The sequence below is a fragment of the Oncorhynchus nerka genome, linkage group LG15 (assembly GCF_034236695.1).
Source record: "Oncorhynchus nerka isolate Pitt River linkage group LG15, Oner_Uvic_2.0, whole genome shotgun sequence".
Classification (NCBI taxonomy): Eukaryota; Metazoa; Chordata; class Actinopteri; order Salmoniformes; family Salmonidae; genus Oncorhynchus; species Oncorhynchus nerka.
Genome location: NC_088410.1, coordinates 56,801,345 through 56,872,675, shown reverse-complemented (window position 1 = coordinate 56,872,675; position 71,331 = coordinate 56,801,345). Strand labels below are relative to the sequence as shown.

The 71,331-nt window shown below is 42.7% G+C and overlaps 4 protein-coding genes across 4 annotated transcripts; 1 reads left to right on the top strand and 3 right to left on the bottom strand.

Moving 5' to 3' along the window:
* Positions 1 to 20,083: 20,083 nt before the first annotated feature.
* Positions 20,084 to 24,026, top strand: LOC115142947 (acidic mammalian chitinase-like). Its single transcript, XM_029682839.2, has 11 exons — positions 20,084 to 20,159; positions 20,562 to 20,591; positions 20,740 to 20,941; positions 21,326 to 21,382; positions 21,467 to 21,632; positions 21,877 to 22,001; positions 22,177 to 22,300; positions 22,460 to 22,645; positions 22,856 to 22,978; positions 23,303 to 23,441; positions 23,599 to 24,026. Exons 1-11 carry the CDS (start codon positions 20,120 to 20,122, stop codon positions 23,880 to 23,882), a joined length of 1,476 nt encoding a protein of 491 aa, XP_029538699.1. The 5' UTR covers positions 20,084 to 20,119; the 3' UTR covers positions 23,883 to 24,026.
* Positions 24,027 to 35,032: 11,006 nt separating this feature from the next.
* Positions 35,033 to 38,877, bottom strand: LOC135559518 (acidic mammalian chitinase-like). Its single transcript, XM_065001743.1, has 11 exons — positions 38,799 to 38,877; positions 38,350 to 38,379; positions 38,000 to 38,201; positions 37,559 to 37,615; positions 37,309 to 37,474; positions 36,968 to 37,092; positions 36,694 to 36,817; positions 36,366 to 36,551; positions 36,095 to 36,217; positions 35,634 to 35,769; positions 35,033 to 35,471 (listed from the first exon to the last, which is right to left on the bottom strand). The coding sequence occupies exons 1-11, from the start codon at positions 38,836 to 38,838 to the stop codon at positions 35,206 to 35,208; spliced, it is 1,455 nt and encodes a 484-aa protein (XP_064857815.1). The 5' UTR covers positions 38,839 to 38,877; the 3' UTR covers positions 35,033 to 35,205.
* A 9,406-nt stretch (positions 38,878 to 48,283) lies between these two features.
* LOC135560218 (acidic mammalian chitinase-like) lies at positions 48,284 to 52,114 on the bottom strand. The gene is made up of 11 exons (XM_065001742.1): positions 52,036 to 52,114; positions 51,587 to 51,616; positions 51,237 to 51,438; positions 50,808 to 50,864; positions 50,558 to 50,723; positions 50,217 to 50,341; positions 49,945 to 50,068; positions 49,617 to 49,802; positions 49,346 to 49,468; positions 48,882 to 49,020; positions 48,284 to 48,719 (listed from the first exon to the last, which is right to left on the bottom strand). Exons 1-11 carry the CDS (start codon positions 52,073 to 52,075, stop codon positions 48,457 to 48,459), a joined length of 1,455 nt encoding a protein of 484 aa, XP_064857814.1. The 5' UTR covers positions 52,076 to 52,114; the 3' UTR covers positions 48,284 to 48,456.
* Positions 52,115 to 61,530: 9,416 nt separating this feature from the next.
* Positions 61,531 to 65,451, bottom strand: LOC115143798 (acidic mammalian chitinase-like). The gene is made up of 11 exons (XM_065001741.1): positions 65,374 to 65,451; positions 64,991 to 65,020; positions 64,642 to 64,843; positions 64,219 to 64,275; positions 63,969 to 64,134; positions 63,517 to 63,641; positions 63,257 to 63,380; positions 62,929 to 63,114; positions 62,592 to 62,714; positions 62,129 to 62,267; positions 61,531 to 61,966 (listed from the first exon to the last, which is right to left on the bottom strand). Exons 1-11 carry the CDS (start codon positions 65,411 to 65,413, stop codon positions 61,704 to 61,706), a joined length of 1,455 nt encoding a protein of 484 aa, XP_064857813.1. The 5' UTR covers positions 65,414 to 65,451; the 3' UTR covers positions 61,531 to 61,703.
* Between the last annotated feature and the right edge of the window lie 5,880 nt (positions 65,452 to 71,331).

Genomic DNA, 71,331 nt, shown 5'->3' with positions numbered 1-71,331 from the left:
CTAGTAACCGGAAGGTTGCAAGTTCAAATCCTCTGAGCCGACAAGGTACAAATCTGTCGTTCTGCCCCTGAACAGGCAGTTAACCCACTGTTCCTAGGCCGTCGTTGAAAATAAGAATTTGTTCTTAACTGACTTGCCTAGTTAAATAAAGGTCAAATAAAATAATCAAATAAACACACAGCTGTACATTTCAATGAAACATGGTGAAGCCCCAAAATTGCCATCGCTAGAAGCCTGTGTTTCAGACATAAAGTGGATGGCTGCAAACGTTCTACTTTAAAACTCGGACAAAACAGAGATGCTTGTTCTAGGTCACAAGAAACAAAGAGATCTTCTGTTGAATCTGACAATTAATCTTGATGGTTGTACAGTCGTCTCAAATAAACTGTGAAGGACCTCTTCGTTACTCTGGACCCTGATCTCTCTTTTAATGAACATATCAAGACTGTTTTAAGGACAGCTTTTTTCCATCTACGTAACATTTCAAAAATCAGAAACTTTCTGTCCAGAAATGAAGCAAAAAAATGTATCCATGCTTTTGTTACTTCTAGGTTAGATTACTGCAATGCTCTACTTTCCGGTTACCCGGATAAAGCACTAAATAAACTTCAGTTAGTGCTAAATACAGCTGCTAGAATCCTGACTAGAACCAAAAAATTTGATAATATTACTCCAGTGCTAGCCTCCTTACACTGGCTTTCTGTTAAGGCAAGGGCTGATTTCAAGGTTTTACGGCTAACCTACAAAGCATTACATGGGCTTGCTCCTACCTATCTTTCCGATTTGGTCCTGCCATACATACCTACACGTACGCTACGGTCACAGGACGCAAGCCTCCTAATTTTCCCTAGAATTTCTAAGCAAACAGCTGGAGGCAGGTTTTTTTCCTATAGAGCTCCATTTTTATGGAATGGTCTATCTACCCATGTGAGACAAATCGGTCTCAACCTTTAAGTCTTTACTGAAGACTCATCTCTTCAGTGGGTCATATGATTGAGTGTAGTCTGGCCCAAGAGTGTGAAAGTGAACGGAAAGGCTCTGGAGCAACAAACCGCCCTTGCTGTCTCTGCCTGGCCGGTTCCCCTCTCTCCACTGGGATTCTCTGTCTCTAACCCTATTACAGGGGCTGAGTCACGGGCTTACTGGTGCTCTTTCATGCCGTCCCTAGGAGGGGTGCGTCACTTGAGTGGGTTGAGTCACTGATGTGATCTTCCTGTCTGGATTGGCGCCACCCTCTTGGATTGTGCCTTGGCGGAGATCTTTGTGGGCTATAGTCGGCCTTGTCTCAGGATGGTAAGATGGTGGTTAAAGATAGCCCTCTAGTGGTGTGGGGGCTGTGCTTTGGCAAAGTGGGTGGGGTTATATGCTTCCTGTTTGGCCCTGTCCGGGGGTATGATCGGATTGGTGTCTCCTGACCCCTCCTGTCTCAGCCTCCAGTATTTATGCTGAGGTAGATTATGTGTCGGGGGGCTAGGGTCAGTTTGTTATATCTGGAGTACTTCGCCTGTCTTATCTGGTGTCCTGTGTGAATGTAAGTATGCTCTCTCTAATTCTCTCTTTCTTTCTCTCTCTCGGGGGATCTGAGCCCTATGACCATGCCTCAGGACTACCTGGCATGATGACTACTTGCTGTCCTCAGTCCACCTGGCCATGCTGCTGCTCCAGTTTCAACTGTTCTGCCTGCGGCTATGGAACCCTGACCTCTTCACCGGACGTGCTACCTGTCCCAGACCTGCTGTTTTCAACTCTCTAGAGACAGCAGGAGCGTTAGAGATACTCTTAATGATCGGCTATTAAAAGCCAACTGACATTTACTCCTGATGTGCTGACCTGTTGCACCCTCGACAACTACTGTTATAATTATTATTTGACCATGCTGGTCATTTATGAACATTTGAACATCTTGGCCATGTTCTGTTATAATCTCCACCCGGCACAGTCAGAAGAGGACTGGCCACCTCTCATAACCTGGTTCCTCTCTAGGTTTCTTTCTAGGTTTTGGCCTATATAGGGAGTTTTTCCTACCACCGTGCTTCACGTCCGGATGAAATGCATGCCCAAATTCAACTGCCTGCTACTCATCCCCAGAAGATAAGATATTAATATTATCAGTAGATTTGGATGGAAAACACTGACGTTTCTACAACTGTTTGAATCATGTCTGTGAGTATAACATAACTTATTTAGCAGGCAAAACCCAGAGGACAAACCATTCAGATTTTGTTTTTGAGGTCACTCTTTTTTCAATGGGGTTTCATTGGGAATCCAGATTTCTTAGGGACCTTCTCGCATTTCCTACCGCTTCCACTGGATGTCACCAGTCTTTACAAATTGGTTGAGGATTTTCCTTTGTGTAATGAAGAAGTAGCCCTGTTCAAAACGAGGGTCACTTCAAGTGTACTGTTTGATAGAGGCGCATGACCAGAAAGCTAGCTTCAGTTTGTTTTCCTCATGTATTGAACACAGATCATCCCGTCTTCAATTTGTCAATTATTTACGTAAAAAAATACCTAAAGGTGTATTGCAAAAGTAGTTTGAAATGTTTTGGCAAAGTTTACAGTTAACTTTTTAGATATTCCGTAGTCACGTTGTGCAAGTTGGAACCGGTGTTTTTCTGGATAAAACGTGCCAAACAAATGGACATTTTGGATATATATCGACAGAATTAATCAAACAAAAGGACCAAAGAAGCTCGTCAAATGTAAGGCATGATTTATATTTTTATTTTCTGCGTTTTGTGTCGTGCCTGCAGGGTTGAAATATGTTTTCTCTCTCTTTGTTTACGGAGGTGCTACCCACAGATAATAGCATAGTTTTCTTTCGCCGAAAAGCCTTTTTGAAATCTGACATGTTGGCTGGATTCACAACAAGTGTAGCTTTAATTTGGTATCTTACATATGTGATTTCATGAAAGTTATTTTTATAGTAATTCATTTGAATTTGGCGCTCTGCATTTTCACTGGCTTTTGGCCAGGTGGGACGCTAGCCCGCATATCCCAGAGAGGTTAAATGACACCGAAAAAACAACAAAATACAAAACCGACCGTAAAGCTGCATGCAGTGCAGAAAGCAACTACACACAAACATAGTCAAGATCCCACAAACTAAAAGTGGAAAAAGGCTGCCTAAGTATGATCCCCAATCAGAGACAACGATAGACAGCCTCTGATTGGGAATCATACCCGGCCAACAAAGAAATAGAAAAACTAGAATGCCTACTCAAATCACACCCTGATCTAACCAAATAGAGAAATGAAAAGGCTCTCCAAGGTCAGGGTGTGACAACTAGAGGGTAAGGGGCAAGGGGTCTATTTAAAATTGAACATCAGGCTTGAGACAGACCTGTATAACCCCATGGTCTGCCTAGCAAAAATGTTGGTACTTGGTGTAGCGTAATTGATAATAGTAATAATGTAGTACAATGCAACCATATAATAAGTAATTATTAAGAAATCAAGTGTACTTTTCAGCATGTCACCATATTTGTTTTAGTGTATTGGAATCTGTTATTATTACTAATATTTCAGATTTAGCCTCATTGTAAAAAAAAAAACAATTGTCAGAAAATACTTTTTTAAAAATTCATTACAGTCACGATCAGGTTAACTTGTTTGTGCTGGTGTTTCTGTAGCTATACCATGAATTGTTCAAAAGGAATTAAGTGCTCTGATATCTATCTACCTTATCACATTTAACACAGTGTATCAGTCCTTATAAGTACCTTGAATACAATCAATGCCTAAGTTGATATCTTGGTTGAAGGATAGCATTTGCACAGCATACTCCGAGTAAGCATTTTGCTGTCTGCAAAGTTTTTAACACATGCAAACTCTGCCTTCTTTGCCCAACGCAGGAAATGTATCAGGAAATAGTAAATGTCAAAGCATTGCCTGAACAGTGATGTGAAGCCTGGAAAGTCAGACTAAAAGTCTGATGACATACCGATTACACAACACTTGTCTCTGATTCATTGGCGAGGGGAATTCTTAGTAATTTATTGGTAGCAAGAACTGATATGATTGGTTGGAGCAACCCAAAATATTATAGACTCAACATTGTCAGTGGGTGCCATACGGGCTCTGGATGTGCTGTCACATTCCTTTTGTGCCAGGGGGGAAGCACGTTCCGATGGTGAGGAATTGTCTTATGGAACAGTTCAATTATACCATGCCTCCCCTGCACATCTGGTGGTCAACCAATAACTTGTGCTGACTACAGATTAGAATGTTGCATGTTCAAATATGTTGGGGTTAAGGTTTTTATGCCCTCAACCCTGGCTTAAGCTATGTAGCTTTTATTCCTTTTATTGTATTATTCTTGTTTCTGTTTTTATGGTCTTTGCTGTAGCACAGTGTCCTTGAGTTTTTTGAATGGCGAGAGACTGAAAAAACAGCTTCTAACTCAAGGCCATCAGACTGTTAAATAGCCATCACTAGCTGGCTACCACCAGGTTACTCAACCCTGCCCCTTAGAGGCTGCTGCCCTACATACATAGACATGGAATCACTGGGCACATTAATAATGGAACACTAGTCACTTTAATAAGGTTTACACACATATACAGTGGGGCAAAAAAGTATTTATTCAGCCACCAATTGTGCAAGTTCTCCCACTTAAAAAGATGAGAGAGGCCTGTAATTTTCATCATAGGTACACTTCAACTATGACAGACGAAATGAGAAGAAAAATCCAGAAAATCACATTGTAGGATTTTTTATGAATTTATTTGCAAATTATGGTGGAAAATAAGTATTTGGTCACCTACAAACAAGCAAGATGTCTGGCTCTCACAGACCTGTATCTTCTTCTTTAAGAGGCTCCTCTGTCCTCCACTCGTTACCTGTATTAATGGCACCTGTTTGAACTTGTTATCAGTATAAAAGACACCTGTCCACAACCTCAAACAGTCACACTCCAAACTCCACTATGGCCAAGACCAAAGAGCTGTCAAAGGACACCAGAAACAAAATTGTAGACCTGCACCAGGCTGGGAAGACTGAATCTGCAATAGGTAAGCAGTTTGGTTTGAAGAAATCAACTGTGGGAGCAATTATTAAGAGATCAAATCAAATCAAATTTATTTGTCACATACACATGGTTAGCAGATGGTAATGCGAGTATACCGAAATGCTTGTGTTTCTTGTTCCGACAATGCAGTAATAACCAACGTGTAATCTAACCTAACAATTCCAAAACTACTACCTTATACACACAAGTGTAAAGGGATAAAGAATATGTACATAAAGATATATGAATGAGTGATGGTACAGAACGGCATAGGCAAAATGCAGTAGATGGTATCGAGTACAGTATATACATATGAGATGAGTAATGTAGGGTATGTAACCAAAGTGTCATAGTTTAAAGTGGCTAGTGATACATGTATTACATAAAGATGCAGTAGATGATAGAGTACAGTATATACATATACATATGAGATGAATAATGTAGGGTATGTAAACATTATATTAAGTAGCATTGTTTAAAGTGGCTAGTGATGTCACGCCCTGGCCTTAGTATTCTGTGTTTTCTTTATTATGTTGGTTAGGCCAGGGTGTGACATGGGTGATTTATGTGTCTTGTTTTGTCTAGGGGTTTTGTAGTCTATGGGGTTGTGTTCAGTTGAGTATTCTAGGTAAGTCTATGGTTGCCTGGAGTGGTTATCAATCAGAGGCAGGTGTTTATCGTTGTCTCTGATTGGGAACCATGTTTAGGCAGCCATATTCTTTAGGTATCTTGTGGGTGATTGTTTCCTGTCTCTGTGTTCTCTGCACCAGTTAGGACTGTTAACGGTTTTGCCACGTTTTCTTATTTTGTATTTGTATAGTGTTTATGTTTTCGTCTTTATTAAAGATGCTTAACAATAACCACGCTGCATTTTGGTCCTCCTCTCCTTCCCAGGAAGAAAACCGTTAAAAGTGATATATTTGACATCAATTTCCAGCAATTCCCATTAATAAAGCGGCTGGAGTTGAGTCAGGGTGTTTTGGAGCAGCCACTCAATGTTAGTGGTGGCTGTTTAACAGTCTGATGGCCTTAAGATAGAAGCTGTTTTTCAGTCTCTCGGTCCCAGCTTTGATGCACCTGTACTGACCTCGCCTTCTGGATGATAGCAGGGTGAACAGGCAGTGGCTCGGGTGGTTGTTGTCCTTGATGATCTTTATGGCCTTCCTGTGACATCGGGTGGTGTAGGAAAACCTTCTGGAAATGGAAGACATACCAGACCACTGATAATATCCCTCGATCTGGGGCTCCACCTAAGATCTCACCCCGTAGGGTCAAAATGATCACAAGAACGGTGAGCAAAAATCCCAGAACCACACGGGGGGACCTAGTGAATGACCTGCAGAGTAACACACTATGCCACCAGGGACTCTAATCCTGCAGTGCCAGACGTGTCCCCCTGCTTAAGCCAGTACATGTCCAGGCCCGTCTGAAGTTTGCTAGAGAGCATTTGGATGATCCAGAAGAAGATTGGGAAAATGTCATATGGTCAGATGAAACCAAAATATAACTCAACTTGTCGTGTTTGGAGGACAAAGAATGCTGAGTTGCATCCAAAGAACACCATACCTACTGTGAAGCATGGGGGTGGAAACATCATGCTTTGGGGCAGTTTTTCTGCAAAGGCACCAGGACGACTGATCCGTGTAAAGGAAAGAATGAATGGGGCCATGTATCAAGAGATTTTGAGTGAAAACCTCCTTCCATCAGCAAGGGCATTGAAGATGAAACATGGCTGGGTCTTTCAGCATGACAATGATCCCAAACACACCGCCCGGGCAACGAAGGAGTGGCTTCGTAAGAAACATTTCAAGGTCCTGGGGTGGCCTAGCCAGTCTCCAGATCTCAACCCCATAGAAAATCGTTGGAGGGAGTTGAAAGTCTGTGTTGCCCAGCAACAGCCCCAAAACATCACTGCTCTAGAGGAGTTCTACATGGAGTAATGGGCCAAAATACCAGTGTGTGAAAACCTTGTGAAGACCAAATAATAATTTTCCACCATAATTTGCTGATAAATTCATTAAAAATCCAACAATGTGATTTTTCTGGATTTTTTTTCTCATTTGGTCTGTCATAATTTAACTGTACCTATGATGAAAATTACAGGCCTCTCTAATATTTTTAAGTGGGAGAACTTTCACAATTGGTGGCTGCCCCACTGTATATATATACAGTGTGTTCTATTCTACTGTATTTTAGTCAATGCCACTCCGACATTGCTCGTCCTTATATTTTTCATAATACCATTCTTTAACTTTAGATTTGTGTGTATTATTGTGAATTGTTAGATACTACTGCACTGTTGGAGCTAGGAAAACAAGCATTTCGCTACACCCGCAATAACATCTGCTAAATATGTGTATGTGACCAATAAAATTGGATTTGATTTGATGGCACTGTAAATCCAATGTATTATTTTTATTAATCTTACTATTATTTAGGAGTTAGGGACATTAGATCACAGGTGTGGAGGACAGCACAGATGTGGAGGACAGCACAGGCGTGAAGGACAGCACAGGCGTGGAGGACAGCACAGGCGTGGAGGACAGCACAGGCGTGGAGGACAGCACAGGCGTGGAGGACAGCACAGGTGTGGAGGACAGCACAGGTGTGGAGGAAAGCACAGGTGTGGAGTACAGAGGTCTAGGTGGTGGAGTATAACCTAGAGGAACGGAGGACAGCAGACTAACTGATGAGTGTAGAGGTGTGGACTGGATGCTGGCAGATGGGGTGGGAGCTCCAGGTACTCCTTGAAAGTAATATTATTGGCAGAATGCTTTTTGTGTTACTCCTAGCTTGCTGAGAGACAGATTCTCGAGTCTCTCTGCATCAATGTCACCAGCATAGCCCAGAGCATATTCAACCATCCACTTGAAGGTCTGCTCCCTATAAAGGCTGAACTGCATTATGTGTTGACCAAGCAAGTGTGCCTTGCTGTCTGAGAAGTATAGCTCTCCTGGCTGAATTTATCTGGAGACATAGCCCTGGTGCACTCTCTTTAGGAACTGTCGGATCCTCAATGTTTCCTCAATGTTTCGTTCCGGACCTTATTTGGCCGGATCCGGTACCTCTCGTGGCATGATTATTTTTATTTTAAAAAATTGTGATGTAAAAAATGTTAATAAAAGCACTGTTCATTAGAGTTGCCTCCTTGTTAATCCCCCCCACCACAAAAAAAAAATGTAATGTGAAAAAGTTGATTTTCACGCGGAGCCTGATTATCAGGTCTGAAGGTAAGACCCAAGTGCAGACAATGTTGATGTAACAAAAGTTTATTATTTCGAACATGGGCAGGCAAAGGTACAGGATGGCAGGCAGGCTCAGGGTCAGGTCAGGCAGAAGTCGGTAATCCAGAAGAGTGGGGCAAAGGTACAGGACAGCAAGCATGCTCAAGGTCAGGGCAGGTAGATGTTGGTAATCCAGAGTAGAAGGCAAAGGTACAGGACGACAGGCAGACTCAGGGTCAGGCCAGGCAGAAAGGATAAAACCGGGAAAACTAGAAAACAGGAAACTAGACAAGGCAGGAGGAACAGGAAAAACACTGGTAGGTTTCAGGAAGAAAACTAACTAGCAACAGACAGAGATCACAGATAAAAATACACAGGGGATAATTGAGAATATGGGTGACACCTGAAGGGGGGTGGAGACAAGCACAAAGACAGGTGAAAGAGGAGAAGGTTTAAACTCTAGACACAGAAAAGGTAGGAAAAATACGGAGGGTACGGGGCAACAGAGAATGAACAGCAGAAGGGCTAATGATCTTGGAGCGGGGGGGAAAGGTCTTGGCTTCCGGAGGTGTAGCTACGGCACTACAGCGGCATGCCAGCGCCTCAGGCTTGACCTTCTTGGATACCGGTTGGTGCTGCGGAAGTGAAGTGGCCTGTGCCTTACTGAAACCCTCCTGGACGTCCTGGTACTCTGCGGAGCTGGCGGAGAGGTCTGGAGCAAATTCCAAGCCCCCAGGAAGACGTCCCGTGGCAGGCAGAGCTGACTTCAGGCAATGAGTGTGGCAGGACAGGCTCCAGCACACAATGTCACCAGTACACCAGTCAATGGAGTGAGTGTGTCGCTAGAGCTAAGAGAATCCCAATACCACCGGAACCTGAGGAGACTCACTCAGGACTTGAATTGTCTCGCTGTGGTTCCCCGACACTTGTAGGTTGACGGGGATGGTCTGGTGGGTGACCCAGCCCAGAGAGCGCCCGTCTAGGGCTCTAAAACCCATGAGAATGGAGAGGGGTTGAGTGAGGATGCACTGCTCGGACACCAAGGTAATATGGATGAGACTCCCATCGGCCCCCGAGTCAATGAGTACCTGGAGAGACTTGGACTGGTTGCCCCACCGCAAATGGCACGGAGAGCGGGGCGAGCAAGGGGAGACACAAAATAAAAAATGATCTTTAACCTCTTGGAACCTCCGGGAGAATTGTCAGCAACTACACTAATTAGCATAGCGCTAGAAAATATTAATGTTCATGATATCACAAGTGAAATATAGCAAAACACAGCTTAGCCTTTTGTTAATCACACTGTCGTCTCAGATTTTGAAAGTATGCTTTACAGCGATAACAAGACAAGCGTTTGTGTACATTTATCAATAGCATAGCATTATGTCCAGCTAGTAGCAGGAAGCTTGGTCACAAAAATCAGAAAAGCAATCAAATTAACCGTTTACCTTTGATGATCTTCGGATGTTTTCACTGACAAGACTCCCAGTTTGACAGCAAATGTTCCTTTTGTTCCTTAAAGATTATTTTTATACCCAAAATACCTACGTTTGTTTGTCACGTTATGATCAGAAATCCACCGGAAATAGCGATCACGACATCACCGAAAATAATTCAAAATTCTATCCATAGTATCGACAGAACAAACATTTTTACTCAAGGTGTTTTTCAAATATCTATTCGATAATATATCAACCGGGACAGTTGGCTTTTCAGTAGGACCGGTAGGAAAAATGGCTACATCTCTCATTTACGCAAGAATCACTCTGAGAGCCATTAGCTGGCCACTTACGCAATGTGCTCGTTTATGCTCATTCTTCATCATAAAGGCGTGAAACTACGTCTAAAGGCTGTAGACACATTAGGGAAGTCGTAAAAAAAGGAATCTGGTTGATATCCCTTTAAATGGAGGATAGGCATGCAAAGGAGCAGAAGGGTTTCAAAATAAGAGGCACTTCCTGATTGGATTTTCCTCAGGGTTTCGCCTGCAATATCAGTTCTGTTGTACTCACAGACAATATTTTTACAGTTTTGGAAACTTTAGAGTGTTTTCTATTCTAAGCTGTCAATTATATGCATATTCTAGCATCTGGTCATGAGAAATTGGCTGTTAACTTTGGGAACGTTATTTTTCCAAAAATAAAAATAGTGCCCCCTAGCTTCAAGAGGTTATTAACTTCTTACGGGCAGGTGGGACGGTAGTGTCCCATCTGGGCAACATCCGGTGATATTGCAGAGCGCGAAATTCTAACTACAGAATTATAAATATTTAACTTTCATAAAATCACAAGTGTAATACATAAAAATAAAGTTTAACTTCTTGTTAATCCAGCCACTGTGTCAGATTTCAAAAAGGCTTTACGGCGAAAGCACACCATGATATTATCTGAGGACAGCGCCCTGCAATACAAAAGCATGAAAAACATATTTCAACCAGGCAGGTGCGCCTGAAAGTCATAAATAGCGATATAATACATGTCTTACCTTTGAAGATCTTCTTCTGTTGGCACTCCAAAAGGTCCCAGTTACATCACAAATTGTCCTTTTGTTTGATAAAGTCCTTCTTTATATACATAAAAACTCAGTTTAGCTGGCTCGCTTCAGTCAATAATCCATCCAGTTTCCCTCCATCAAAATACATACAAAATGAATCACAAACGTTACTAATAAACTTTTCAAGTCAGACAATGTTTATAATCAAATCTTAGGTACCCTAATACGTAAATAAACGATCAATGTTAAGACGGAGAATTGTTATTGTCTTTACCCGGAGAAAAATACAAAAGAACGCGCTCTCTTCCACGCGCTTGGAAACACTACAGCCAAAATGGGAGCCACCTAGAAAAAATACAATTTCTGGCTAATTTTTCCAAAAACAAGCCTGAAACTCTTTCTAAAGACTGTTGACATCTAGTGGAAGCCCTAGGAACTAGGATGCTTGCCATTTCAGGAGATAGTTCTTAAAAGAGAGTGCACCAGGGCTATGTCTCCAGATAAATTCAGCCAGGAGGGCTATACTTCTCAGACAGCAAGGCACACTTGCTTGGTCAACACATAATGCAGTTCAGCCTTTATAGGGAGCAGACCTTCAAGTGGATGGTTGAATATGCTCTGGGCTGGTGTATGCTGGTGGCATCGATGCAGAGAGACTCGAGAATCTGTCTCTCAGCCAGCTAGGAGTAACACAAAAAAGCATTCTGCCAATAATATTACTTTCAAGGAGTACCTGGAGCTCCCACCCCATCTGCCACCATCCAGTCCACACCTCAACACGTATCAGTCAGTCTGCTGTCCTCCGTTCCTCTACGTTCTACTCCACCCCCTAGACCTCTGTCCTCCACACCTGTGCAGTACTCCAAACATGTGCTGTCCTCCAAACATGTGCTGTCCTCCAAACATGTGCAGATGTTAATGCCTCCACTAGTTCCTGTGATAACTTTCCTCCACACCTGTGGGGATAAGGAATATGTACTGGAGTCCTCCACGCCTGTGCTGTCCTCCACACCTGTGCTTTTCTAGAGCTTTGATGCACCTCGATATATATACATATGAGATGAGTATGTAGACAAAGTAAACATTGGCTTAAAGTGGCTAGTGACATAAGAATGCAGTCGATGATCTAGAGTACAGTATATACAGCATATGATGAATAGTCCACACCTGTGCTTGATGATCTTTATGGCCTTCCTGTAACATCGGGTGGTGTAGGTGTCCTGGAGGGCAGTGTCCTCCACACCTGTGTTGTCCTCCATACCTGTACTGTCCTCCACATCTGTGCTTTCCTCCACACCTGTGTTGTCCTCCATACCTGTACTGTCTTCCACACCTGTGCTTTCCTCCACACCTGTGCTTTCCTCCACACCTGTGTTGTCCTCCATACCTGTACTGTCCTCCACATCTGTGCTGTCCTCCACACCTGTGATCTAATGTCCCTAACTCCTAAATAATAGTAAGATTAATAAAAACAATACATGGGATTTACAGTGCCATCAAATCAAATCCAATTTTATTGGTCACATACACATATTTAGCAGATGTTATTGCGGGTGTAGCGAAATGCTTGTGTTCCTAGCTCCAACAGTGCAGTAGTATCTAACAATTCACAACAATACACACACATCTAAATTTAAAGAATGGTATTAAGAAAAATATAAGGTCGAGCAATGTCGGAGTGACATTGACTAAAATACAGTAGAATAGAATACAGTGTACATATATATATATGTATGTAAACCTTATTAAAGTGACTCGTATTCCATTATTAACGTGAACAGTGAATATACTCTGTATATAGGACAGCAGCCTCTAAGGTGCAGGGTTCAGTAACCTGGTGGTAGCCGGCTAGTGATGGCTATTTAACAGTCTGATGGCCTTGAGATAGAAGTTGTTTTTTTAAGTCTCTCGCAATTCAAAAAACTCAAGGACACTGTGCTACAGCAAAGACTATAAAACAAAAACAAGAATAATACAATAAAAGGAATAAAAGCTACATAGCTTAAGCCAGGGTTGAGGGCATAAAAACCTCCACCCCAACATATTTGAACATGCAACCTTCTAATCTGTAGTCAGCACGAGTTATTGGTTGACCACCAGATGTGCAGGGGAGGCATGATTTAATTGAACTGATCCATGAGACGATTCCTCGCCATCGGAAAGTGCTTCCCCCCTGGCACAAAAGGCATGTGACAGCACATCCAGAGCCCGTATGGCACCCACTGACAATGTTGAGTCTAGAACATTTTGGGTTGCGACAACCAATCATATCACTTCTTGCTACCAAAAAATTACTAGGAATTCCCTCACCAACGAATCAGAGACAGCTGTTGTGTAATCGGTATGTCATCAGACTTTTAATCTGACTTTCCAGGCTTCACATCACTGTTCAGGCAATGCTTTGACATTTACTATTTCCTGATACATTTCCTGCGTTGGGCAAAGAAGGCAGAGTTTGCATGTGTTAAAATCTTTGCAGACAGCAAAACGCTTACTCAGAGTATGCCATCTGTTGTAGTTTTTGTTACATATAGAGACAGATATGACACTATTGAGCAAAGATAGGTATACATTAGACCACAAACAGAAAGCGGACAGGAGACCGAAGATTAAACAGACATAAGTGAAATGGCCGAAGCCATGCGTGCTTTACTGTGCATAAGGGCTTAGAGCAGAGGAGGAGGTGACCCTTAAATACATTATCTATTATGGAAGGAGCAGGACATCATTATAAAGATTAGATAGAGAGGGTAAAGGACATAAGTGCTTAGATTAAAGGCCATAAGTGCTTAGGATAAGATAGATATACATTAATTTTAGGACACAAGAGGGTCCTGCCACCATTGTAATCTAATCAAGAGCGGATACAGGCGTTATTAGGCATGAACATGGAGGAAGTCTGGACTGAAAGATAATGGTGGCCGATGACCTGAGGGAAGTAAGTTCATTAACATATGGAATGGACTCATATACTGTGTGTGTATAAATACAGAGCCAGTGCTCTGGGAAAGTGTGTGTTCCGCGGACCATCTAGGCTTCTGATATGTTTGTATTAAAAGCCTATATTGAATTCACAAGTTCTTGTAAGTGTTATATTTTGAAATGATTCTCCACGACACATCCTTCAACCAAGAAATCAACTTAGGCATTGATTGGATTCTAGGTACTTATAAGGACTGATACACTGTGTTAAATGTGATAAGGTAGATATCAGAGCACTTAACTCCTTTTGAACAATTCATGGTATAGCTACAGCAACACCAGTACAAACACGTTCACCTGATTGTGACTGTAATGATTTTTTTTCTTTTTTCTGACAATTGTTTTTTTTTACATTGTGGATAAATCATAACTATTAGTAATAATAACAAATTCTAACACACTAAAACAAATATGGTAACATGCTGAAAAGTACACTTGATTTCTTAATAATTACTTGTTATATGGCTGCATTGCAATACATTATTACTATTATCAATTATGCTACACCAAGTACCAACATTTCTGCTAGGCAGACCACGAGGTTATACATGTCTGTTGTAACGGCTGTTGGATGAAGGAGAGGACCAAAGCGCAGCGTGGTAAGTGTTCATCTTGATATTTAATAAGAAACGTGAACACTGAAACAAAAACAATAAACGACAATGTGAAATAACTCAACCGAAACAGTACCGTGTGGACCAAACACTGACACTGAAAACAAACACCCACAACTCAAAAGTGAAACCAGGCTACCTAAGTATGATTCTCAATCAGGGACAATGATTGACAGCTGCCTTTGATTGAGAACCATACCAGGCCAAACACAGCAATCCCAAATCATAGAAAAACGAACATAGACAACCCACCCAACTCACGCCCTGACCATACAGAACGTGACATCTGTCTCAAGCCTGATGTTCAATTTTAAATAGACCCCTTGCCCCTTACCCTCTAGTTGTCACACCCTGATCTGAGAGAGCCTTTTTATGTCTCTATTTGGTTAGATCATGGTGTGATTTGGGTGGGCATTCTAGTTTTTCTATTTCTTTATTGGCCGGGTATGGTTCCCAATCAGAGGCAGCTGTCTATCGATGTCTCTGATTGGGGATCATACTTACGCAGCCTTTTTTCCACTTTTAGTTTGTGGGATCTTGACTATGTTTGTGTGTAGTTGCTTTCTGCACTGCATGTAGATTTACGGTTGTTTTTGTACTATGTTGTTTTTTCGGTGTCATTTAAAATAAACAAAAAATTACATCAGCTGATATCTCAAAGTGATGTACAGCAACACAGCCTAAAACCGCAAGCAGCAAGCAATGCAGGTGTAGAAGCACAGTAGCTAGGAAAAACTCCCTAGAAAGGCCAAAACCTAGGAACAAACCTAGAGAGGAACCTGAGGGGTGGCCAGTCCTCTTCTGGCTGTGCCGGGTGGAGATTAGAACAGATCATGGCCAAGATGTTCAAATGTTCATAAATGACCAGCATGGTCAAATAATAATAATCACAGTAGTTGTCGAGGGTGCAACAGATCAGCACATCAGGAGTAAATGTCAGTTGGATTTTCATAGCCGATCATTAAGAGTATCTCTACCGCTCCTGCTGTCTCTAGAGAGTTGAAAACAGCAGATCTGGGACAGGTAGCACATCCGGTGAACAGGTCAGGGTTCCAAAGCCGCAGGCAGAACAGTTAAACTGGAGCAGCAGCACGGCCAGGTGGACTGGGGAAAGCAAGGAGTCATCATGACAGGTAGTCCTGAGGCATGGTCCTAGGGCTCAGGTCCTCCGAGAGAGAGAAAGAAAGAGAGAAAGAGAGAATTAGAGAGAGCATACTTACATTCACACAGGACACCAGAAAAGACAGGTGAAGTACTCCAGATATAACAAACTGACCCTAGCCCCCCGACACATAATCTACTGCAGCATAAATACTGGAGGCTGAGACAGGAGGGGTCAGGAGACACTGTGGCCCAATCCGATGATACCCCCGGACAGGGCCAAACAGGAGGGATATAACCCAACCCACTTTGCCAAAGCACAGCCCCCACACCACTAGAGGGATATCTTCAACCACCAACTTACCATCTTGAGACAAGGCCGACTATAGCCCACAAAGATCTCCGCCAAGGCACAACCCAATGGGGGGTAAGCCAGTGACTCAGCCCTTGTAATAGGGTTAGAGGCAGAGAATCCCAGTGGAGAGAGGGGAACAGGCCAGGCAGAGACAGCAAGGGTGGTTCGTTGCTGCAGAACCTTTCCGTTCACCTTCACACTCCTGGGCCAGACTACACTCAATCATATGACCCACTGAAGAGATGAGTCTTCAGTAAAGACTTAAAGGTTGAGACCGAGTCTGCGACTCCCACATGGGTAGACAGATCATTCCATAAAAATGGAGCTCTATAAGAGAAAGCCCTGCTTCCTCCTGTTTGCTTAGAAAATCTAGGGAAAATTAGGAGGCCTGCGTCTTGTGACCGTAGCGTACTTGTGGATATGTACGGCAGGACCAAATCGGAAAGATAGGTAGGAGCAAGCCCATGTAATGCTTTGTAGGTTAGCAGTAAAACCTTGAAATCATCCCTTTCCTTGACAGGAAGTCAGTGTAGGGAGCTAGTACTGGAGTAATATGATCATTTCTTTTGGTTCCAGTCAGGATTCTAGCAGCTGTATTTAGCACTAACTGAAGTTTATTTAGCCGGAAAGTAGAGCATTGCAGTAATCTAACCTAGAAGTAACAAAAGCATGGATTCATTTTTCTGCATCATTTTTGGACAGAAAGTTTCGGAGTTTTGAAATATTACATAGATGGAAAAAAGCTGTCCTTGAAACAGTCTTGATATGGTCATTAAAAGAGAGATCAGGTGTCCAGAGTAACACCGAGGTCCTTCATAGTTTTATTTGAAACGACTGTACAACCATCAAGATTAATTGTCAGATTCAACAGAAGATCTCTTTGTTTATTGGGACCTAGAACAAGCATCTCTGTTTTGTCCGAGTTTAAAAGTAGAAGGTTTGCAGCCATCCACTCCTTATGTCTGAAACACAGGCTTCTAGTGAGGGCAATGTTGGGGCTTCACCATGTTTCATTGAAATGTACAGCTGTGTGTCATCCGCATAGCAGTGAAAGTTAACATTATGTTTTCGAATGACATCCCCAAGAGGTAAAATATATAGTGAAAACAATAGTGATCCAAAGGAACCCCAAATTTACAGTTGATTTGTCAGAGGACAAACCATTCACAGAGACAAACTGATATCTTTCCGACAGATAAGATATAAACCAGGCCAGAACTGGTCCTTGTAGACCAATTTGGGTTTCCAATCTCTCCAAAAGAATGTGGTGATCGATGGTATCAAAAGCAGCACTAAGGTCTAGGAGCATGAGGACAGATGCAGAGCCTCGGTCTGATGCCATTAAAAGGTAATTTACCATCTTCACAAATGCAGTCTCAGTGCTATGATGGGGTCTAAAACCAGACTGAAGCATTTCGTATACATTGTTTGTCTTCAGGAAGGCAGTGAGTTGCTGCGCAACAGCTTTTTCCAAAATTGTTGATCGTTTTTTATATTTTCTGGGTCAAGGTTTGGCTTTTTCAAGAGAGGCTTTAATACTGCCACTTTTAGTGAGTTTGGTACACATCCGGTGGATAGAGAGCCGTTTGTTATGTTCAACATAGAAGGACCAAGCACAGGAAGCAGCTCTTTCAGTAGTTTAGTTGGAATAGGGTCCAGTATGCAGCATAAAAGGTTTAGAGGACAAGATTATTTTTATCATTGTGTCAAGAGATATGGTACTAAAACACTTGAGTGTCTCTCTTGATCGTAGGTCCTGGCAGAGTTGGGCAGACTCAGGACAACTGAGCTTCGGAGGAATACGCAGATATAAAAGAGGACTCTGTAATTTGCTTTCTAATGATCATGATCTTTTCCTTAAAGAAGTTCATGAATTTATAACTGCTGAAGTGGAAGCCATACTCACTTGGGGACTGCTGCTTTTCAGTTTGCTTTGCGACAGTATCAAAAATAAATTTATGATTATTCTTATTTTCCTCAATTAGGTTGGAAAAATAGGATGATCGAGCAGCAGTGAGGGCTCTTCGATACTGCACAGTACTGTCTTTCCAAGCTAGTCGGAAGACTTCAGTTTTGTGTGGCGCCATTTCCGTTCCAATTTTCTGGAAGCTTGCTTCAGAGTTCGGGCATTTTCTGTATACCAGGAAGCTAGTTTCTTAGGACAAATTATTTTAGTTTTTAGGGGTGCAACTACATCTAGGGTATTGCGCAAGGTTAAATTAAGTTCCTCAGTTAGGTGGTTTTTGATTTTTGTCCTCTGAGGTCCTTGGGTAGGCAGACGGAGTCTGGAAGGGCATCAAGGAATCTTTGTGTTGTCTGAAAATTTATAGCACGACTTTTGATGGTCCTTGGTTGGGGTCTGAGCAGATGATTTGTTGTGATTGCAAACGTAATAAAATGGTGGGATTATGGGGGAAAACATTAAGATCCACAACATTTATTCCATGGGACAAAACTAGGTCCAGAGTATGACTGTGACAGTGAGTAGGTCCAGAGACATGTTGGACAAAACCCACTGAGTCGATGATGGCGCCGAAAGCCTTTTGGAGTGGGTCTGTGGACATTTCCATGTGAATATTAAAATCACCAAAACTTTATCTGCTATGACTACAAAGTCCGATAGGAATTCAGGGAACTCAGTGAGGAACGCTGTATATAGCTCAGGAGGCCTGCTCAGGAGGCCTGTAATCAGTAGCTAAAGTGATTGAGTAGGCTGCATAGATTTCATGACTAGAAGCTCAAAAGACAAAACTTCATTTTTTTTTTGTAAATTGAAATTTGCTATCGTAAATGTTTAGCAACACCTCCGCCTTTCCGGGATGCACGGGGGATATGGTCACTAGTGTAACCAGGAGGTGAGGCCTCATTTAACACAGTAAATTCATCAGGTTCAAGCCATGTTTCAGTCAGGCCAATCACATCAAGATTATGATCAGTGATTAGTTCATTGACTATAACTGCCTTTGAAGTGAGGGATCTAACATTAAGTAGCCCTATTTTGAGATGTGAGGTATCATGATCTCTTTCAATAATGTCAGGAATGGAGGAGGTCTTTATTCTAGTGAGATTGCTAAGGCGAACACCGCCGTGTTTAGTTTTGCCCAGCCTAGGTCGAGGCACAGACACGGTCTCAATGGGGATAGCTGAGCTGACTACACTGACTGTGCTAGTGGCACACTCCACTAAGCTAGCAGGCTGGCTAACAGCTTGCTGCCTGGCCTGCACCCTATTTCATTGTGGAGCTAGAGGAGTTAGATCCCTGTCTATGTTCGTAGATACGATGAGAGCACCCCTCCAGCTAGGATGGAGTCCGTCACTCCCCAGCAGGTCAGGCTTGGTCCTGTTTGTGGGTGAGTCCCAGAAAGAGGGCCAATTCTCTATAATTTATATCTTTTGGGAGGGGCAGAAAACAGTTTTCAACCAGCGATTGAGTTGTGAGAATCTGCTGTGGAGCTCATCACTCCCCCTAACTGGGAGGGGGCCAGAGACAATTACTCGATGCTGACACATCTTTCTAGCTGATTTACACGCTGAAGCTATGTTGCGCTTGGTGACCTCTGACTGTTTCATCCTAACATCGTTGGTGCCGACGTGGATAACAATATCTCTCACTTCCCCCCAACCTTCAGTCCACTGCTAGTACAACTGAAACAAAAGATAGATCAATTAATTATGGGGACATCTCAACCTTGAGCTTGACTTGGTAGAATGGTCACCATATTCTTTACATCTATCCCATTTCAAGGTCAATCTCAATCAAATGATAATGTATTGGTCACATACACATAGTTCGCATATGTTATTGTTAGTGTAGCAAAATGCTTCTATTTCTGACAGTGCAGCAATATCTAACAAGTTATCTAACAATTCCACAACAACTACCTAATACACATACATCTAAGTAAAGGATTGGAATAAGAATATATACATATAAAAATATATAGAGGAAAAATAAGCAATCTCCACAAGTATATAGGGGGTTTGGTGGTAGGAGAAAGGTGCTAGCTAGGGTGCAGGGGCTAGTTGTAGGGGCTGTACTGAAGAGGCTAAGGGATGACTAATGCACCCATCTCTATTGTTTCACCAAATGATCAATTTCAGTGTCAGTTTCACCAAATGATTACAACCCAAAACAGACTTGCTTTTTTAATCGTCAGCTTATCATGTCTTAAAACAAGGACATATGAAGTTTATCAGTGTTTTTGTTAAGGCAGTGGAAACCCTTGTTCAAACAAGTGACTGAGGCTGATTGAGTTTTGCTGCGGAATGGGAATGTCCTAGAGTTATGAGTGAGATAGGAGTGGTCGTTGAGAGTATAAAAGGGTTCAGCAGCCCATGGAGCAATGTACAGAGCAACCATGGGCAAACTACTCATCTGCGTTGGTAAGTGGAATTTATTTTGGCTTATTTAGCTTATAACTGTACTATTGCTCTTTATTTCAAACATGTTATTTACATTTTTATTGTAATTAAAATTAGCAACATTCAGAGTCTATGCTCTATGCTAAGGCTTTGGCTCCCTGTGGAGAGAATTGGCTACTGACGAATGTCCTCTAGCTATGCATTTTGTCTATGCTACTGTGTTCAATGTCTGTTTCTAAGGACTGATGTTTCCAGCACCATGACCCATCTATATTCATGTCTGAGGGGAAGAACTGCACTTTATATCATGATCATTACAGTTCAGTTCTTAATGTAACATAAAATCTCTCCCTTTGTCTTTCTCCTTTCTTTACTTCTGTCTCTCTCGCTTTCTCTCACCATTCTCCTTTTCTCCCTCTCTAGGACTAGCTCTCCTGCTGCATGCACAGCTAGGTAAGTTTTAAGTACATTTAATTTATATTTAGCCAGTAGCTAGGTAAGTAGCCAATCAGAGAACAATAACTCAACTTACAGAGCATGACAACCATCACTCTAAAACGGCCAAACTCCAAACTCTAACATTACTACTACCCTTCCATAGGATCCTCCTACATCCTATCCTGTTATTTCACTAACTGGGGCCAGTACCGGCCAGGAGCAGGCAAGTATTTCCCCACCAACGTGGACCCCTGTCTCTGTGACCATCTGATCTATGCCTTTGCCGGCATGGCCAACAACGAAATCAAGACCTATGAATGGGACGATGAGAAACTCTACGGACAGTTCCAGGCACTCAAGAACCAGTGAGAGAGAGACACACACATGCACAAACACTCACACACAAACACACACTCAAGCAGGCATGCACACATGCACATACGCATGCATGCATGCAGGCACGCACACACATAGACAAATGCAGGCAAACACTTTCTCATTCAGGCATGTACACACCACAGGAGGTTCTTGGCACCTTAAGTGTGGAGGACAGGCTCGTGGTAAGGGCTGGAGCAGAATTATTGGAATGGTATCAAATATGTGAAACACATTGTTTCTATGTGTTTGATGCCATTCCATTTCCACCATCCCAGACATTTTTATGAGCTTTCTTCCCCTCAGCAGCCTCCCGTGGTACACACATGCACGCCTAAGCCAGTAATAACCCTAAGTCTTGTATTTGGTAACAGGAACAGCAACCTGAAGACTCTGCTGGCCATTGGAGGATGGAATTTTGGCACTCAGCCGTAAGTGGAGATGCATATAAACATGCAAGTGCACACACACATTTACACACACACCCTGTGTCTGAGCTGTGTGTGTGTACCCAGGTTCACAGCAATGGTGTCCAGTGCAGCCAACCGCCAGACATTCATCAGCAGCGTTATCAAGTTCCTGAGGCAGTACCAGTTTGACGGCCTGGACATTGACTGGGAGTATCCTGGATCCAGAGGCTCTCCACCCGCAGACAAGGCCAGATTCACCACCTTGCTGCAGGTTAGACTCAAACACCCACACCCACACCCACACACACACACACACACACACACACACACACACACACACACAAATGAACAAACACATGAATAAACACCCACACACGCAGATTAACAATGACACATACAGACACACACACACGCACAAAATAGCTCATGCACACACAAATGAACACACAGACAAGAATGAATGCTTGAACACCCTCATGAACACAAACATCCCTCTGTGCACTGTCTCCCTCTAGGAGCTGATGGCTGCCTTTGAGGCTGAAGGAAAGAACACCAACCGTCCTCGTCTGATGCTGACTGCAGCTGTTTCTGCCGGAAAGGGAACCATCGACTCCGGATACCAGATCGCGGAGATTGGATCGTCAGTACATACACACTGGATCTCATTCATATATTAGTTCTTAGGAAAGATTTGTACATTAAAACATGCATGATCTATCAAATACTTCTTGGCATATTGGAAACTCTTTCTCTCCTTTCTCTTTCTCTCTCTCTTTCTCTCCCTCTCTCTCTCTCTCTCTCTCTCTCTCTCTCAGGGTGTTGGACTATCTGCATGTGATGACCTATGACTTTCATGGATCTTGGGAACACAACACTGGAGAAAACAGCCCTCTCTACAGAGGACCAGCTGATCAGGGAGATTACATCTACTTCGATGTGGTGAGTCTCTCTCTCCGTGCCCATCTCTTCCTCTCTCTCATCCTCGGCTCATCTATATCTTCCTGCCTATTTAGTTTTGAGCTGAGAGGGAATTCCACAATTCTTAATAATTATTCTCTCTCCAGTGTTCTCACTACCACATACTGTGTGTGTTCTCAGGACTATGCTATGAAGTACTGGAAGAGCAGTGGTGCCCCCGCTGAGAAGCTCCTGGTTGGATTCCCCACCTACGGCCACACCTTCCAGCTGGCCAGTGGCTCTAACACTGGAGTGGGCGCCCCCGCCAATGGCCCCGGCCCGGCCGGACCATTCACCAGACAGTCTGGCTTCCTGGCCTACTACGAGGTAATTGACACAGGATTAAGATAGGTCCGAAATTACACCCTATTCCAATCCCTACACAGTGCACTACTTGTGTGCTCTTGTCAAAGGTATTGTCCTGGGGAACAGGGTGTCATTTTGGACACAAACCCTGTGTATGTTTTTGAGTGATTACATCTGCAGCTTCCTGAATCATGCAACTTCCAACCCTAACGTGTGTTTGTGTGTCATTAGATCTGCACCTTACTGAAGCAGGGAGCTACCCAGGCCTGGGACTCTGCCCAGATGGTGCCCTACGCCTACACCCAGCAGAACATCTGGGTTGGATATGACAACGTCAAGAGTTTCCAGGACAAGGTCTGTGTTTGTGGGGGTGTTTGTCTGTTGGAGGAAAGATATAACGAGGGGGTAATGGCGTAGCATCCTACTCTGTTACAATAATCCTTATAATATATGGAATTAAACAGTAGCTGTTATCTTCCTGATTTACAGTAGTGAGTGCATACATTTTGTTATAGGTGACCCCAGCGAGAATCGAATCCCCCATCCTGTCATTGAAAGCTCCATTCCCTACCAACTGAGCAACATAGGGCAATTGATGAAGTTCTATCACCTATACATATTTATCCAATTTCACCCTGTCAAGTAAACCCTCCTCTCCCCTCTCTGTCTCCCTTACAGATCGAGTGGCTGAAGAAAACTGGCTTCGGGGGAGCCATGGTGTGGAGTCTGGATCTGGATGACTTCTCTGGAACCTTCTGTGGACAAGGCAGATACCCACTGATCAACACCCTCAAGTCTGGACTGGGAACCGGAGCCGGTGAGTGACACAGACACATGCATGCCTGCATGCACACACAAACATTCAACAGCAATCCTCTCTATCACTCTCTCAAATAGTAGTAGAAATGTAGTTGAAATTATCTCAAATTATCTCAACCCCCTTCCCCCACTCCTATGTCCTCCATCTCTCCCAGGTTGTGCCGCCCGTACGGTCCCCATCGCCCCAGTGACCCCTACCCAGCACCCACTCAACCCCCCACAGCCCGGTGGTCAAGGTGGCAGCAGCAGCGGTGGCAGCAGTGGCGGTGGCAGTAGTAGCAGCGGATCTGGCTTCTGCGCCGGGAAGGCTGACGGAATATACCCTGACCCCACCAATTCCAACCACTTCTACAATTGTAGCCAGGGCAAGACCTACGACCAGCAGTGTGCTGCCGGCCTGGTGTTCGACGCCAGCTGCAAGTGCTGCAACTGGGCCTAAGAAACCAGAATTCCCCTTATTAATGAAGGAGCTGGGTCTAAAAGTTATGTGGTTGTTAGGGCCACTGTTGTCATGTCCTATTCTAACATCAGCTCCACTTAACATGTCAAATCCACTCTAATAAACTCCCAACATATGAATGCATCCTGCTGTCTCAGGAATTTTACTTATTCCGCTCTGTGTGGGTTTGAGGTCAACTTCACTGCACTTTGAGCAGAATCACCTTGTATCCCACATAGCTAGTCATTATCTGAACACGATTAGCAATTCTGCTCCTCGCCGTTCTCAAACTGATTCCCTCAAACACCGTCAAGACCTGCAAGAGAGACAGACTGGCAAGAGAGGTCTGGGAGAAGTGGGTGGAGTGTACTGCCGGTCATGGTTATGTGTCTACCTGTCCCTTCAAGAGACCTAGCTCATAGTTGAAGTGAGTACTCTGGTGGTCCTTAACTTCATTAGGGTAGGGGACACTATTTTCACCTCCGGATGAAAAGCGTGCCCAAAGTAAACAGCCTGCTACTCAGACCCAGAAGCTGGGATATGCATATAATTGGTAGATGTGGGTAGAAAACACTCTAATATTTCTAAAACTGTTCAAATGATGACTGTGAGTATAACAGAACTGATTTGGCAGGTGAAAACCTGAGAAAGATCCATCCAGAAAGTGGGATTATTTTATGTTTGTAGTTTTCTATTCAATGCCATTACAGTATGCATTGACTTAGGACTCAAATTGCACTTCCTATGGCTTCCACTAGATGTCAACAGTCTTTAGAAATGGTTTCAGGCTTGTATTCTGAAAAATTAGCAAGTAAGACCACTCTGAATGAGTGGACCATTCAGAGTCCCAGAGATTTTTCATGCTTGAGACCGGGAGCGCGCGTTTCTTATATACCTTTTATTTTGATTGTCCGGTTGAAATTGTATAGATTATTTAGGCTAAAAACAACCTGAGGATCAGATCAGAGGCAGTAGGGATGACCAGGGATGTTCTATTGATAAGTGCGTGAATTGGAACATTTTCCTGTCAACATGTAGAAAGTAAATGTATGGAGTAAAAAGTACATTATTTTCTTTAGCAGTGTAGAGAAGTAAAAGTAAAAAGTTGGCAAAAGTACTTTACACCACTGTGTAATGGTGAATGAATCACACATTGTTAAATGTGATACAGTACCTGCAAGCTCTCTGTGTTTACATCAGTCTCTGTCCAATCACCAAATATATAGAGGGAGAGAGGTTACAAGAGAAAAGGTGGGTGGACTAGGTGGAGGTTCAGAGCTCCTGTAGCTTATCAACCAGCTAGTTAAGGGTTTCCCCAAAAAATTTGGCCCACGACCCCATTTCGATATCTGAAAAATCTTGCGATCCCAACCATGAGAAAACAATTATGCAATTAACAGCAAATGTTTGCTTTTATGTTTGGTGCTATGGCAGTTAATTGAAAAACATTCTAACAGTATTTCTGATTGTCTTCTCAACTCACTATTGCATACTTTTAATGTGGGTTATTATGTGCAAATTAGTCTGACATTATGTATCTTATCTCACCACCACTAATGAGATGGCTGTGCTTGATGCATGACACGTCAGAGCTTCTCAAAGTCAGGAGGCGTGGTTGACAGTGTGCACCCAATCTCTGCTGTCACTTCCAACCTGGATCAATATTTGGTTTCAATGCAGACGAGAGCACTGATGGTGCTTTCAAGAAAACTGGGAAATCAGAAAAATATGAGGAAAAATATTCAGATTCAGAAATCTGAGATTTCATAGTTCCCAGTTGTTTTGAACACGGCATTAATGCTCAGAGAGAGACGGCAGGAGCCACTGCATGATCACAATCAAACGGATTGGGAAGTAGGCGCCAAAGTGCTCTTCCAAGCGTTGGAGGTGATTAGCCATAACTTGTGTGGGACACGTACTGATGCTGTTCTCTGTTGGAAACATGCACAGGCATGTTCGCTTTTGAAAGACTCTCTCTCCAATGAGAATAGTTTCCTCTGATTCGGTCAGTCATCTGTAGACTGTTTTTGTATTTCCCCTGCATGCTTGCATTCAGTTAGTTCAGTTTCCCAAATATGTATGTTACATAAGCAAGGAGGAATATATCTTTTTTTATTACACAGAAAGTCAACCAAGTCTGTTTTTTTTACATTCTGAATGACAACAGTTCCTCTCTTACTGTAAAAAAATCTTTCCAACACTCCCCCTCGATAACCACCAAGCTTCGGTTTCAAATCTAGCATTGTCTTGGTCAAAAAATAAAACATAATCAAATTAAAATCACTACTCTGAAAAACTCCACAAAGAACTTATTGTACCCATATGGTCATAGGAAAATAGACTTAAGGCAGCCTACCCTTAGTCAAAGGCAACACCCTCTCCTTCACATTGGTCCAAATTACAAATATTGCGAAGAACTATAAACTTCATAATTATCAATTTCACAAATGACCTTGAAATCAGTATTATAAATGACCTTAAATTCAATATCCAAATGGCTTTCCAATGAGGGTGATCAAATCACAATAGAAAGTCATGACAGAGGTCATACAAACCCTTCAAACAAGCGTTTCTTACTATATTAGACAAATTAAAGAAAAACAGTCAAACATTCCCTACATGTTGTATCCCAGGTTCCCAGAACATTACTTTATCAGAGAATTCACGTGTTTAAAATTAAAAACTCAGAAGGAAAAAAATGTCTAAACATTCCATGTGTGTGCGTGCCCCTTTAAGATATCTTGGCACTAAGACAAATGGAAAATTCACCAAACCCAAAGGAAATAAAACACACAAATCAAACATAGTATTTAAAAACACCAACAAATAGTCATAACAAATGTGTTGTGTGTGGGTATTTGCAAACCCTAAGGTAAAAAAATATATTAAATTGCAAGGCCTTTTCAATTTGGTAGTTTACGGCCTCAATCTCACTCACTCTCCCCAAGATTAAAGCCCCAGGAAACATTTCAAAGAGAGACAATGAAACCCCCATTTTCCCAGAATAAAAACACAGAACACTTCGTCAGCATTCATTATACTACACCGATTCAGAATCCCAAAAGTTTTAACTACAAACAAAACCTAATAATAATGATAATTCCACTGTACTCCCTCAAATCATTAGTTTTATTCTACATCAATGTATATCTATTCTTAATTGAACATGCGCTACCCTTAGATACAATTATCCTGGTATTGTTACTATATAAATGTCATGTTTTTTCCTCTATCGCAAATGTAGTACATTTCTCAGCTTAAAGAATCAGTGATATTTAATCCCAGGCATTTAATAAAAATGTAGACGTGTTCTCCTATGTCTCATTAAACATACAGTGGGGAGAACAAGTATTTGATACACTGACGAATTTGGCAGGTTTTCCTACTTACAAAGCATGTAGTGGTCTGTATTTTTTTATCATAGGTACACTTCAACTTCAACAAAAATCCAGAAAATCACATTGTATGATTTTTAGGTAATTAATTTGTGCATGACATAAGTATTTGATCACCTACCAACCAGTAAGAATTCCAGCTCTCACAGACCTGTTCGTTTTTCTTTAAGAAGCCCTCCTGTTCTCCACTCATTACCTGTATTAACTGCACCTTTTTGAACTTGTTACCTGTATAAAAGACACTTGTCCACACACTCAAACAGACTCCAACCTCTCCACAATGGCCAAGACCAGAGAGCTGTGTAAGGACATCAGGGATAAAATTGTAGACCTGCACAAGGCTGGGATGGGCTACAGGACAATAGGCAAGCAGCTTGGTGTGAAGGCAACAACTGTTGGCTCAATTATTAGAAAATGGAGTTCAAGATGACATTCAAGTTCAAGATGACGGTCAATCACCCTCGGTCTGGGGCTCCATGCAAGATCTCACCTCGTGGGACATCAATGATCATGAGGAAGGTGAGGGATCAGCCCAGAACTACACGGCAGGACCTGGTCAATTACCTGAAAACCATTAGTAACACACTACGCTGTCGTGGATTAAAATCCTGCAGCACACACAAGGTCCCCCTGCTCAAGCCAGCGCATGTCCAGGCCCGTCTGAAGTTTGCCAATGACAATCTGGATGATCCAGAGGAGGAATGGGAGAAGGTCATGTGGTCTGATGAGACAAAAAGTGCTTTTTGGTCTAAACTCCACTCGTCGTGTTTTGAGGAAGAAGAAGGATGAGTACAACCCCAAGAACACCATCCCAACCGTGAAACATGGAGGTGGAAACATAATTCTTTGGGGATGCTTTTCTGCAAAGGGGACAGGACGACTGCACCGTATTGAGGGGAGGATGGATGGGGCCATGTATCGTGAGATCTTTGCCAACAACCTCCTTCCCTCAGTAAGAGCATTGAAGATGGGTTGTGGCTGGGTCTTCCAGCATGACAACGACCCGAAACACACAGCCAGGGCAACTAAGGAGTGGCTCCTCCTTAGCATCTCAAGGTCCTGGAGTGGCCTAGCCAGTCTCCAGACCTGAACCCAATATAAAATATTTGGAGGGAGCTGAAAGTCCGTATTGCCCAGCGACAGCCCCGAAACCTGAAGGATCTGGAGAAGGTCTGTATGGAGGAGTGGGCCCAAATCCCTGCTGCAGTGTGTGCAAACCTGGTCAAGAACTACAAGAAACATATGATCTCTGTAATTGCAAACAAAGGTTTCTGTACCAAATATTAAGTTCTGCTTTTCTGATGTATCAAATACTTATGTCATGCAATAAAATGCAAATGAATAACTCAAAAATCATACAATGATTTTTTGGATTTTTGTTTGAGATTCCGTCTCTCACAGTTGATAAGAAATTACAGATCTCTACATGCTTTGTAGAGTAGGAACACCTGCAAAAGTAAAAGCAGGAAAACCTGCAAAAGTAAAAGCAGGAAAACCTGCAAAAGTAAAAGCAGGAAAACCTGTAAAATTGTCAGTGTATCAAATACTTGTTCTCCCCACTGTACATACTTTAGGTGACTTCCATCTGTCCCGGAAGAAAGAATCCTATTCAAACACATCAGATAATACAATGTTTAATTCAGTGACATCAACACCTAAACAAACCTGATGTTTTGTCACGGTCGTCCTCCTCTTCATCTGAAGAGGAGAGGCGAGAAGGATCGGAGGACCAAAATGCGGCGTGGTATGTGTTCATCATGAATTCTAATAAAGAAAACACTGAACACAAACAATATACAAAAACAATAAACGAAATAACAACTGTGAAGCTAATGAGAACTGTGCTGAAACAAGCAATCAACATAGACAATCACCCACAAACAAACAGTTCAACCCAGGCTACCTAAGTATGATTCTCAATCAGAGACAACTAATGACACCTGCCTCTGATTGAGAACCATACTAGGCCGAAACATAGAAATCCCCAAATCATAGAAAATCAAACAGACTGCCCATCCCAACTCACGCCCTGACCATGCTAAATAAGGAATACAAAACAAAGGAAATAAAGGACAGAACGTGACATGTTTAACAAATCCATAACCTTTAAAAAGTTGGTGCTGTCTCATCAGCGTAAGAGTCAAAACTAACTTTTTTCCACTCATAGATACAATATTTGCTTCTTAAAAAACACTGCCTGCATGTTCCTCACAAAGAAAACAACTGATGCCACTGAGACAGATGTCTATATATCAGGGGAAAAGCTCCAGATGGTATCCGATTTTAAGTACCATGGCATCATATTTGATTCCAACCTCTCTTTTAAAAAGCAAATTAAAAAGGTAACTCAAATAACCAAATTCAACCTAGCTCATTTCCAAAACATATGAAATTGTTTGACTACAGAGGTAACAAAACTGTACTTCAAATCTATGATACTCCCTCACTTAACATACTACCTGACTAGTTTGGCCCAAGCTTGCTTTACAACATTAAAACCAATTCAGTCTGTCTGCAAACAGGCTCTCAAAGTGCTTGATAGGAAGCCCAATAGCTATAATCACTGTTACATTCTCGGAAGGCATGAGCTCCTGAGTTGAAAAAATCTTGTGCAATACACTGATGCATGTCTTGTATTCAAGATATTAAATGTCCAGGCTCCCCCTCCACTCAGTAATGACCGGACATTGTTCCACATAATGGAAACAGATTATAATGTTAGAATACATTAAACTTCCTGCTCAAATTCACTGGTGTTACCTAAACAATAAAACTAAGCAACAATCATCAGAAACGTATCACAACACTATTCCTTATTCACACCTGAATCCCCTACAGCCCAACATAGCCCAGCGTGCACAACCAACTCACCTATTCTTACGAGTAGGCAAAAATATAACCCCTACTCAAATATGGTGCTGCCTACCTCTATCGTAAGATTGAAACCAAACTTTTACAACTTTCCCTTCTCTTTTGGCTTCACACTTATGAAATGTCCAAGACTTTAAAAGATAACATGTAAAGCACCAAATGTATAAAATATGTCAGTCAACCCTTTTGTATTAAAAACACATTTCGGTGGGCACAACTCTATCGCAATTACCTCTCCGCTATTATTAAATTCATTCGATTTAGGTAACTTTCTCTTCTTTGATTCAGTTATTTAAATATGACCTGATTCTTCTCAATATGTTATTTCAGCAGATCATTTAGGCAACAGACAACGTATTACATCAAAAGCGCATAGCTATTTATTTTGGATGAATTAGTCTTTCAATGTAATACTAAACAAGCTATTAACCAAGAGTGAAAACAAAAAGTGGTGTTTAACAATAATTGATAAATACACTAAATGGGTAGAAGCGTTTCCTACATCCTCAGCAGATGCAGAAACAGTGGCTAGAGCATTATGTCAAGAGATAATCCCGCGATTCGGATTACCAGAAACTATTTATAGCGACAATGGTTCCCACTTTTCTAATCAAGTAATTGATAATATATGTCAGAAACTGAATATAAACATGAAAAAACATTGTTCATTTCATCCCAAGAGCGCTGGTTTGATCGAACGCATGAAATCATCGGTTAAGAGCAGACTAAGGAAAACACACCTAAATACTGGAATGAATTGGGTCAAATGCTTGCCTATAGTGTTAATGACTATTAGGATAACTCCTGATAGGGAGGGACTGTCTCCATTTGAGAAGGTTTTTGGTAGACCCTATAGGATGCCACAATTAGGACGATTGGAACAAGCAGATATAGTAACAGAAAGTAATATGATAGAACACATGAGAAGGTTGTTCATTAACCAAAAACGTATGTCAAATGTTTTATGCCCAGCAGGAGAACTACAGAAGGAGGTGGCACATAAGATAAAGCCAGGAGACTGGATCTGGGTCCTATCACAAAAAAGGAAGGACTGGAAACAACCACGGTGGGAGGGACCGTTCCAAGTACTCCTGGTGACTGCCTTCACGGTGAGAATAGCCGAAAAAGCGACCTGGGTCCATATCACGCATTGTAAGAGGGTAAGACACACTCCACTGTCGAACAAACACAGGGGTAGGAGAGGAACCGCTACCTCTAGGGTACGGGGGTCAAACTCCTACTGAAGATTTCCTAACCTGACATTTCCCCGCTGTGAGCGTTCATAGAAGTGTGGTGATGGCTTGGTCTCTTGCTGATGATATGTTTTCAGCTGATGATATGTTTTCAGGAAAGGGAGAGTGGGATTGGGTAAGGATGTTTCATCTGAATTTTATGTTGATCAAATGGGGTCATTCACTCCTTGGCAGTCTAGGACCATGGGTCTCTATGGGAAATATTTGTGTAAATCACCATGTAATTCATGGAGTCAGGTCATAGCTAATATTGAAGGACATGGCTACATGAATCCAAACACCCGATTTGGGACCAGATGGAGTTTAGTGAGAGTTGGTGTTTCGGACTGTCTTCCCGAGCGAAATAAGTATTGTATAAAGGTACGAATAAACATCAAAGCAGTAAACACCCAGGATCTTGGTTTATGGTATATCGGCTTCGACCAGTTCTCAACTGATACCATGGTGCCGTTCCAGGTGGTGGAGTTTAGAGGGGGTAGAGAGGATATGGTCCGGCAGAGTTCGACTAATATCTCCAAAACAACGGACATTCTTAGTGAAATCTTCCAGGGTGAAGGACCAGTGCGAATAGTCCAGACAAAAGACCTTACGGAAGTTATAGAGGTGGAAACCGGGTATAGAGATTCCAACTTATGGATGGAATGGATACAGTATACAGCCAGGTCAGTAGCTACAGAATAATGTTATGTCTGCGCTACTGCTAAACCTCGCTTGAACACTATCCGTTTTCCACTTAATGGAATGAATTCACCTAAGGGAATGACCTGTATGTTGAGATTGTTTATGAAGACGGGAATGCCAGATAATGACAGCTGCATTGATTTGCACTATTTATATCCGCAGGCACCCCTTTAAATCAAAGCTTCCTCCCTTTACAGTATCCAAAGGAGATTATTACTGTTTGGCCGGGTACAGTACTCATGGAAAATATGTGGGAGAAGTTAGTACTTGTAATAGAACAGAGAATGTTACCACTAATAAGACCATGTCGGATTTGAGAGGTTGGTTAAACTCTGAAGATTTCAGTAAAGTAAGGTGGGCCAGGGCTGACATCTGGTGGTTGTGTGGGGGAACAATTCTATGGCCAGTCTTACCCACAGATTGGGTGGGGTCATGTGCATTAGTGCATTTGGGGATGCCTTTCACACTCATTCAACACCAGGACATGAAGTTATCTAAACGGGAAAAGAGAAGCACTCCATCTGGGTCATTTGATGACAACGTATATATTGATAACATTGGGGTTCCACGGGGAGTGCCAGATGAGTTCAAAGCAAGGAATCAGATCTTGGCTGGCCTTGAATCAAGCATTTTTTGGTGGTCCACTCTCAATAAAAATGTGGAGTGGATCAATTATATCTATTATAATCAGCAACATTTTATTAATTATACTAGAGATGCTGTTAAAGGATTGGCAGAACAAACTGAGGCAACTAGTCTGATGGCTTGGCAGAATAGGATCGCATTAGATATGTTGTTGGCTGAAAACAGAGGAGTTGGTGTGCTTTTCGGGAACTTGTGTTGTACGTATATCCCAAATAATACAGCACCGGATGGCTCAGTGACAAAAGCCTTAGCTGGTTTAACCACCCTGGCTAATGAAATGGCAGTAAACTCTGGGGTGGATACTACTTTGACTACTTGGTTTGATGATATTTTTGGAAAATGGAAAAATGTTATGATAACGGGGTTGTGGGCTACATTTACTTGTCTGATTGTTTTGGCTTTTGTGCAGTTGTTGTCTAATACCCTGTGTACGAGGCCTTGTTTCCAGAACTCTGGAGAAAATGATGACTCAGCAGATGGTGAGATATGGGCAGATTCCAAGTTCTGACCCGTGGGATGTGGAATGTGGATCTACTGAACAAGGGGATGAATCCGGATCTTTCATCATTGGGGAATTTATGTTTGATGAGACTATTTTTGAGATGAAGGGGAATTAGATTGTACTTTGTTTCAAGGATTAGACTGTTTTTTGAATGAAGATTGTAATGAAAATCCTGATAAGAAGAGTTATAATTCTGATGTAGGTTTAAAAACAGTTGGTGTTAAGGTTAGATTTGATTAATGATGCGTGAAGTCTGATAAACATTTATAATAATGTTGGTTATGTGTCTATTCATATGATAATCTGATAAACATTTATAATAATGTTGGTTATAAATCTATTCATATGATAATCTGATAAACCTTTATAATAAGGTTAATTATAAGTCTATTCGTATGATAAATCTGATAAACCTTTATAATAAGGTTAGTTATACGTTTATTCATGTTTTTATTTTTTATGTTTGATAAAACTAGATGTAGATTTGAATGTATAATATTTAATCAAAGGGAGGATTTGTTGGAGGAAATTATAGTTGAAATTATTAATTATGTATACATTTAAATTAGAACCATTCATTTTAATACTATTATGTTGTGGTATGAAATGTATGGGTTTTTGGTTAAACTAGGACTGAAAATGTAGGTAAAACTAATGAATTGTCTGTACCTTGCGGGTTTAAGGGAGAAGGAGGGTATATCTCTTTAGACAGATAAGAATGTTCTTTGATGTTCCATTAGTGGAGAAGAGTATATCTTTTAGACAGATTGGAATGTTTGCTTTATGAGGGGAGTAGGAGACAATCTCCAGACCTGAAGACACTGCGCTATTGTGTGGATCAATTCAGTGTCAGGATGGCTCTAGGTCACCCGCAACCGACCAATGATAGTAGGTGTCTTTGAGTCGACTAACTCTCAGATCATCCTCCACTGACTCGGCCCTGTTTACGCCTCCAAGGTGCGCCCCTCATACAGGAATACATACTCGGAGCCTACGTAACAGAGGCTTTTCTAAAAACTCGACTTCAAGTGTGGTTTGCTCACCTCTTTCTTTAAAAAAACTAAGTTTGAGATGTGGTATCCACTCCTATCCGCCACAGGAGTCGCTGGTGCGTGATGAAACAAGGACATCCCTACTGACCAAGCCCTCCCTAACCCGGACAACGCTAGGCCAATTGTGCGTCGCCCCACGGACCTCCCGGTCGCGACAGAGCCTGGGCGCGAACCCAGGGACACTGATGGCACAGCTGGCGCTGCAGTACAGCGCCCTTAACCACTGCGCCACACGGGAGGCGTATGTGTGTATTTTATACCAAGGTGTGATCATTAGAATTTACAATTATGAATGCTTCATTTCACTTTGAACCTTGGTCTTGTCTGTTTTACAATTTTGAAAATCACAGATTTCCCATTAAGTTGAAGTACTTTTCTATTTACTGTTGTCTATATGTTGTTTATGTCAGTGCCTTAACTTTAAATGTCATGGTAATGATGAGTCAGTCTAAGCTCTGTGTGATTTTATACCGTGTCTGTAAGCCTGGTAAAGTTTGATTGCAACAAAGGACTTTTACTGCGATTCTCTGTGGTGGAATGAATTGTATGAAACTAAACTGACAAGGGAATAAGTGAGGGAATCAGTTGAGAAGGCAAGGAGCAGAATTGCTTATCTTGTTCAGATAATGACTAGCTATGTAGGATCCAAGGTGATTTGTAGATTACTGATTTTTTGCAGTCAAAGTACAATGAAGTTTAATAACTAAAACCCACACAGTGTGGATGAAGTAAAGTGACAGAGACAGCAGGATGAATTTATATGGTGGATGTTTATTGGAGTGGATTTTAAATGTTAAGTGGAGCTGATGTTAGAATGGGCCATGACAACAGTGGACCTAACAACCACAAAACCTTTAGACCCAGCTCCTTCATGACATACGAGAGGGGGAAGGAAACATTAATAGGGGGGAACAGTGTTTTTTTTTAGGCCCAGTTGCAGCACTTGCAGCTGATGTCGAACACCAGACCGGCAGCACAGTGCTGGTCGTAGGTCTTGCCCTGGTTACAATTGTAGAAGCTGTTCTTATTGGTGGGGTCAGGGTACATGCCGTCAGCCTTGCCGGCGCAGAAGCCAGATCCCCCACTGCTACTGCCACTGCTGCCCCCTTGACCTCCAGGCTGTGGGGGGTTGAGTGGTTGCTGGGCAGGTGTCACTGGGGCAATGGGGCCCGTACGGGCGGCACAACCTGGGAGACATGGAGGAAATAGGAGTTGGGGGAATGTAGAAGAGAAAGGGGGGTTGAAATCTTTTCAACTACTATTTGAACCCAGGTCTGGTTGAGATAGTGAGAGAGGGTTGTTGTTGAACGTTTGTGTGTACAAGCAGGCTTGTGTTTGTGTCTGTCTCACAGCTCCGGTTCCCAGTCCAGACTTGAGGGTGTTGATCAGTGGGTATCTGCCCTGTCCACAGAAGGTTCCAGAGAAGTCATCCAGATCCAGAGTCCACACCATGGCTCCTCCGAAGCCAGTTTTCTTCAGCCACTCGATCTGTAGGGGAGAAAGAGAGGGGAGAGGAGGGTTTACTTAACGGGGTGAAATTGGATAAATATGTATAGGTGATAGAACTTCATCAATTGCCCTATGTTGCTTAGTTGGTAGGGAATGGATCTTTCAATGACAGGATGGTGGATTCGAATTCTCGCTGGGGTCACCTATAACAAAATGTATGCACTCACTACTGTAAATCAGGAAGATAAAAGCTACTGTTAAATTCCATATATTATAAGGATTATTGTAACAGAGTAGGATGATACGCCAGTACCCCCTAGTTAAATCTTTTCTCCAACAGACAAACACCCCCACAAACACAGACCTTGTCCTGGAAACTCTTGACGTTGTCATATCCAACCCAGATGTTCTGCTGGGTGTAGGCGTAGGGCACCATCTGGGCAGAGTCCCAGGCCTGGGTAGCACCCTGCTTCAGTAAGGTGCAGATCTAATGACACACACATACACGTTAGGGTTGGAAGTTGCATGATTCAGGAAGCTGCAGATGTAATCACTCAAAAACATACACGGGGTTTGCGTCCAAGGGATTGGAATAGGGTGTAATTTCGGACCTATCTTAATCCTGTGTCAATTACCTCGTAGTAGGCCAGGAAGCCAGACTGTCTGGTGAATGGTCCGGCCGGGCCGGGGCCAGTGGCGGGAGCGCCCACTCCAGTGTTAGAGCCACTGGCCAGCTGGAAGGTGTGGCCGTAGGTGGGGAATCCAACCAGGAGCTTCTCAGCGGGGGCACCACTGCTCTTCCAGTACTTCATAGCATAGTCCTGAGAACACACACAGTATGTGGTAGTGAGAATTTTTAAGAAATGTGCTACTCCCTCTCAGCTCAAAACTAAATAGGCAGGAAGAGATAGGTGAGCATAGGAAGAGAGAGAGAAAGAGATGGGTACAGAGAGAGAGACTCACCACATCGGAGTAGATGGCATCTCCCTGATCAGCTGGTCCTCTGTACAGAGGGCTGTTTTCTCCAGTGTTGTGTTCCCAAGATCCATGAAAGTCATAGGTCATCACATGCAGGTAGTCCAACACGCTGAGAGGGAGAGAGAGAGAGAGGGAGAGAAAGAGAGAGAGAAAGAGTTTCCAATATGCCAAGAAGTATTTGATAGATCATGCATGTTTTAATGTACACAGTTTTCCTAAGAACTAATATATGAATGAGACCCAGTGTGTATGTACTGACGATCCAATCTCGGCGATCTGGTATCCGGTGTCGATGGTTCCCTTTCCGGCAGCCACAGCTGCAGTCAGCATCAGACGAGGACGGTTGGTGTTCTTTCCTTCAGCCTCAAAGGCAGCCATCAGCTCCTAGAGGGAGAGAGCGCACAGAGGGATGTGTGTGTTAATTTGGGAGTTCAGGTGTTCATTCCTGTCTGTGTGTTCATTTGTGTATGCATGAGCTATATTGTGTGTGTATGTGTGTGTGTCTGTATGTGTGATTGTTAATCTGCGTGTGTGTGTGTTTATTCATGTTTGTTCATTTATGTGTGTGTGTGTGTATGTATATGGGTGTTTGAGTCTAACCTGCAGCAAGGTGGTGAATCTGGCCTTGTCTGTGGGTGGGGAGCCTCTGGTTCCGGGATACTCCCAGTCAATGTCCAGGCCGTCAAACTGGTAGTGTCTCAGGAACTTGATTACGCTCCTGATGAACGTCTGGCGGTTGGCTGCACTGGACACCATTGCTGTGAACCTGGGTACACACACACAGCTCAGACACAGGGTGTGTGTGTAAATGTGTGTGTGCACTTGCATGTTTATATGCATCTCCACTTACGGCTGACTGCCAAATTTCCATCCTCCAATGGCCAGCAGAGTCTTCAGGTTGCTGTTCCTGTTACCAAATACAAGACTTAGGGTTATTACTGGCTTAGGTGTGCATGTGTGCACCACGGGAGGCTGCTGAGGGGAAGAAAGCTCATAAAAATGTCTGGGATGGCGGAAATGGAATGGCATCAAACACATAGAAACAATGTGTTTCACATATTTGATACCATTCCACTAATTCTGCTCCAGCTCTTACCACGAGCCCGTCCTCCACACTTAAGGTGCCACAAACCTCCTGTGGTGTGTACATGCCTGAATGAGAAAGTGTTTGCCTGCATTTGTCTGTGTGTGTGCGTGCCTGCATGCATGCATGCGTATGTGCATGTGTGCATGCCTGCTTGAGTGTGTGTTTGTGTGTGAGTGTTTGTGCATGTGTGTGTCTCTCTCTCACTGGTTCTTGAGTGCCTGGAACTGTCCGTAGAGCTTCTCATCGTCCCATTCGTAGGTCTTGATCTCGTTGTTGGCCATGCCGGCAAAGGCATAGATCAGATGGTCACAGAGACAGGGGTCCACGTTGGTGGGGAAATACTTGCCTGCTCCTGGCCGGTACTGGCCCCAGTTAGTGAAATAACAGGATAGGATGTAGGAGGATCCTATGGAAGGGTAGTAGTAATGTTAGAGTTTGGAGTTTGGCCGTTTTAGAGTCAGGGTTGGCATGTTCTGTAAATCGAGTTATTGTTCTCTGATTGGCTACTTACCTTGATGCTGGCTACATGTAAATGAAATGAACTTTAAACGTACCTAGCTGTGCATGCAGCAGGAGAGCCAGTCCTAGAGAGAGAGAAAAGGAGAACAGTGTGAGAGAAAGCGAGAGAAATAAAGAAGGGAGGAAGAGAAAGGCAGAGGTTTTGTGTCATATTAAACTTTTTTTCAAGTCAACATGATTCAGAACTGTAATGATAATGATATAAAGTGCAGTTCTTCCCCTCTGACATGAATATAGGTGGGTCATGGTGCTGTCAACCTCAGTCCTTAGAAACAGAATTTGACCACATTAGCATAGACAAAATGCATAACTAGAGGACATTCGTCAGTGGCCAATTCTCTCCACAGGGAGCCAAAGCCTTAGCATAGAGCATAGACTCTGAATGTTGCTAATTGTCATTACAATGAAAATGTAAATAACATGTTTGAAATAAAGAACAATAGTACAGTTCTAAGCTAAATAAGCCAAAATAAATTCCACTTACCAACGCAGATGAGTAGTTTGCCCATGGTTGCTCTGTACATTGCTCCATGGGCTGCTGAATCCTTTTATACTCTCAACGACCACTCCTTTCTCACTCATAACTCTTGGACTTTCCCATTCCGCAGCAAACCTCAATCAGCCTCAGTCACTTGTTTGAACAAGGGTTTCCACTGCCTTAACAAAAACACTGATTAACTTCATATGTCCTTGTTTTAAGACATGATAAGCTGACGATAAAAAAAAGCAGTCTGTTTTCGGTGAAATTGACAACCATAAAGATGGGTCCGTTAGCCACCCCTTAGCCTCTTCAGTATAGCCTCTAGGACTAGCCCCTGCACCCTAGCTAGCACCTTTCTCCCACCACCAAACCCCCTATATAATTGTGGAGATTGACCTTGAAATGGGATGGATGTACAGAATCTGGTGACCATTCTACCAACTCAAGCTCAAGGTTGAGATGTCCCCATAATTAATTTATCTATCTTATGTTTCAGTTCTTCTAGCAGTGAGTTGAAGGTTGGGGGGAAGTGCCTAGGGGATAGGAATAAAAGGTGTGACTTGAGGGTAAGGGGCAAGGGGGCTATTTAAAATTAAGCATCAGGCTTAACACCTAGCTTCAAGTAGCTCAGTCACAAAAATCAGAAAAACAATCCAATTAATTGTTCACCTTTGATGATCTTCGGATGTTTTCACTCACGAGACTCCCAGTTACACAATAAATGTTCCTTTTGTTCCGTAAATATTATTTTTATATCCAAAATACCTCCGTTAGTTTGGCATGTTATGTTCAGAAATCCACAGGAAAGAGCGGTCATGACAATGCTGACAAATTCCAAATAGTTTCCGTAATGTCCACAGAAACATGTCAAACGTTTTTAGAATCAATCCTCAGGTTGTTTTTAAAATATATAATCGATAATATATAAAGCAAAACTGTATTTTTCATTAGGAGAGGGAAAGGCAATGGCTGCCCAAACTCTGTTGCGCGAGCAAAACTCATCCGAACACCTGAAGCAATGTTATCTTTCTGGCTAATTTTTCAAAATAAAAGCCTGAAACTATGTCTGAAGACTGTTGACACCTTGAGGAAGCGATAGGGAAAGGAATCTGGTTGATATCCCTTTAAATGGAGCAAAGGCAGGCTATGGAACATGGAGTTTTCTAAATAGAAGCCACTTCCTGGTTTGATTTTCCTCAGGGTTTCGCCTGCAATATCAGTTCTGTTATACTCACAGACAATACTAATAATAATATGCATATTTTAGCAACTGAGACTGAGGAGCTGGCCGTATACTCTGGGCACCTTTTCATCCAAGCTACTCAATACTTCCCATGCAGCCATAAGAAGTTAACCAATTCAATTAAAATACTCTGTCTGCTACTAAGAATTTGTAAGGTTCTTATTAAAATGAAACAGACAGAGGCGCAGCTACAACTGTCAGGAATGTTTATTTAGAGAGCTCTCCCCATCATTTCCGGTACATTGGTCTATATACCTCACATTTCGTCATAAATGTCCCTCCTCCTCTCAGATACAATGGCAACATAGTTCACAATCTTCTCCTACTCAAAAATAGTCTGCCACCTGTTAAACAATCTACTACAAGCCCAAGGTCTCTCCCCTCCCTGGGTGGGGACAGAATGTCCTGTAAGGAACACAGTATTCCTGCCTGTCTGACGATAGCTCCATTTTGTTTCTCACTTACACCCTGCTTACATACTAAAAAGGAACAGAAACTCCTTGTTCTAATTCTTGAATAACACTACACCCATTGCATTTAGTTTTATGATTCTAAATAAGTTTCATACAATCATACAGTGACAGGGTAGTATTCTGTTAGTTATGGTTCTTCGTTAAAGTGTCTAAGTGTTATGGGATATAATTGAGTCATTATTCATAAAAAAATCCCATAACACTTTTAAACACTTTCAGAACGAGGTCCTTCTTCCAATAGGGCATCACCAAGTACCGTGCTCCACACAGAATCCACAGTCACCCTGGCCCCTCACCCCTGCAGACAACACCAATCCCCACTGTGATCAATTCAGTGTCAGGATGGCTCTAGGTCACCAGCAACCAACCAATGATAGGTGTCTTTGAGTCGACTAACTCTCAGATCATCCTCCACTGACTCGGCCCTGCTTATGCCTCCAAGGTGCCCCCCCTCACACAGGAATACACACTCGGAGCCTACGTAACAGAGGCTTTTCTAAAAACTCGACTTCAAATGTGGTTTGCTCACCTCTTTCTTTTAAAAAAACTGTTTGAGATGTGGTATCCACTCGGCTCGCTGTCTCTCAGATCAAAGGTGGGTCCATCTGCTTCGTTCCCAAAGTGTGGTTTCCCTGAGATCCCAAGTTTGAGGGAACCCTCGTGCACGATTTGCCCAGATCATCGGGAGCAGTCACCAAGTGAAGATTCGGGTCCCATCTGGGTCGTCAAATGTGGTGGTTAATTTCTGTCTTATCAAATGAGGAGAGACAAACATAACACACGAGTCAGAGTTATACTTAAACTACATATTTAATAATAAGAGCTTTGCGATAGCAATGACTTTCAATGATTCGCCATTTTCTAATGATCCGTTGAGAGTGATAAAACAAAAGTACAAAGATCTTTTATAGCCAAGATACACCCCTCTCAAACTACATGACGAACAACAGATACATAGAATGGTCACAAGGTTAAGATTTGTATGAAAGATATCTATAATACATAGCAGACAGCAACTGCTGTGTCAAGAGTTTTCATTGTATAGACCAGTGTCTGGTCATCCTACTCCAAACTGGAACCATCTCACCCTGGTACGGTATAGCACAAAAACATTACCTTATGTTCTCTGGAATGCTCTTTAGGTTTTATCACCCAAAGACATCTTAAATCTCCTCAGTCAGTGTTATCTCATAGAGGTCCATTCTCAGTAGAACACACACACAATAGTTAACAGAATACTCTATTCTGTCAAATAATACAACCATTATAATGCAATACAAGCATTATAACATAATCTTGCAATTTCCATGACAAGTTACGCTGAGTACATGATTTTATCGGTTTTGCCTCTCTGAACGCTAAATTCCCCCGCCCTCCCTTCGGCAAATCCAACCACGACACCATCTTGCTCCAACTGTCTTATAGGCAGAAGCTCAAACAGGATGTACCAGTGACTAGAATCATTCAACGCTGGTCTGAACAATCGGAATCCACGCTTCAAGATTGCTTTGATCACACGGACTGGGATATGTTCCGGTTAGCCTCAGAGAATAACATCAACCTATACACTGACTCGGTGAGTGAATTTAAAAGGAAGTGCATTGGAGATGTTGTACCCACTTTGACGATTCAAATTTACCCTAACCAGAAACTGTGGATGATGGCGGCATTCGCACAAGACTGAAAACACGACCAACCGCATTTAACCATGGAAAGAGGTCTGGGAATATGGCTGAATATAAACAGTGTAGATATTCCCTCCGCAAGGCAATCAACCAAGCGAAATGCTGGTACAGGGACAAAGTGGAGTTGCAATTCAACGGCTCAGACATGAGACATATGTGGCAGGGTCTACAGGAAATCAAAAACCACAAAAAGAAAACCAGCCACGTCACGGATACCGATGTCATGCTTCCAGAAAAACTTAGCACTTTCATTGCCCGCTTTGAGGATAATACAGTGTCACTGTTGCGTCCTGCTAACAAGAACTACACCCCCCCCCCTCTCCTTCTCCGTATCCGTTGAGAATAAAACATTTAAACGTGTTAACCCTCGCAAGGCTCATGGCCTTGATGGGATCCCTAGCCATGTCCTCAGAGAATACGCAGACCAGCTGGCTGGTGTGTTTAAGGACATATTCAATCGCTCCCTATCCCAGTCTGCTGTCCCCACATGCTTCAAGATGGCCACCATTGTTCTTGTACCCAAGAAGGCAAAGTAATTGACCTAAATGACTACTGCACCGTAGCACTCACCTCTTTTATCATGAAGTGCTTTGAGAGACTAGTCAAGGATCATATCATCTCCACCTTGCCGGCCACCTGTTAGGAATTTTATGAATAATGACTAAACAATATCCCCATTTTAAATAGAACTGTTTATTATATCTGATTAACAATATGAATTCATAAGTGAGGGATTGTGGAGCATGAAACAGGGGCTAATTAAATAAATACCATTCCTGCCAGGTTGGAGAAGACTGGACTTGTGGGTTTTTAAGTAAGCAGAAAGGGTCGTTAACCTATGGTTGAACCGACTCAACTTAGCTCTGGGATGTTTAGATATTCCGTTTGTGTTTTCTTAGGTTTTCCATTAGCTGGATCTGTCTGCTGAATGGTGATGGATGAAAACTTCAGAAGGTTTATCTCGAATGAACTTTTGAACTGTTGGGAGTCTTCCATGACTGCATGGCCATGCACGCCTCCAACTCAATCATCAGTTTGCAGACCACACAACAGTAGTGGGCTTGATTACCAACAATGACGAGACAGCCTACAAGGAGGAGGTGAGGGTACTCAAAGTGTGGTGTCAGGAAAACAACCTCTACCTCAATGTCAACGAGCCAAAGAAGAAAATCAGCAGAGGGAGCACCCCCCTATCCACATCGAAGGGACAACAGTGGAGAAGGTGGAAGGTTTTAAGTTCCTCGGCATACACATCACAGACAGACTGAAATGGTCCACCCACACAGACATTGTGGTGAAGAAGGCGCAACTACGCCTTTGAGCAACAAACATTTCCAATACTGTGACGACCCTCCCACCCTGTCTGCTGTATTCTCTCTTTGTTGTCCTGATGAGAAAGTGGGTGTCTCATGATAGTTGTTTTTGGGGGGAGGCAATTAGTCAGGTAGTTGTACCAGTTAAGCTTCGTGAGTTGGTGTTGGAAACTTCACAGTGACGTTGCTGGACATATGGGGGTGAGGAAAACCTACTATCTCATATTAAGACATTTCTTTTGGCCTAGATTAAAGAGGGATGTTTCTGATTTTATCAAAACATGTCACACCTGTCAATTAACTGGTAAGCCTAATCAAGCTATTAAGCCGGTACCCTTGTTTCCTATTCCTGTACTCAGCCAACCTTTTGAGTATCTGATTATTGACTGTGTGGGTCCTCTGCCTCGTTCTAAAAAGGGTAGCAGTTACCTGTTCACTGTGATGTGTCAGACCACTAGGTTTCCTGCTGCCTATCCTCTCCGATCTATCACGACTAAGTCTGTGTTAAAAGCTTTGACTCAGTTTCTCTCATTGTTTGGAATCCCTAAGGTCATTCAGAGTGATCAAGAATCTAATTTCACCTCTAATCTGTTTAGTCAGGTTCTGCAACAGCTCCATATTAAACACAATTTGTCTAGCGCCTATCACACGCAAAGTCAAGGAGCACTGGAACGTTTCCATCAAACACTTAACTCTTTGTTGAGAGCTTATTGTACTGAGATGGATAAGGATTGGGAGGAGGGGTTGCCTTGGTTACTGTTGGCCGCTAAGGCGGTTTCACAGGAGAGCACGAGTTTCAGTCCAAATGACCTTGTGTTTGGACATAGGGTGCGTGGACTTTTATCTGTTCTCCAGGATGACGGAAGTCTCCCGAGCCTCCTCAGTCCCTGTTATCGTATGTGTGTGATTTCCGGTGACGCCTGTACGCCGCCGGTGAAATGGCTAAGGAAAAGTTATCATCTTCACAGGAGAGGATGAAGGGCATATTTGATCGCCGAACTGAGCCTCGTCACTTTAGTCCGGGTGACCAGGTTCTTGCTCTGCTGCCAATTGTTGGTACTCCTTCTCAAGCCAAGTTTCAAGGTCCAGATACAGTGGTGCGCAAGTACACTGAGCAAAATTATCTAGTTGCCACTCCAGAACGGAGGAAAGCACACCAGCTGTGCCATGTAAATCTGTTAAAACCCTATTATGCATTATGCGGTAAAACCTGTTATTTTGGCTGATACCGTTGTTTCCTTGGGTTCTTGTCGTGCTAGATCTGTGCATGAGGAGGAAGATGTTCCTGGTCCTGAGGATTGTATATTGCAGGGTAGATTGAAAAATTCAGAAACACTGGATATTTGAGACAGTCTTCTCACTCACCTGCCTGTTGATGGGCGGAAAGAGATGGTTGGTCTGATTCAGAGATTTCCAGGTTTGTTTTCTGATACACCTACACGTACAACCTTAATAGAACATGATATTGACATTGGAGATGCTGACCCCATTCGTCAGCGGTTCTATAGAGTTTCTTCAAGAGAAACTACGTTGTCTGGATGCTGAGGTCAAGTACATGCTGGAGAGTAAGATAGCAGAGCCTTCTTTCTCCAGTTGGGCTTCTCCCTGTATCTTGGTCAGTAAACCGGATGGAACAAACCGATTTTGTACGGACTACCGTAAGGTAAACAGTGTCACAAAGCCAGATTCTTTTCCTCTTCCTCGGATGGAGGACTGTGTTGATCAAGTCGGTGCAGCTAAGTTTGTGAGCAAATTTGACCTGTTAAAAGTCAGGTGGATGCTAGTCATGTGGGGACAGGTGCAGTTTTGCTGCAAACAGATGTGTCTGGGGTTGAGAGGCCTGTTAGTTTCTTTTCTAAAAAGTTTAACGATTATCAGTTGAACTATTCGGTTATTGAAAAGGAAGCGCTAGCACTCATTTGGGCCCTACAACACTTCCAAGTGTATGTCGGGTCGGGGGGTAGTACCTATTGTGGTCTACACCGACCATAACCCCCTCACTTTTTTGAGGTCCATGATGTGTCCAAACCAGAGGATAATGCGATGGTGTTTATTTTTACAATCATTCCATCTTGATGTGCGGCACATCCGGGGGACTGAGAACGTGATTGCTGATGCGCTCTCTCGTGCGCCCTGTTCCTAAATGTTTACGTGACTGACCATTGTTTGTATTGTCATGTTCTCTCTGTCCTGTCAGCTCCCTCCTGGTTTTTTTCTTTCCTCTTAAATGTTGCTTCCTGTGCGAAGGTTGCTGAGGTCTAGGGAGGAGGTTGGCTGGGGCAAATTGTAAGTGAACACGTAACCCCTCATCAATTTGGGACGCAGAAGCTGTGTCAAGTTGGGACGCAGAGGGCTGTGTCGTTGTTCTGGGGCCCTTGTTGGTCCCTGGTTTTATGGGCGGGAATGTGACGACCCTCCCACTCTGTCTGCCGTATTCTCTCTTTGTTTCCTTATTAGGATGCCGGTGGGCGGCGTTGGGTGGGTCGTCAGCTACATGGGAAACACCTGGGCCCGGTGTCTCCCAGGATAAATACACAACTTCCCCATGCGTGGAGGAGACTCTCTCCATGCAGACACCTTTATGGATTTTGTTGTGTTTCTTAGTGGTTTTTGAGTTGTTTGCTTTAGCATCTTTTCGACACCCTGCATTATCACATTCATGCATGCAAAACACTCACTTACACTACTGATTACACACACCATTGTATATGTTCCTTAGTTGCTTTAGTTAATAAATATATCTTTTGTTACGCCTTATCTCCACGTTGTCTCCCTTTAGTTACGGGCTTTGAGCCGGTTCGTGACAATACCTTGTAGAATCCATGCCCAGAGAATGTTCTGAAGGCAAAGGGGGGGTCAGACCCAGTCCTAGATGGGTGTACCTAATAAACAGGTTGTATTTGTTTGGATAGTGAAGCTAATGTTTAATTTTGTTCTAAACACCAGCATTTTGGATTTGAGATCAAATGTTTTATTTGGGGTATTTTCATACATATCTTTTTTAGAAATGAAAGACCTTTGTTTCAAGTCCCCCAATTTCAATATGTCATAAGTGCTTAGACAAATTAACTTGTATTGAATTTAGTGAAAAGTTTTGTAGTCATTGCATGCTAGAAATATGGGACCAAATGCATCAAGTTTGTGACTCTCAAAAGGTAAAATAAGAGGTGCTTGTATCTGTCCTGTTTCACTGCATGTACAACCTGTACGAGGGTGAAATGGAAATGTGTTTCTTGCATATCCCAACTACCCCTGAGAGTGGGGTCGTTGCCAAGGATAAGCCATTGTTGATGGGTATCCTGGAACAATTAGGATTAAGTGCCTTGCTCAAGGGCAGATTGACTAAATTTCCACATTGTCAGCTCATAGATTTGAACTAGCAACTTTTCGGTTACTGGCCCAACACTCTAACCACTCTAAATGCTAGGCTACTTGCCAACCTCTAAAACCTTGCTTGATGCATTTGCAGTTTGTTTTGGTTGTGTTTCGGGAATGTTGTGCCCAATATAAATGAATGGTAAATAATGTATTGTGTCATTTTGGAGTCACTTCTATTCTAAATAAATTAACACTTCTACATTCATGTGGATGCTGCCATGATTACGGATAATCATGAATGAATTGTACATAATGATGAGTGAGAAGTTAGATGCACAAAGGTCATGCCCCCAAAACGTGCTAACCTCTCACTCTTACCAATGTCAGGGGAGGGGGGTCAAATTTTGATGGGGGTAATAAATATGTATGCCTCTGTAACTCCCTCACTCATCATTATTCACGATCCATTCATGATTTCCCTAAATATCATAGCATCCATATTAATATAAAAGTGTTCAGAAGCATACAATGTCATTTAAATTAAAAGTGGCTCCAAAATGACAGATTATTTAAATATGAATTTCTATTGGGCACAACATTATCCGAAGCTCAACCAAAACAAACTGCAAATGCAGCCTACAAGTTTGTAGAGTCACTAACTTGAAGTAGTCATTGCATGCTTGGAATTTGTGACCAAATACTAAACTTTTGACTACTTTAATACACATGTGAATTTGTCCAAATACTAGACACATTCAAATGGGTAGACTAGATACATACAGTGCTTTCATTTCTAAACGTTAAAACAGATATGTAATGAAAATACCCTCAAATAATAAGTGACATTGTGTACTGTCGCCTCATTTAAAACATTTGATCTCAAATTGAGTACAGAGCCAAATTAAAAGTTTTAGCTTCAATGTACAAATAAAAATGCAGGAGAGTGTATGTGTGTATTTTATACCAAGGTGAGAACATTAGAATTTACAATTATGAATGCTTAGTTTCACTTTGAACTTTGGTCTTGTCTGTTTTACAATTTTGAAAATCACAGATTTCCCATTAAGTTGAAGTACTTTTCTATTTACTGTTGTCTATATGTTGTTCATGTCAGTGCCTTAACTTTAAATGTCATGGTAATGATGAGTCAGTCTAAGCTCTGTCTGATTTTATACCGTGTCTGTAAGCCTGGTAAAGTTTGACTGCAAACAAAGGACTTTTACTGCGATTCTCTGTGGTGGAATGAATTGTATGAATCTAAACTGACAAGGGAATACGTGAGGGAATCAGTTGAGAAGGCAAGGAGCAGAATTGCTTATCTTGTTCAGATAATGACTAGCTATGTGGGATCCAAGGTGATTTGTAGATTACTGATTTTTTGCAGTCAAAGTACACTGAAGTTTAATAACTAAAACCCACACAGTGTGGATGAAGTAAAGTGACAGAGACAGAAGGATGAATTTATATGGTGGATGTTTATTGGAGTGGATTTTAAATGTTAAGTGGAGCTGATGTTAGAATGGGCCATGACAACAGTGGACCTAACAACCACAAAACCTTTAGACCCAGCTCCTTCATGACATACGAGAGGGGGAAGGAAACATTAATAGGGGGGAACCGTGTTTTTTTTTAGGCCCAGTTGCAGCACTTGCAGCTGATGTCGAACACCAGACCGGCAGCACAGTGCTGGTCGTAGGTCTTGCCCTGGTTACAATTGTAGAAGCTGTTCTTATTGGTGGGGTCAGGGTACATGCCGTCAGCCTTGCCGGCGCAGAAGCCAGATCCCCCACTGCTACTGCCACTGCTGCCCCCTTGACCTCCAGGCTGTGGGGGGTTGAGTGGTTGCTGGGCAGGTGTCACTGGGGCAATGGGGCCCGTACGGGCGGCACAACCTGGGAGACATGGAGGAAATAGGAGTTGGGGGAATGTAGAAGAGAAAGGGGGTTGAAATCTTTTCAACTACTATTTGAACCCAGGTCTGGTTGAGATAGTGAGAGAGGGTTGTTGTTGAACGTTTGTGTGTACAAGCAGGCTTGTGTTTGTGTCTGTCTCACCAGCTCCGGTTCCCAGTCCAGACTTGAGGGTGTTGATCAGTGGGTATCTGCCCTGTCCACAGAAGGTTCCAGAGAAGTCATCCAGATCCAGAGTCCACACCATGGCTCCTCCGAAGCCAGTTTTCTTCAGCCACTCGATCTGTAGGGGAGAAAGAGAGGGGAGAGGAGGGTTTACTTAACGGGGTGAAATTGGATAAATATGTATAGGTGATAGAACTTCATCAATTGCCCTATGTTGCTTAGTTGGTAGGGAATGGATCTTTCAATGACAGGATGGTGGATTCGAATTCTCGCTGGGGTCACCTATAACAAAATGTATGCACTCACTACTGTAAATCAGGAAGATAAAAGCTACTGTTAAATTCCATATATTATAAGGATTATTGTAACAGAGTAGGATGATACGCCAGTACCCCCTAGTTAAATCTTTTCACCAACAGACAAACACCCCCACAAACACAGACCTTGTCCTGGAAACTCTTGACGTTGTCATATCCAACCCAGATGTTCTGCTGGGTGTAGGCGTAGGGCACCATCTGGGCAGAGTCCCAGGCCTGGGTAGCACCCTGCTTCAGTAAGGTGCAGATCTAATGACACACACATACACGTTAGGGTTGGAAGTTGCATGATTCAGGAAGCTGCAGATGTAATCACTCAAAAACATACACGGGGTTTGCGTCCAAGGGATTGGAAGAGGGTGTAATTTCAGACCTATCTTAATCCTGTGTCAATTACCTCGTAGTAGGCCAGGAAGCCAGACTGTCTGGTGAATGGTCCGGCCGGGCCGGGGCCAGTGGCGGGAGCGCCCACTCCAGTGTTAGAGCCACTGGCCAGCTGGAAGGTGTGGCCGTAGGTGGGGAATCCAACCAGGAGCTTCTCAGCGGGGGCACCACTGCTCTTCCAGTACTTCATAGCATAGTCCTGAGAACACACACAGTATGTGGTAGTGAGAATTTTTAAGAAATGTGCTACTCCCTCTCAGCTCAAAACTAAATAGGCAGGAAGAGATAGGTGAGCATAGGAAGAGAGAGAGAAAGAGATGGGTACAGAGAGAGAGACTCACCACATCGGAGTAGATGGCATCTCCCTGATCAGCTGGTCCTCTGTACAGAGGGCTGTTTTCTCCAGTGTTGTGTTCCCAAGATCCATGAAAGTCATAGGTCATCACATGCAGGTAGTCCAACACGCTGAGAGGGAGAGAAAGAGAGGGAGAGAAAGAGAGAGAGAAAGAGTTTCCAATATGCCAAGAAGTATTTGATAGATCATGCATGTTTTAATGTACACATTTGTCCTAAGAACTAATATATGAATGAGACCCAGTGTGTATGTACTGACGATCCAATCTCGGCGATCTGGTATCCGGTGTCGATGGTTCCCTTTCCGGCAGCCACAGCTGCAGTCAGCATCAGACGAGGACGGTTGGTGTTCTTTCCTTCAGCCTCAAAGGCAGCCATCAGCTCCTAGAGGGAGACAGTGCACAGAGGGATGTGTGTGTTAATTTGGGAGTGCAGGTGTTCATTCCTGTCTGTGTGTTCATTTGTGTATGCATGAGCTATTTTGTGTGTGTATGTGTGTGTGTCTGTTTGTGTGATTGTTAATCTGCGTGTGTGTGTGTTTATTCATGTTTGTTCATTTATGTGTGTGTGTGTGTATGTATATGGGTGTTTGAGTCTAACCTGCAGCAAGGTGGTGAATCTGGCCTTGTCTGCGGGTGGGGAGCCTCTGGTTCCGGGATACTCCCAGTCAATGTCCAGGCCGTCAAACTGGTAGTGTCTCAGGAACTTGATAACGCTGCTGATGAATGTCTGGCGGTTGGCTGCACTGGACACCATTGCTGTGAACCTGGGTACAAACACACAGCTCAGACACAGGGTGTGTGTGTAAATGTGTGTGTGCACTTGCATGTTTATATGCATCTCCACTTACGGCTGACTGCCAAATTTCCATCCTCCAATGGCCAGCAGAGTCTTCAGGTTGCTGTTCCTGTTACCAAATACAAGACTTAGGGTTATTACTGGCTTAGGCGTGCATGTGTGCACCACGGGAGGCTGCTGAGGGGAAGAAAGCTCATAAAAATGTCTGGGATGGCGGAAATGGAATGGCATCAAACACATAGAAACAATGTGTTTCACATATTTGATACCATTCCACTAATTCTGCTCCAGCTCTTACCACGATCCCGTCCTCCAACCTTAAGGTGCCACAAACCTCCTGTGGTGTGTACATGCCTGAATGATAAAGTGTTTGCCTGCATTTGTCTATGTGTGTGCGTGCCTGCATGCGTATGTGCATGTGTGCATGCCTGCTTGAGTGTGTGTTTGTGTGTGTGTGTGTTTGTGTGTGTCTCTCTCTCACTGGTTCTTGAGAGCCTGGAACTGTCCGTAGAGTTTCTCATCGTCCCATTCGTAGGTCTTGATCTCATTGTTGGCCATGCCGGCAAAGGCATAGATCAGATGGTCACAGAGACAGGGGTCCACGTTGGTGGGGAAATACTTGCCTGCTCCTGGCCGGTACTGGCCCCAGTTAGTGAAATAACAGGATAGGATGTAGGAGGATCCTATGGAAGGGTAGTAGTAATGTTAGAGTTTGGAGTTTGGCCGTTTTAGAGTCAGGGTTGGCATGTTCTGTAAATCGAGTTATTGTTCTCTGATTGGCTACTTACCTTGATGCTGGCTACATGTAAATGAAATGAACTTTAAACGTACCTAGCTGTGCATGCAGCAGGAGAGCCAGTCCTAGAGAGAGAGAAAAGGAGAATAGTGTGAGAGAAAGCGAGAGAAATAAAGAAGGGAGGAAGAGAAAGGCAGAGGTTTTGTGTCATATTAAACTTTTTTTCAAGTCAACATAATTCAGAACTGTAATGATAATGATATAAAGTGCAGTTCTTCCCCTCTGACATGAATATAGGTGGGTCATGGTGCTGTCAACCTCAGTCCTTAGAAACAGAATTTGACCACATTAGCATAGGCAAAATGCATAACTAGAGGACATTCGTCAGTGGCCAATTTTCTCCACAGGGAGCCAAAGCCTTAGCATAGAGCATAGACTCTGAATGTTGCTAATTGTCATTACAATGAAAATGTAAATAACATGTTTGAAATAAAGAACAATAGTACAGTTCTAAGCTAAATAAGCCAAAATAAATTCCACTTACCAACGCAGATGAGTAGTTTGCCCATGGTTGCTCTGTACATTGCTCCATGGGCTGCTGAACCCTTTTATACTCTCAACGACCACTCCTTTCTCACTCATAACTCTTGGACTTTCCCATTCTGCAGCAAACCTCAATCAGCCTCAGTCACTTGTTTGAACAAGGGTTTCCACTGCCTTAACAAAAACACTGATTAACTTCATATGTCCTTGTTTTAAGACATGATAAGCTGACGATAAAAAAAGCAGTCTGTTTTCGGTGAAATTGACATCCATAAAGATGGGTCCGTTAGCCATCCCTTAGCCTCTTCAGTTTAGCCTCTAGGACTAGCCCCTGCACCCTAGCTAGCACCTTTCTCCCACCACCAAACCCCCTATATAATTGTGGAGATTGACCTTGAAATGGGATGGATGTACAGAATCTGGTGACCATTCTACCAACTCAAGCTCAAGGTTGAGATGTCCCCATAATTAATTTATCTATCTTATGTTTCAGTTCTTCTAGCAGTGAGTTGAAGGTTGGGGGGAAGTGCCTAGGGGATAGGAATAAAAGGTGTGACTTGAGGGTAAGGGGCAAGGGGTCTATTTAACATTAAGCATCAGGCTTAACACCTAGCTTCATGCAGCTTAGTCACAAAAATCAGAAAAACAATCCAATTAATTGTTCACCTTTGATGATCTTCGGATGTTTTCACTCACGAGACTCCCAGTTACACAATAAATGTTCCTTTTGTTCCATAAAGATGATTTTTATATCCAAAATACCTCCGTTAGTTTGGCATGTTATGTTCAGAAATCTACAGGAAAGAGCGGTCATGACAATGCTGACAAATTCCAAATAGTTTCCGTAATGTCCACAGAAACATGTCAAACGTTTTTTAGAATCAATCCTCAGGTTGTTTTTAAAATATATAATCGATAATATATAAAGCAAAACTGTATTTTTCATTAGGAGAGGGAAAGGCAATGGCTGCCCAAACTCTGTTGCGCGAGCAAAACTCATCCGAACACCTGACGCAACGTTATTTTTCTAGCTCATTTTTCAAAATAAAAGCCCGAAACTATGTCTGAAGACTGTTGACACCTTGAGGAAGCGATAGGGAAAGGAATCTGGTTGATATCCCTTTAAATGGAGCAAAGGCAGGCTATGGAACATGGAGTTTTCTAAATAGAAGCCACTTCCTGGTTTGATTTTCCTCAGGGTTTCGCCTGCAATATCAGTTCTGTTACTCACAGACAATACTAATAATAATATGCATATTTTAGCAACTGAGACTGAGGAGCTGGCCATTTACTCTGGGCACCTTTTCATCCAAGCTACTCAATACTTCCCATGCAGCCATAAGAAGTTAACCAATTCAATTAAAATACTCTGTCTGCTACTAAGAATTTGTAAGGTTCTTATTAAAATGAAACAGACAGAGGCGCAGCTACAACTGTCAGGAATGTTTATTTAGAGAGCTCTCCCCATCATTTCCGGTACATTGGTCTATATATCTCACATTTCGTCATAAATGTCCCTCCTCCTCTCAGATACAATGGCAACATAGTTCACAAGTCTTCTCCTACGAAAAAATAGTCTGCCACCTGTTAAACAATCAACTACAAGCCCAAGGTCTCTCCCCTCCCTGGGTGGGGACAGAATGTCCTGTAAGGAACACAGTATTCCTGCCTGTCTGACGATAGCTCCATTTTGTTTCTCACTTACACCCTGCTTACATACTAAAAAGGAACAGAAACTCCTTGTTCTAATTCTTGACTAACACTACACCCATTGGATTTAGTTTTATGATTCTAAATAAGTTTCATACAATCATACAGTGACAGGGTAGTATTCTGTTAGTTATGGTTCTTCGTTAAAAGTGTCTAAGTGTTATGGGATATAATTGAGTCATTATTCATAAAAAAAATCCCATAACACTTAGACACTTTCAGAACGAGGTCCTTCTTCCAATAGGGCATCACCAAGTACCGTGCTCCACACAGAATCCACAGTCACCCTGGCCCCTCACCCCTGCAGACAACACCAATCCCCACTGTGATCAATTCAGTGTCAGGATGGCTCTAGGTCACCAGCAACCAACCAATGATAGGTGTCTTTGAGTCGACTAACTCTCAGATCATCCTCCACTGACTCGGCCCTGCTTATGCCTCCAAGGTGCCCCCCTCACACAGGAATACACACTGGAGCCTACGTAACAGAGGCTTTTCTAAAAACTTGACTTCAAGTGTGGTTTGCTCACCTCTTTCTTTAAAAAAAACTACGTTTGAGATGTGGTATCCACTCGGCTCGCTGTCTCTCAGATCAAAGGTGGGTCCATCTGCTTCGTTCCCAAAGTGTGGTTTCCCTGAGATCCCAAGTTTGAGGGATCCCTCGTGCACGATTTGCCCAGATCATCGGGAGCAGTCACCAAGTGAAGATTCGGGTCCCATCTGGGTCGTCAAATGTGGTGGTTAATTTCTGTCTTATCAAATGAGGAGAGACAAACATAACACACAAGTCAGAGTTATACTTAAACTACATATTTAATAATAAGAGCTTTGCGATAGCAATGACTTTCAACGATTCGCCATTTTCTAATGATCCGTTGAGAGTGATAAAACAAAAGTACAAAGATCTTTTATAGCCAAGATACACCCCTCTCAAACTACATGACGAACAACAGATACATAGAATGGTCACAAGGTTAAGATTTGTATGAAAGATATCTAAATACATAGTACAGCAACTGCTGTGTCAAGAGTTTTCATTTTGTCTGGTCATCCTACAAACTGGAACCATCTCACCCTGGTACGGTATAGCACAAAAACATTACCTTATGTTCTCTGGAATGCTCTTTAGGTTTTATCACCCAAAGACATCTTAAATATCCTCAGTCAGTGTTATCTCATAGAGGTCCATTCTCAGTAGAACACACACACAATAGTTAACAGAATACTCTATTCTGTCAAATAATACAACCATTATAATGCAATACAAGCATTATAACATAATCTTGCAATTTCCATGACAAGTTACGCTGAGTACATGATTTTATCGGTTTTGCCTCTCTGAACGCTAAATTCCCCCGCCCTCCCTTCGGCAAATCCAACCACGACACCATCTTGCTCCAACTGTCTTATAGGCAGAAGCTCAAACAGGATGTACCAGTGACTAGAATCATTCAACGCTGGTCTGAACAATCGGAATCCACGCTTCAAGATTGTTTGATCACACGGACTGGGATATGTTCCGGTTAGCCTCAGAGAATAACATCAACCTATACACTGACTCGGTGAGTGAATTTAAAAGGAAGTGCATTGGAGATGTTGTACCCACTTTGACGATTAGAATTTACCCTAACCAGAAACTGTGGATGATGGCGGCATTCGCACAAGACTGAAAACACGACCAACCGCATTTAACCATGGAAAGAGGTCTGGGAATATGGCTGAATATAAACAGTGTAGATATTCCCTCCGCAAGGCAATCAACCAAGCGAAATGCTGGTACAGGGACAAAGTGGAGTTGCAATTCAACGGCTCAGACATGAGACATATGTGGCAGGGTCTACAGGAAATCAAAAACCACAAAAAGAAAACCAGCCACGTCACGGATACCGATGTCATGCTTCCAGAAAAACTTAGCACTTTCATTGCCCGCTTTGAGGATAATACAGTGTCACTGTTGCGGCCTGCTAACAAGAACTACACCCCAACCCTCTCCTTCTCCGTATCCGTTGAGAATAAAACATTTAAACGTGTTAACCCTCGCAAGGCTCATGGCCTTGATGGGATCCCTAGCCATGTCCTCAGAGAATACGCAGACCAGCTGGCTGGTGTGTTTAAGGACATATTCAATCGCTCCCTATCCCAGTCTGCTGTCCCCACATGCTTCAAGATGGCCACCATTGTTCTTGTACCCAAGAAGGCAAAGTAATTGACCTAAATGACTACTGCACCGTAGCACTCACCTCTTTTATCATGAAGTGCTTTGAGAGACTAGTCAAGGATCATATCATCTCCACCTTGCCGGCCACCTGTTAGGAATTTTATGAATAATGACTAAACAATATCCTCATTTTAAATAGAACTGTTTATTATATCTGATTAACAATATGAATTCATAAGTGAGGGATTGTGGAGCATGAAACAGGGGCTAATTAAATAAATACCATTCCTGCCAGGTTGGAGAAGACTGGACTTGTGGGTTTTTAAGTAAGCAGAAAGGGTCGTTAACCTATGGTTGAACCGACTCAACTTAGCTCTGGGATGTTTAGATATTCCGTTTGTGTTTTCTTAGGTTTTCCATTAGCTGGATCTGTCTGCTGAATGGTGATGGATGAAAACTTCAGAAGGTTTATCTCGAATGAACTTTTGAACTGTTGGGAGTCTTCCATGACTGCATGGCCATGCACGCCTCCAACTCAATCATCAGTTTGCAGACCACACAACAGTAGTGGGCTTGATTACCAACAATGACGAGACAGCCTACAAGGAGGAGGTGAGGGTACTCAAAGTGTGGTGTCAGGAAAACAACCTCTACCTCAATGTCAACGAGCCAAAGAAGAAAATCAGCAGAGGGAGCACCCCCCTATCCACATCGAAGGGACAACAGTGGAGAAGGTGGAAGGTTTTAAGTTCCTCGGCATACACATCACAGACAGACTGAAATGGTCCACCCACACAGACATTGTGGTGAAGAAGGCGCAACTACGCCTTTGAGCAACAAACATTTCCAATACTGTGACGACCCTCCCACCCTGTCTGCTGTATTCTCTCTTTGTTGTCCTGATGAGAAAGTGGGTGTCTCATGATAGTTGTTTTTGGGGGAGGCAATTAGTCAGGTAGTTGTACCAGTTAAGCTTCGTGAGTTGGTGTTGGAAACTTCACAGTGACGTTGCTGGACATATGGGGGTGAGGAAAACCTACTATCTCATATTAAGACATTTCTTTTGGCCTAGATTAAAGAGGGATGTTTCTGATTTTATCAAAACATGTCACACCTGTCAATTAACTGGTAAGCCTAATCAAGCTATTAAGCCGGTACCCTTGTTTCCTATTCCTGTACTCAGCCAACCTTTTGAGTATCTGATTATTGACTGTGTGGGTCCTCTGCCTCGTTCTAAAAGGGTAGCAGTTACCTGTTCACTGTGATGTGTCAGACCACTAGGTTTCCTGCTGCCTATCCTCTCCGATCTATCACGACTAAGTCTGTGTTAAAAGCTTTGACTCAGTTTCTCTCATTGTTTGGAATCCCTAAGGTCATTCAGAGTGATCAAGAATCTAATTTCACCTCTAATCTGTTTAGTCAGGTTCTGCAACAGCTCCATATTAAACACAATTTGTCTAGCGCCTATCACACGCAAAGTCAAGGAGCACTGGAACGTTTCCATCAAACACTTAACTCTTTGTTGAGAGCTTATTGTACTGAGATGGATAAGGATTGGGAGGAGGGGTTGCCTTGGTTACTGTTGGCCGCTAAGGCGGTTTCACAGGAGAGCACGAGTTTCAGTCCAAATGACCTTGTGTTTGGACATAGGGTGCGTGGACTTTTATCTGTTCTCCAGGATGACGGAAGTCTCCCGAGCCTCCTCAGTCCCTGTTATCGTATGTGTGTGATTTCCGGTGACGCCTGTACGCCGCCGGTGAAATGGCTAAGGAAAAGTTATCATCTTCACAGGAGAGGATGAAGGGCATATTTGATCGCCGAACTGAGCCTCGTCACTTTAGTCCGGGTGACCAGGTTCTTGCTCTGCTGCCAATTGTTGGTACTCCTTCTCAAGCCAAGTTTCAAGGTCCAGATACAGTGGTGCGCAAGTACACTGAGCAAAATTATCTAGTTGCCACTCCAGAACGGAGGAAAGCACACCAGCTGTGCCATGTAAATCTGTTAAAACCCTATTATGCACGTTCCTCTGAGACTGAACAGTGGAAGTCCACAGAGGACGGTAAAACCTGTTATTTTGGCTGATACCGTTGTTTCCTTGGGTTCTTGTCGTGCTAGATCTGTGCATGAGGAGGAAGATGTTCCTGGTCCTGACGATTGTATATTGCAGGGTAGATTGAAAAATTCAGAAACACTGGATATTTTAGACAGTCTTCTCACTCACCTGCCTGTTGATGGGCGGAAAGAGATGGTTGGTCTGATTCAGAGATTTCCAGGTTTGTTTTCTGATACACCTACACGTACAACCTTAATAGAACATGATATTGACATTGGAGATGCTGACCCCATTCGTCAGCGGTTCTATAGAGTTTCTTCAGAGAAACTACGTTGTCTGGATGCTGAGGTCAAGTACATGCTGGAGAGTAAGATAGCAGAGCCTTCTTTCTCCAGTTGGGCTTCTCCCTGTATCTTGGTCAGTAAACCGGATGGAACAAACCGATTTTGTACGGACTACCGTAAGGTAAACAGTGTCACAAAGCCAGATTCTTTTCCTCTTCCTCGGATGGAGGACTGTGTTGATCAAGTCGGTGCAGCTAAGTTTGTGAGCAAATTTGACCTGTTAAAAGTCAGGTGGATGCTAGTCATGTGGGGACAGGTGCAGTTTTGCTGCAAGCAGATGTGTCTGGGGTTGAGAGGCCTGTTAGTTTCTTTTCTAAAAAGTTTAACGATTATCAGTTGAACTATTCGGTTATTGAAAAGGAAGCGCTAGCACTCATTTGGGCCCTACAACACTTCCAAGTGTATGTCGGGTCGGGGGGTAGTACCTATTGTGGTCTACACCGACCATAACCCCCTCACTTTTTGAGGTCCATGATGTGTCCAAACCAGAGGATAATGCGATGGTGTTTATTTTTACAATCATTCCATCTTGATGTGCGGCACATCCGGGGGACTGAGAACGTGATTGCTGATGCGCTCTCTCGTGCGCCCTGTTCCTAAATGTTTACGTGACTGACCATTGTTTGTATTGTCATGTTCTCTCTGTCCTGTCAGCTCCCTCCTGGTTTTTTTCTTTCCTCTTAAATGTTGCTTCCTGTGCGAAGGTTCCTGAGGTCTAGGGAGGAGGTTGGCTGGGGCAAATTGTAAGTGAACACGTAACCCCTCATCAATTTGGGACGCAGAAGCTGTGTCAAGTTGGGACGCAGAGGGCTGTGTCGTTGTTCTGGGGCCCTTGTTGGTCCCTGGTTTTATGGGCGGGAATGTGACGACCCTCCCACTCTGTCTGCCGTATTCTCTCTTTGTTTCCTTATTAGGATGCCGGTGGGCGGCGTTGGGTGGGTCGTCAGCTACATGGGAAACACCTGGGCCCGGTGTCTCCCAGGATAAATACACAACTTCCCCATGCGTGGAGGAGACTCTCTCCATGCAGACACCTTTATGGATTTTGTTGTGTTTCTTAGTGGTTTTTGAGTTGTTTGCTTTAGCATCTTTTCGACACCCTGCATTATCACATTCATGCATGCAAAACACTCACTTACACTACTGATTACACACACCATTGTATATGTTCCTTAGTTGCTTTAGTTAATAAATATATCTTTTGTTACGCCTTATCTCCACGTTGTCTCCCTTTAGTTACGGGCTTTGAGCCGGTTCGTGACAATACCTTGTAGAATCCATGCCCAGAGAATGTTCTGAAGGCAAAGGGGGGGTCAGACCCGGTCCTAGATGGGTGTACCTAATAAACAGGTTGTATTTGTTTGGATAGTGAAGCTAATGTTTAATTTTGTTCTAAACACCAGCATTTTGGATTTGAGATCAAATGTTTTATTTGGGGGTATTTTCATACATATCTTTTTTAGAAATGAAAGACCTTTGTTTCAAGTCCCCCAATTTCAATATGTCATAAGTGCTTAGACAAATTAACTTGTATTGAATTTAGTGAAAAGTTTTGTAGTCATTGCATGCTAGAAATATGGGACCAAATGCATCAAGTTTGTGACTCTCAAAAGGTAAAATAAGAGGTGCTTGTATCTGTCCTGTTTCACTGCATGTACAACCTGTACGAGGGTGAAATGGAAATGTGTTTCTTGCATATCCCAACTACCCCTGAGAGTGGGGTCGTTGCCAAGGATAAGCCATTGTTGATGGGTATCCTGGAACAATTAGGATTAAGTGCCTTGCTCAAGGGCAGATTGACTAAATTTCCACATTGTCAGCTCATAGATTTGAACTAGCAACTTTTCGGTTACTGGCCCAACACTCTAACCACTCTAAATGCTAGGCTACTTGCCAACCTCTAAAACCTTGCTTGATGCATTTGCAGTTTGTTTTGGTTGTGTTTCGGGAATGTTGTGCCCAATATAAATGAATGGTAAATAATGTATTGTGTCATTTTGGAGTCACTTCTATTCTAAATAAATTAACACTTCTACATTAATGTGGATGCTGCCATGATTACGGATAATCATGAATGAATTGTACATAATGATGAGTGAGAAGTTACAGATGCATAAAGGTCATGCCCCCAAAACGTGTTAACCTCTCACTCTTACCAATGTCAGTGGAGGGGGGTCAAATTTTGATGGGGGTAATAAATATGTATGCCTCTGTAACTCCCTCACTCATCATTATTCACGATCCATTCATGATTTCCTAAATATCATAGCATCCATATTAATATAAAAGTGTTCAGAAGCATACAATGTCATTTAAATTAAAAGTGGCTCCAAAATGACAGATTATTTAAATATGAATTTCTATTGGGCACAACATTATCCGAAGCTCAACCAAAACAAACTGCAAATGCAGCCTACAAGTTTGTAGAGTCACTAACTTGAAGTAGTCATTGCATGCTTGGAATTTGTGACCAAATACTAAACTTTTGACTACTTTAATACACATGTGAATTTGTCCAAATACTAGACACATTCAAATGGGTAGACTAGATACATACAGTGCTTTCATTTCTAAACGGTAAAACAGATATGTATGAAAATACCCTCAAATAATAAGTGACATTGTGTACTGTCGCCTCATTTAAAACATTTGATCTCAAATTGAGTACAGAGCCAAATTAAAAGTTTTAGCTTCGATGTACAAATAAAAATGCAGGAGAGTGTATGTGTGTATTTTATACCAAGGTGAGAACATTAGAATTTACAATTATGAATGCTTAGTTTCACTTTGAACTTTGGTCTTGTCTGTTTTACAATTTTGAAAAACACAGATTTCCCATTAAGTTGAAGTACTTTTCTATTTACTGTTGTCTATATGTTGTTTATGTCAGTGCCTTAACTTTAAATGTCATGGTAATGATGAGTCATTCTAAGCTCTGTCTGATTTTATACCGTGTCTGTAAGCCTGGTAAAGTTTGACTGCAACAAAGGACTTTTACTGCGATTCTCTGTGGTGGAATGAATTGTATGAAACTAAACTGACAAGGGAATAAGTGAGGGAATCAGTTGAGAAGGCAAGGAGCAGAATTGCTTATCTTGTTCAGATAATGACTAGCTATGTGGGATCCAAGGTGATTTGTAGATTACAGATTTTTTGCAGTCAAAGTACAATGAAGTTTAATAACTAAAACCCACACAGTGTGGATGAAGTAAAGTGACAGAGACAGCAGGATGAATTTATATGGTGGATGTTTATTGGAGTGGATTTAAAATGTTAAGTGGAACTGATGTTAGAATGGGCCATGACAACAGTGGACCTAACAACCACAAAACCTTTAGACCCAGCTCCTTCATGACATACGAGAGGGGGGAGGAAACATTAATAGGGGGGAACCGTGTTTTTTTTTAGGCCCAGTTGCAGCACTTGCAGCTGATGTCGAACACCAGACCGGCAGCACAGTGCTGGTCGTAGGTCTTGCCCTGGCTACAATTGTAGAAGCTGTTCTTATTGGTGGGGTCAGGGTACATGCCGTCAGCCTTGCCGGCGCAGAAGCCAGATCCCCCACTGCTACTGCCACTGCTGCCCCCTTGACCTCCGGGCTGTGGGGGGTTGAGTGGTTGCTGGGCAGGTGTCACTGGGGCAATGGGGCCCGTACGGGCGGCACAACCTGGGAGACATGGAGGAAATAGGAGTTGGGGGAATGTAGAAGAGAAAGGGGGTTGAAATCTTTTCAACTACTATTTGAACCCAGGTTTGGTTGAGATAGTGAGAGAGGGTTGTTGTTGAACGTTTGTGTGTACAAGCAGGCTTGTGTTTGTGTCTGTCTCACCAGCTCCGGTTCCCAGTCCAGACTTGAGGGTGTTGATCAGTGGGTATCTGCCCTGTCCACAGAAGGTTCCAGAGAAGTCATCCAGATCCAGACTCCACACCATGGCTCCTCCGAAGCCAGTGTTCTTCAGCCACTCGATCTGTAGGGGAGAAAGAGAGGGGAGAGGAGGGTTTACTTAACGGGGTGAAATTGGATAAATATGTATAGGTGATAGGGCAAATGATGAAGTTCTATGTTGCTCAGTTGGTAGGGAATGGATCTTGCAATGCCAGGATGGTGGATTCGATTCTCGCTGGGGTCACCCATAACAAAATGTATGCACTCACTACTGTAAATCACGAAGAAAAAAGCTACTGTTGAATTCCATATATTATTAGGCTTATTGTAACAGAGTAGGATGCTACGCCATTACCCCCTAGTTATATCTTTCCTCCAACAGACAAACACCCCCACAAACACAGACCTTGTCCTGGAAACTCTTGACGTTGTCATATCCAACCCAGATGTTCTGCTGGGTGTAGGCGTAGGGCACCATCTGGGCAGAGTCCCAGGCCTGGGTAGCTCCCTGCTTCAGTAAGGTGCAGATCTAATGACACACACACACAATTATGTTAGGGTTGCAAGTTGCATGATTCAGGAAGCTGCAGATGTAATCACTCAAAAACATACACTGGGTTTGCGTCCAAAATGACACCCTGTTCCCCAGGACACTTCCTTTGACAAGAGCACACAAGTAGTGCACTGTGTAGGGATTGGAATAGGGTGTAATTTTGGACCTATCTTAATCCTGTGTCAATTACCTCGTAGTAGGCCAGGAAGCCAGACTGTCTGGTGAATGGTCCGGCCGGGCCGGGGCCAGTGGCGGGAGCGCCCACTCCAGTGTTAGAGCCACTGGCCAGCTGGAAGGTGTGGCCGTAGGTGGGGAATCCAACCAGGAGCTTCTCAGCGGGGGCACCACTGCTCTTCCAGTACTTCATAGCATAGTCCTGAGAACACACACAGTATGTGGTAGTGAGAATTTTTAAGAAATGTTTTACTCCCTCTCAGCTCAAAACTAAATAGGCAGGAAGAGATAGGTGAGCAGAGGAAGAGAGAGAGGAAGAGATGGGCACGGAGAGAGAGACTCACCACATCGAAGTAGATGTAATCTCCCTGATCAGCTGGTCCTCTGTAGAGAGGGCTGTTTTCTCCAGTGTTGTGTTCCCAAGATCCATGAAAGTCATAGGTCATCACATGCAGGTAGTCCAACACGCTGAGAGGGAGAGAGAAAGAGAGAGAGAAAGAGTTTCCAATATGCCAAGAAGTATTTGATAGATCATGCATGTTTTAATGTACACATTTTTCCTAAGAACTAATATATGAATGAGACCCAGTGTGTATGTACTGACGATCCAATCTCGGCGATCTGGTATCCGGTGTCGATGGTTCCCTTTCCGGCAGCCACAGCTGCAGTCAGCATCAGACGAGGAAGGTTGGTGTTCTTTCCTTCAGCCTCAAAGGCAGCCATCAGCTCCTAGATGGAGACAGTGCACAGAGGGATGTTTGTGTTAATTTGTGTATGCATGAGCTATTTTGTGTGTGTGTGTGTGTGTCTGTATGTGCGATTGTTCATCTGCGTGTGTGTGTGTTTATTCATGTTTGTTCATTTATGTGTGTGTGTGTGTGTGTGTGTGTGTGTGTGTGTGTGTGTGTGTGTGTGTGTGTGTGTGTGTGTGTGTGTGTGTGTGTGTGTGTATGTATATGTGTATGTATACATACACACACACACACACACACACACACACACACACACACACACACACACACATATACATACTCTCTTTGTCTGTTTGAGTCTAACCTGCAGCAAGGTGGTGAATCTGGCCTTGTCTGCGGGTGGGGAGCCTCTGGATCCGGGATACTCCCAGTCGATGTCCAGGCCGTCAAACTGGTACTGTCTCAGGAACTTGATAACGCTGCTGATGAACGTCTGGCGATTGGCTGCACTGGACACCATTGCTGTGAACCTGGGTACACACACACAGCTCAGACACAGGGTGTGTGTGTAAATGTGTGTGTGTACTTGCATGTTTATATGGATCTCCACTTACGGCTGAGTGCCAAAATTCCATCCTCCAATGGCCAGCAGAGTCTTCAGGTTGCTGTTCCTGTTACCAAATACAAGACTTAGGGTTATTACTGGCTTAGGCGTGCATGTGTGCACCACGGGAGGCTGCTGAGGGGAAGAAAGCTCATAAAAATATCTGGGATGGCGGAAATGCAATGGCATCAAACACATAGAAACAATGTGTTTCACATATTTGATACCATTCCACTAATTCTGCTCCAGCTCTTACCACGAGCCCGTCCTCCACACTTAAGGTGCCACAAACCTCCTGTGGTGTGTACATGCCTGAATGAGAAAGTGTTTGCCTGCATTTGTCTATGTGTGTGCGTGCCTGCATGCATATGTGCATGTGTGCATGCCTGCTTGAGTGTGTGTTTGTGTGTGTTTGTGTGTGTCTCTCTCTCACTGGTTCTTGAGAGCCTGGAACTGTCCGTAGAGTTTCTCATCGTCCCATTCGTAGGTCTTGATCTCGTTGTTGGCCATGCCGGCAAAGGCATAGATCAGATGGTCACAGAGACAGGGGTCCACGTTGGTGGGGAAATACTTGCCTGCTCCTGGCCGGTACTGGCCCCAGTTAGTGAAATAACAGGATAGGATGTAGGAGGATCCTATGGAAGGGTAGTAGTAATGTTAGAGTTTGGAGTTTGGCGGGTTAGAGTCAGGGTTGGCATGTTCTGTAAATCGAGTTATTGTTCTCTGATTGGCTACTTACCTAGATGCTGGCTACATGTAAATGAAATTAACTTTAAACGTACCTAGCTGTGCATGCAGCAGGAGAGCCAGTCCTAGAGAGAGAGAAAATGAGAATAGTGTGAGAGAAATCCAGAGAAATAAAGAAGGGAGGAAGAGAAAGGCAGAGGTTTTGTGTCATATTAAACTTTTTTCAAGTCAACATAATTCAGAACTGTAATGATAATGATATAAAGTGCAGTTCTTCCCCTCTGACATGAATATAGGTGGGTCATGGTGCTGTCAACCTCAGTCCTTAGAAACTTGACCACATTAGCATAGACAAAATGCATAACTAGAGGACATTCGTCAGTGGCCAATTCTCTCCACAGGGAGCCAAAGCCTTAGCATAGAGCATAGTATGTCTGGATGTTGCTAATTGTCATTACAACGAAAATGTACCACTTACCAACGCAGATGAGTAGTTTGCCCATGGTTGCTCTGTACATTGCTCCATGGGCTGCTGAACCCTTTTATACTCTCAACGACCACTCCTATCTCACTCATATCTCTATGACTTTCCCATTCCGCAGCAAACCTCAATCAGCCTCAGTCACTTGTTTGAACAAGGGTTTCCACCTCCTTAACAAAAACACTGATAATCTTCATATGTCCTTGTTTTAAGACATGATAAGCTGATGATAAAAAAAGCAGGTCTGTTTTCAATGAAATTGACAACCATAAAGAAGGGTCCATTAACCACCCCTTAGACTCTTCAGTTTAGCCTCTAGGACTAGCCCCTGCACCCTAGCTAGCACCTTTCTCCTACCACCAAACCCCCTATATACTTGTGGAGATTGACCTTGAAATGGGATGGATGTACAGAATCTGGTGACCATTCTACCAACTCAAGCTCAAGGTTGAGATGTCCCCATAAGGAAATGATCTATCTTATGTTTCAGTTCTTCTAGCAGTGAGTTGAAGGTTGGGGGGAAGTGCCTAGGGGATAGGAATAAAAGGTGTGACTTGAGGGTAAGGGGCAAGGGGTCTATTTAAAAATAAGCATCAGGCTTGAGACAGACCTGTTTCACCTCATGGTCTGCCAAGCATAGGTTTTGTTACTTGCCGTAGCGTAATTGATAATCGTTATAATGTATCACAATGCAGCCATATAACAAGTAATTATTAAGAAATCCAAGTGCACTTTTCAGTGTGTTACCATAGTGTTACCATATTTGTTTGAGTTCATTGGAATTATTATTACTGATAGTTGTATGTGGATAAATCAGTCTGATAGCCTTGAGATAAAAGCTGTTTTTTCAGTATCTTGCCATTTAAAAAAAAGACACTGTACAGCAAACTATAAAACAATAATGATACAATAAAAGGAATAAAAGCTACATAGCTTAAGCCAGCTGTGAGAGCACAATGTAAAAAAAAAACTTAAAAAAAAAAAAAATTCATTACAGAGTCACAATCAGGTTAACTTTTTGTACTGGTGTTGCTGTAGCTATACCATGAATTGTTCAAAAGGAGTTAATTGCTCTGATATCTACCTTATCACATTAACACAGTGTATCAGTCCTTATAAGTACCTTGAATACAATCACTGCCAAAGTTGATATCTTGGTTGAAGGACGGCATGTGCACAGTATACTTTGACTAAGCGTTTTGCTGTCTGCAAAGTTAACGCATGCAGGAAATGAATCAGGAGCTAGTAGATGACAAAGCAATGCCCGAACAGCGACAAGAAGCCTGGGAAGTCAGATTAAAACTCTGATGCCATACCGATTACAGCTGTCTCTGATTTGTTGGCGAGGAGAATTCTTAGTAATATTTTGGTAGTAAAATTGTTATTTGATTGTCACACACCTTTCGTGCCAGGGAGGAAGCACGTTCCCGCGGCGAGGAATCCTCTTATGGAACAGTTCCATTAAACCATGCCTCCCCTGCAGATTTGGAGGTCAACCAAGACCTTGTCTTGCAACAGTAGTGGGCCTGACTCAAGATTAGAAAGTTGCATGTTCAAATCATGATGGGGTTAAGGTTTTTATGCTCTCACACCTGGCTTAAGCTATGTAGCTTTTATTCATTTTATTGTATCATTCTTGTTTTATAGTTTGCTGTACAGTGTCTTTTTTTAAATGGCAAGATACTGAAAAAACAGCTTCTATCTCAAGGCTATCAGACTCTTAAATATCCATTACTAGCCGGCTACCACACGTTTACTCAACACTGCACCTTAGAGGCTGCTAAACTCAGCAAAAAAAGAAATATCATATAACTGTCAATTGCTTTTATTTCAGCAAACTTTAATAGATTTGCAAGTTCTGGAAGTGAGATGTTACCCCACTCTTCCAACAAGGCACCTGCAAGTTCCCGGACATTTCTGGGGGGAGTGGCCCTAGCCCTCCCCCTCCAATCCAACAGGTCCCAGACGTGCTGAATGGGATTGAGATACGGGCTCTTCGCTGGCCATAGGAGAATACTGACATTCCTGTTTTGTGTCGTGGAAATTTCCTGTATTACCAAATCATGAGAGAGCAAACCACACACAAGTCAGAGTTATCATAAAGTCCATCTTTAATTATATGAGCTTCACCATAGCCCTGTGACTCTGAGATCAATTCAGTGTCTATAAATGAATTCTCTGAGAGTGTCAACATAATGGCAACTGAGATCCTTTATAGCAAAGATACACCCATCTAAACTCACATGACAAATAACAGATCTTAGGAACATTACACAAAGAAAGATTTTACTTCAGAGAGGAGTATACCATAGCCAGACAGCATTGGCTATAAATTATCGTTCAGTTTGCCCTCTTAGACGAAGTTCTTTTCTCGTTCTTGGTACCACTTAGGACCAAAACATTACCTCGTCCAATGGCATACAGTGGGGCAAAAAGGTATTTAGTCAGCCACCAATTATGCAAGTTCTCCCACTTAAAAATATGAGAGAGGCCTGTAATTTTCATCATAGGTACACTTCAACTATGACAGACAAAATGAGAAAAAAAATCAAGAAAATCACATTGTTAACCTAACCAGGAAAACTTTGGACACTATAAGGTATGACTGATTAATCAGTTGTAAAAAGGTTTTATGAGGGCTATGATGGGACCAATTTTTCCTAATCAGGTCACATGTTTTTTGTTAAAAATGAAACAATGTCCTATACTTGTGGGGATGAAAACCCTGTCAAACTGCAGCAACCTTATTCTTGTTCATATGAATTATATTTAGACTAGAATAGGAGTGTGGATTTCCTCTACCCAGACACAGAGACAACAACAGAGAGACAATAGAACTCACAGGGCTGAGCTTGATTTATGCATGTTTGCATCATGCAGGCCTATACAACTGCAGGCCTCATAAAACATTAACACATATGTCATCACTATTATGTTGATTGATTAATTCCAGTTCATAATTTTGGATTGAAAACATATAGGCAGCCTAGCCAGCACACTTTTGAATATAAACCAAATTTGATCACATTCACATTTTCTCCTGACACACAAATGGAATATGAATACATAACATGACCAATTAGTTACCCTGACCAAATGGACAGCGCGCATTGGATGTATGCAGCTGCTCTTATTAGTAGCCTACAGTTGATCAGACTGAAAAATTGTCTTGTTTTCATCCCATAACGCATGTCAGATCTCTAATGTTTAGGTGTAGCCTAGGCTGCTGTAACCTTCATGTAATGAGTGCTTGCTTGTGTCTGTCCGTGATTATGTGTTATAATCTTTGCAAAATAAATAGTGGAGTGTGAAAAGCCTACTTGAGCGCACGCGAATAAATGCGCTGCGTCAGAGTCTGCATTATGGAAGCTGTCAAATCATTCTGAATTGATTTCGAAATCCCAGAAAATACATTAGAAAGTTCCATATGTGCAGCAAGTAAAGCATTGTAATGTGCAATTACGGCTGCAAGCTCCTTGTAGTTGTAAACGGAACTTCCCCTCTAGTCGTGTCTTCTAAAAAACAATTATTGCATGCCCAAAAACGCAGTTGTGAAAATATATATATATATATTTTATATAACTAGGCAAGTCAGTAAATAACAAATTCTTCTTTACAATGACGGCCTATCGGGGAACAGTGGATTAGCTGCCTCGTTCAAGGGCAGAACAACAGATTTGTTTTACCTTGTCAGCTCAGGGATTCAATCCAGCAACCTTTCGGTTACTGGCCAACGCTCTAAACTGCCTTTCAATTACTGGCCCAACGCTCTAACCTGTCTTTCAATTACTGGCCCAACGCTCTAACCTGTCTTTCAATTACTGGCCAACGCTCTAACCTGTCTTTCAATAACCTAACCTGTCTTTCAATTACTGGCCCAACGCTCTAACCTGTCTTTCAATTACTGGCCCAACGCTCTAACCTGTCTTTCAATTACTGGCCCAACGCTCTAACCTGTCTTTCAATTACTGGCCCAACGCTCTAATCTGTCTTTCAATTACTGGCCCAACGCTCTAACCTGTCTTTCAATTACTGGCCAACGCTCTAACCTGTCTTTCAATTACTGGCCCAACGCTCTAACCTGTCTTTCAAATACTGGCCCAATGCTCTAACCTGCTGCCCCAAATAAGCATCTTGAAAAGATCCCTGTTTCTCCTTACTTTCTTGTTGTGTTAAGCAGTTTGAATAACCAGACCTTCGCCATGATCGATGCGGCTTTTTCCCAGAAGCTTGAATCTGATGTGGGCATTTATATCCTCCCTGCTTTGTTTTGCCGTTTTGCTGAACGATCACTGTACCCCCATTTCGCCCAAGACTTTCCAAGAAACAGGCAACCCTGCAATACAGGCAGATTGATGAACTGCTCCCTGTTAACCAGCTATACTTTTGATAACAATCGGTATTGAATGTCCTAACCTTTGCACCATTCTTCATGAATCTGATCTCAGGCAGCGGTCAACCCTCGGTTTTAATACACACTCTTTCTGTGTACCCCAGAGAATGAAAGGGGATCTTCAACAAAAAAGTCAACAACATTTGCGGGTAGTGTTGGCGACAAAAACAGCACACTTGAGCAGCTAGATAGCTAGCTAGCTGCTGAAGTTAGCAAGGCACATTTTAATACATCGCACTAAATGGACACAAAAATAAAGTTCTAAAACCAAGAGAACTATTTATAATCTACCTCCTCCATCTCCTGTAATTTGAAGAAACTCATTTGAATTGAATAGTGTCCCAAAAATGCTCAACTATCACTTTTCAATCTCTATGCAATAATGTCATCCCCCCATAATGCTCGGTGGTACAACCCCAATTCAACACACTAGGTTCATTCTCTGATCCTAATACTATGACTGGATGAACAACATATCAGTTCATACTGATTGGCTTGGTTGGAGGTCGTCCTCTGGAAGTGGTCATAATTACCATGTAGGTCCATGGAAGGGGGTGAGGCCTATGAGCCTCCAAGGTTTTGTATTGAAGTCATTGTACCCAGAGGAGAACAGAAGATCGCTGTCCTCCGGCTACACCATGGTACTACCCCAGAGAGTGCTGTTGAAGTTACTATAGACCTTCATTGCAAAACAGTGTGTTTTAATCAATTATTTTGTGACATTTGAATCAATATAGTTTTATCTAAAAGGATAACTTTTTTAGTGTTTCACTATTTTATTTTTATACAATTTCAAAGAGGATGATGGTCCTCCCTTCCTCTTCTGAAGACCTCCACTGTATTGACATAGGGTCTGGGGTTCCGTGAGTGGCTTTTGACAATTGTTTTGGATTCCTCATGTCTTAATCATTGATTTGAAGAAGTTTGGTTCGGATGCTGGGTACTATATTTTCTGAATATAATATTATCTGCCACTCAGAGTGAAAACAATGAATGTGTCGATGATGTGGAGAGTGAAGCGCTACTGTCAGGGTCAGAGCTGCTAATTGACAAGGAGAGCACGGACAATGAAAAGCAAAAGACATGTCAACCACACATTTGCTCCCCCTGAAATCACCCAGTCAAAGCCATGCTCCTTATTGTTGCAAGGCATGTGGGAGGTATTTTCATGTTTAAAAAAACACATTCAATATGAGGAAACACATCATTGTGGGTAGTGCATCAACTCTGACAAAGCATTCTGACAAAATGTTTAAAATCCCATACCTTGGAGAAACCACATAGCTGTCATGTGTGCAGTAAATGTTTCCTTACAGAGGAATACCTTCAAAGACATACAGTATACCAATGCACACAGGGGAGAAATAATTTCATTGCCATGTGTGTGGCACTCACTTTACCCAGAAGGGACACTTGGCAGAGCATTTCAGGAAGTTACACCCAGAAGAGAAACCGTTCCACTGCCAGGTAGGTAGTAAAAGTTTCAAACGTACTAGTATTTTGAAGGATCATATGAAATTACACAAGGGGATACACCCATATAGATGCTCCCAGTGGGCTGC

Bases quoted from the DNA above. Each gene is read 5' to 3' on its own strand.
- LOC115142947 (XM_029682839.2), top strand. From the start codon at position 20,120: ATGTACAGAGCAACCATGGGCAAACTACTCATCTGCGTTG. The intron at 21,383-21,466 runs GTAAGTGGAGAT...GTGTGTACCCAG, and splicing joins TGGAATTTTGGCACTCAGCC to GTTCACAGCAATGGTGTCCA. The intron at 21,633-21,876 runs GTTAGACTCAAA...GTCTCCCTCTAG, and splicing joins GATTCACCACCTTGCTGCAG to GAGCTGATGGCTGCCTTTGA.
- LOC135559518 (XM_065001743.1), bottom strand. From the start codon at position 38,838: ATGTACAGAGCAACCATGGGCAAACTACTCATCTGCGTTG. The intron at 37,616-37,999 runs GTGAGAGAGAGA...ATTTGGTAACAG, and splicing joins TTCCAGGCACTCAAGAACCA to GAACAGCAACCTGAAGACTC. The intron at 37,093-37,308 runs GTTAGACTCAAA...CTCTCCCTCTAG, and splicing joins GATTCACCACCTTGCTGCAG to GAGCTGATGGCTGCCTTTGA.
- LOC135560218 (XM_065001742.1), bottom strand. From the start codon at position 52,075: ATGTACAGAGCAACCATGGGCAAACTACTCATCTGCGTTG. The intron at 50,724-50,807 runs GTAAGTGGAGAT...GTTTGTACCCAG, and splicing joins TGGAAATTTGGCAGTCAGCC to GTTCACAGCAATGGTGTCCA. The intron at 49,803-49,944 runs GTGAGTCTCTCT...GTGTGTTCTCAG, and splicing joins ATGCCATCTACTCCGATGTG to GACTATGCTATGAAGTACTG.
- LOC115143798 (XM_065001741.1), bottom strand. From the start codon at position 65,413: ATGTACAGAGCAACCATGGGCAAACTACTCATCTGCGTTG. The intron at 64,276-64,641 runs GTGAGAGAGAGA...ATTTGGTAACAG, and splicing joins TTCCAGGCTCTCAAGAACCA to GAACAGCAACCTGAAGACTC. The intron at 64,135-64,218 runs GTAAGTGGAGAT...GTGTGTACCCAG, and splicing joins TGGAATTTTGGCACTCAGCC to GTTCACAGCAATGGTGTCCA.